The following is a 72,089-nucleotide window of genomic DNA, read 5'->3' on the forward strand; positions in this document are numbered from 1 at the left end:
AAACTTTCAACCGTTCCAGAGTGTTCATCCAAACCGTCCTCCTACTCACTATTCACAATTTCAACATGTCCCTCCTCCAGCACCCCAAAGAAACACAGCCTTTGAGGAGAAAGTGTTGACCTCCCTTCAAGGTTTGGAAACCATTACACAATTGGTGCACTCTCACACGCAATCTATCGCCAAGCTAGAATCCCAAATGGGGCAACTAGCTAATGCACTGAACAAGCGAGAGGAAGGAAAGCTTCCAAGCCAACCAGTGAGTAATCCTAGGGGACAATACATGGCTCAAGAAAATCAACCAAATACAATTCATCATGAACAAGCCAATGCTTTGACTACCCTAAGGAGTGGACGTGTAGTAGACAATACGATTGGGGAGGAAAACAATAAGCAAGGTAAAGAGGAGGAGAGAAATGTATCACATGAAAATCCAAAACCTTCTTCTTCCTCAGTTAGTCCACCTTCGGCCAAAACTCACATCCCAAAGGCTCCATTTCCTGAAGCTCTTAATGCACCCACTCCCTTTGGCAAGAAAGGAACTTCACTAGAGGAGATGATGGAGGTTTTCAAACAAGTCAAAATCTACCTCCTGCTTCTTGATGCTATTAGACAAGTTCCCTCCTATGCCAAATTTCTCAAAGACCTTTGTACCCAAAAGCGAAAATCTAGGACACATGTACCTAAAAAGGTCTTCCTAACTGAGCAAGTGAGTTCTATTCTCCAACACAACACCCCACCGAAATTCAAAGATCCTGGTGCTCCCACCATCTCCTGTGTCTTAGGAAATAATTTCATTGATCGAGCACTCTTAGATCTAGGGGCAAGTGTCAATCTTTTACCTTACTCAGTTTATGAGAAACTTGGGTTAGGTGAGTTAAAACCAACCTCGGTATCCCTTCAGTTGGCTGATCGATCTGTAAAAATACCACAAGGAATAATTGAAGATGTTCTTGTCAAGGTAGACAAATTCTATTTTTCAGTAGATTTTATCGTCCTTGATATGGAACATGAGCCTAATCCTAAGAAACAAATCCCCGTGATCCTTGGGCGCCCCTTTTTAGCTACAGCCAATGCAAGTATAAATTGTAGAACTGGGGTGATGAATATATCCTTTGGGAATATGAAGGTCAAGTTAAATATATTTCGTGCCTCTGATCAACCTACAAAGGAAGTTGAGTGCTTCCTAATAGACAAAATGGACTATCTTGTAGAAGAAACCCTTCCCTATATTTTGGCAGATAACCCTCTGAAAACATACTTGGCCCATTTTGACTTTGATATCGACAAGGCCATAGAAGCAGTCAACTTTCTGCCCGACAATCAGTTTCCCACGAATTTTCTTCCTTGGAGAACTCCGCATGAACCCGGTATGATTTGATAAAGATGTACTGCGTCTGGCTGAAGACGTTAAACTTAGCGCTTGTTGGGAGGCAACCCAATTTTCATAGGTTATTTTTGTATATTTTCTTGTCACATTTTTTTCAGGTGTCCTCATATTACTGATGCAACTAAGGTACTATGCTTCTATCCTCCATATGCATCATTCTTTCATCCAAAATAAAAATAATAATAATAATAATAAATAATAATAAAAATATATATATATTAATATAATATGTTTAAAGTAAAAAAAAACATTGAGGACAATGTCTGATCTAGGTTGGGGGGTACAGGATTCGAATTTTTGAAGAAATTTTTCCTATTTCGTATTTTTAAATAAGTATTTCATCTAAAAAAAATAAATAATAATAATAATAATTTTTATGCTTAGTGCTGACATGATAAACACACAAAGTATATAAAATCTAAAAAGCCCAATGAATAGTCAGCAGTAAGTCAATTTGAGTTCTTTTTAAAAGTTCTTTTAGCGAGCTGTAAGATAATTTTTACTTTGGAATTTCACAACACACATGGCCTGCACTTCTAAGGGTTAGGTTCAACATTATGTTGTTAAGTCTGGTAGCAACCTTGAGTCCTGATGAATCATACCTATCTAATTCACTATTAAAAAAAAAAGAAGTGAATTTAGTCAGATACATCGAAAAGGGCTATCTATTGTCAAAGGTCAGCGGGCTTGTATGAGGAACCCGAGCATAGGTCCGTAGGGGAGTCTTAATGCCCAACACCTTATGCCATCTGGTGTGGGAGTGTTGACTGAATGCTCACTACACGGCGGAATCATTACAAGAGTAAAAGTGCATAAATTATTTATAAATACAAAAATAAAAAAAAATAAAAAAAAAAGAGAAAAAAAATAAAATTGACCTCGAAAAATACGATAGTGTGAAAGCCGTCATTGTAAAAATTCGAGTAAACTGGAATATTACAGATAAAGCCCATGAGGTATTAAAGTAAACATCCACAACTCTCGAAATTCTGCAAGATAGGATGATTTTGAATCAGTGATTAGGTCTTATCTGACCAATTCTTGGAAACTACTAGCTTTAGCAGTATTTTGGAGATCTAAAGTCTTAGCTTGTGTATGGTCCAGATTTCACCAGGCACCCAAGTACAAATAAGTCTTACAACTCCCTAACGGAAACTTAATGACTTCAACTTAAGTTGCATACTGACTTAGGATTTGGACTTACTTAGTAATTAAAACTTTGTGTCCTTTTGAAATTCTTGGCGTTAATGCATTTGAAATTAGATTTTATCAAACAATAAAATAAATCCTTTAGACAGCAGTTTGTGGGTATCTGAGCCGGAAACCCTCACGAGACAAAACTCGTCCACTAGGGCCACCTAGGGGTTTAAAGCCTTATTGCATACGGTAAATGCAATCGCGATTCCTGCGAAAGTGAGTTAGCTTTTATTTTGCTTGAGGACTAGCAAAATGTAGGTTGGGGGGTGTGATAAGTGCTAAATAATGTACAAATTAATATCTTATTCATAGCACTTATCATTATTTTAATTCACATATTTTATAAATTTAACCAAAAAAATGTATTTTCTTCCTCATTTCATTTTAAATAAATTATTCAAGTTTGATTGATTTTCTTTTTATTGGTCGAGTCTAATGTATGCAGGTCGTGTTTGTAGTTGAACCCATGTCCACGTCATCCTCCCCTGTGTTAGCTTCAACCAATCTGAGTCCCTTTCTTTAGCCCGAAACCAAGATAGAGCCGGAGTCCTATAAATCCAGCCTTGCTTCCTTACCCGAATCCCAGCATCTCCCCCCTGCTCAAATGATCCCAACTCAACCCCACGTCATCCCCTCGTTCGCACGTTTTTGCTTCGGAACAGAATTCCAGCTTCCAGCAACCGTACGCGTCTTCCATCCAAACTTCTTCCGGATTGATCCAAACTCCATGCTCCCCATGACCAAGCTCCCATCCACGTCACTGTTCGACCCACCTCCTAGATTTCCCAGCCGCATCTCAACCGGATGAGCTTCATCCTTGCGAGCTTCATGGCAACCACACGTATTCTTCCGCTGTTCCGGAATAACCACCAGCAAATCTAAATCCCAACCTTCACGGAAGAAAAGAACATAGCTCACGGATTTCCTTTTCCGTGAGTTCATCCCAACTCCCCTTCTTCATCCCGTTAATCCATATTCCAAAGCCGGATCCCATGTGATCTCCACGTCCAAATACAACCCGGATAAACTCCAATCCCCTGCATCTGCCACGGAAGAACAGAGATCCCAACTATCCAACCATTCCCTTTCTTCACGGACAACTTCCATGCGCTCCCAGCTCCCCTGTTCCAATCTCATCCTTCCGAGTCCCTAGCAGTGAGCTTCTCCCACGAAATGCTCCACGTCCCAGCTTCATCCCATCCGCTATCATCTCCCAGCTCACGCGTTTCTTTTCCTCCACGTCCTTCCCAACTCCCGTGTTCCAAAGTCCACAGCCGGAACAGAGCCGAGACCCACGGACCAGCATTTCGCATCTCCCCTTGCATTCCGACTCGGCCACACCCTCAACGTCTTCCACTAGATCCCAGTCAAAATAAGCTTTCCAGATTTCCTATCATCTTTATCCAAAGCCGAGACCCATTCCCTGTTTCTGGATCATCTCCCAACCGGGTCCCCAGCTCCTTATCCCACGGATCAACCAAACTCCCGGATTAATCCCAGCGTCCAAGCCAATCTATTCAACATCCTCATCTCCCACGAATCAAACCAACTTTCCTCCCAGCATCCAGATATTCCGTTGCCAGCCGCCTCCAATCCGCAACAAATCTTCTCCACGCCTCCCCTGTTTCCCAACATTCATCTAAAACCAAGCCTCACCCTCTTCTCCCGCGATACAGATCAAGCTTCCAGCACCTTCACTCTCAACGCCCGAGCTGCCGAATCCCATGAATCATTCCCTGTTTCACGCATCTTTATCTTCTTCAAATTCCCAGCATCCCGTTCGTGAACCATATCCTCCCCTGTTCCGAGTTCATCCCTTCTCCCACGGATCATTATGCATCTAACGAACAAAGCCATCTCTTCGGAGCTTCACGGGCAACCTCCCAAGCTAACCCCACATATTTTCTTCGCATCAGGATCAGCCCCATCCATCCGCTTCCATCCTTATCCGTGAAGAAACAGGAGAAGAGAGATAGAGGAGTTGCAGCCTATAAAAGGCCCAGGCGTGAACCGAGAAGGCCATTCCTCTTTCCCCACCGGGGGACTGCTCCCATTCCTTCTTCCCCACCGAAGGGAGCCGGGTTGATCGGATGAAGCTTGGGGTTGGTTCCACATCTCTCTCAGGCCAAATCCCACGGAAAGAAGAAGAAATAAAAGGAGGGAGAATAGTTTGGGCATTTCGGGAAACACTTCCCATATAAAAAAAATTGAAGTGCTGAGGCAGAGGAAGCTGATCGTGATGGAAGCCCGTTGCTATGCCGCTGCTGCCGTCTATCACTGCATGGAAGCCTGAGCTCTTCTCCAGGGCTGGATACAGCCCAAACAAAGGGACACGGGTTTTATATTTTATTTTATATTCTTGGGGTTATATGAACTTATTGTTTTTATGAATATCTTCTTTTGAATCATATTTAATTTCTGTGATTTTAAGTATGATCTTCGTACAACTGTTCTTCACGATCACTAAGTAAATATAAGATAGTCCATGCTTAGGGAAGATGCAATGTGCTGCCACCTTAGATTAGAGTAGACATTTCATGCCAACTGAAGATGGATTATGCCCAAATTACTTTTGTAAAATTTTATTCAAATGCTTATTAGGCTTGTAGCCAATTTGCATGTTTATCCAAGAATAAATTAAAATATAAATAACCCTTGTCTCGATGTTAGTGGTGAATTCCTTGCCCTAGGTTCCCTCAAACTGATAGCCTTTTAATTGTATTTTCTTTTATTAAATTGCTTAGTTTAATAGTCTTCACAAATTCGTCCTTTTAAATATTTTTATTTTTAAGAAAAACAACTATACCCCAATTCCTGTGGATTGATACCCGTAATCACTATCCTACTAGATACGTGCTATTGCGTGGTCTTTAAAATTGACTATCACAGCTGCTATCACAAAGCATTGTCCTTACACAACAAAGTTTCTATTTTTATATTTTTATAATCCCTATATGCAATAGTGTTCTTGGTGCAAAAATAATTGTATTCAATACCATTTTCTGTGCAAACCTTATTAACAGTTTGCAAACCTTTTCCATTTGAAACCTTTTATAAGTTTGTGCTAATGCAGAAAATATTTTACCAAGAATAAAACCAATATTAGCTTTGAGAAATTATCCACAATTACAAAATTAGAAAGCTTATCTCCTAGGTTCACAATCCTAGAGATCCAAATAAGTTCTTATGGAGAATTTTCAAAGGCTAAAGGTGAAAACAATATTTTCAGATTTAGAAATGATTCTAGTTTATTTTTCTAGATGACATACATAGCAAACTTTGACCTTGCAAAAATTAATCTAAGTGAACCAATGACAAGGTCTTTTGAGATTAAGTCCATACTAGTATGAGTTGATTTTATATGCCAAAACTAGTCTATTTAATCTTGGTATTCTTAATGCATATATTAAAAAAAAATATACCAGGTAGACATTTTTGTGTTTATGATCAATAGAAGATAATGCCAAGGATAAGAACTCTCAATCAAGTATATAGAGAATTCAAAGAGTTATTCTAAGAGTATTGATTAAGTAAATTATCCATCAATAACTGAAGCATAATATAGGAAGATTGAGTGATTTGGATATATTTTCTTTTCATATCAAAAGTATCACTTATATCACAGAAATGATTAATACTAGCTACAATTTCAATATGAGAGGATGCAAGGATTACTAATTTTATTATTTCTTCCATTTTGGTCACTCTTCTTAATTATATTTTAAGTTCCATTCTTTAACACGTGTCTAGAGAACCCATTGTCCAGATAACATCTTTCATTGGAATCTTGGGTAGCTAGACACATTTGCTAAAAATGATCAGGTTTTCAACTTAGAAACCCAAGCTCTTTTAGATCCTTGCAGGTTAGCTATAATTGTTACTTTTGGAACCCATATTCTCTTAATAGCTATTTTGTTTATTAGTTTGCAGGTTTTAGAATTATAAGAAATGTATTTCTGCATACTCTTATTAAATTTAACAAACATAGATTTAACATAAGTAGATGATGGATTTTTAATTTTCTGTTTTTGTTCATTAGGTTCATCAGATAAATTAGAATCCGTTTTAGGATAGATAGTGGAGGATTTAACACATATGTCATTAAGGGATTTTTGGGTGTACCAAGATTGATATCCTAATCCAGCCTTTTCAAATTTAGCTCTTTGATTATTTATCATTAAGTTCAGTTTTTCAGAGCTGATAGTAAATTTTTCAACTATATGCTTAAATTTGTTAACTTCTTTAGTTAACCTTTCATTGTCTTCTGAAAGTAATTTATTATTTTTCTGAATTATATCATAGCTTTCAGCAAGAGATGGATTTTTTTGATTTAGCTTTTTATTCTTTAAACTAAGCTTCTTATATTCTAAGTATAGATCAGAAAAAGCATAATGAAGTTCATCAAATGTAAAATCAGATTGAGTTTTAGCATGTACTTTATCTTGGAATGAGAAATCACTTTATGTTCCAATACATACCTTATCTTCATGTGCCATAAAGCAAGGATTTTTAATTTCAGTTTGCTGCTCTTCTTCTTCAGAGCTACTTTCAGATTCACTAAAAATATTAGTGCATTCATATTTACCTTCAAGCATATTCCAGATTTTCTTAGCAGTTATGCAAAAAGATATGCTATTAAGTTCACTATCATCTAATGCACAATATAGAATATTCATGGCTTTTGCATTTTGCTGAGCCATTTTCTTATCATGATTAGTGTTTGTGTACCAGCGCCCCTTTTTTTTGCGGGTACTAAGAGTTTCGTGAGACGCTTTCTAATTGTACCAATAGACCTTGTAGCCCGTTGACTATGATACTCCATAAATCATAGTCATGTGCTTGAATGAAAATACGCATGTGTGCTTTCCAATGTATGTAGTTTATGCCATTAAATAGTAGAGGTCGATCAATTAACTGTCCCTCTCCTAGAAAACTATCTATTTGAGTTGTCATGATCTTTGGCTCTTTGATGGTTAGGTCAAAATCAAAAAGGCAAGGAATTATAGAACACCTGCTCTGATACCACTTGTTGCCCAAGGTGACAAGCCAAGAGGGGGGGTGAATTGGTTTTTCTAACTTTTTGATTCCTTAATCGAGTTAATTGATGAGTAAGTAATTGTAGTAAAGTAAGACAATACACAATGCAAACACAAAAGAAATATAGTGGTTCGGTGCTCTCCTAAGCACCTACGTCCACTTTCCAAGCGACCCCTTGGGAATTTACTATAATCCCGCGGATTACAGTTGGATTGTTTTTCGGGCTCACAATCCAAAAACCTTTACACTTTGATTTTTTGGGATCACCAAAAATCTATGTTGGTTTTACGGGCTCACCAATGAACCTTCACAATTGGTTTTACGGGTTCACCAACAACCTACGTTGGTTTTACGGGCTTACCAACAACCTATGTTGGTTTTACGGGCTTACCAACAACCTACAATGTTGGTTTTACGGGCTTACCAACAAACCTTACAACAAGAGTAATAAGTAAAGAATGAAAGCTCCTAAAAGAGCAAATAAAACAATTATGAACTACAAAGAAGAGTTTAGAATATAGTTATCCCTTTAATAAGGCTCTTCTCTTCTTTGTCAAGATTGTTTCACTCTTTAAGGGTTGGTGGAGCTCTTAATGTCTCTTGGAATCTGCTCAACCATTTCCTTTTGGCTCTTTGAATGAAGCTTGCCTTGCCAGGATTTTCTCTTGAATGCACTTGATGTCTTTTCAAAAGCTTGCTTTCTCTGATGAATACTTCCTCTTAAATACTTCTCCAACCTCCAAATAGTCCTTCCTGACCGTTGGATTGAAGAAACTATCCATTTATAGCCGTTGGAAGTTCAAAAAGCACTTCTGCACAACTAGCCGTTATGCTTCTGCCCGTGCTTGGGTCGACCCAAACTTTTTTGGGGTCGACCCAAACCACTGTTCATCAGACTTGGGTCAGCTCAAGCTTTTCTTGGGTCGGCCCTCTCAGAAAATCCAGAGACTTGCTTTCTTGACATTTCAATTTGGGGTCGACTCAACTTTTACTGGAGTCGGCTCAAGAAAACTTGGGGTCGGCTCCACCTGGGGTCGGCTCAAGAAAACTTGGGGTCGGCCCTCTCAGTAAATTCCAAAAGGCTGTATTTTCAGATGGCTGAAGCTTGGGTCGGCCCGAGCTTTTCTTGGGTCGACCCAAGCTGGGGTCGGCCCGAGTTTTTCTTGGGTCGACCTAAGATCTGTGTCATTTGTGCCATTTGTGCCAGAATGTGCCAAAGTATGCCAAATTGTGCCAGGGTTGACTCCATCTCTTATGGGGTCGACTCTAACCCTGTTTTTCTGCATCTTTAGGTTAGATTTGCACATTAAACATATAAAAGAAGTAATAACATTGCAAATCATTTCTTTCTCCTTAGAATGCTTGGCACATTAAAGTTTAAGCTCATTAAGCATGTAAATGACAGAGTTAAGCTTCAATTAAAAGAATTTGACTCTAAGGTATATTAAACTCTAAATTAGTTCTTTCCTCAAGTTCTTCCAATATAATTTGTTTTAGATGTGTTCTTGAAGGTTCTTTTAAATGTATCAAGCAAAGCGTATCAAGGATGTATCAAATCTTTCTTCCTTATTCACTTATGTATTAGATCAATTGAATTGAAAGCATTAGTACTTCCATTTGACCTCAACGGCTTTATAAACATCAAAATCACACTAGGATCCTCAGTATCCCTAATTTTCTCTCTCTATTTTGCATTAGAAGCACACTCCATAGTAATCAGGTTATTTTAATGCCGGTAAAATAAGAGCTGTCGACACGAATTTGTATGATTGGAATTCCCACGTTGATGAATTCAGATTTTTCCTTGGGAAGATGGAGGATTTAGATTTGAGCCATTGATGATGCATCTACAAGTCTTTGAACTTGGATATCGTTTGCACCCAATGGACCTACCCATTTATTTATTTTTTCATTATTTATCATATAAATTATAACTTGGATTCAATGAGTAATTTGACTTAAATATAATATTATGATGATAGAATAGTGCAAAAGTTAAACAACATTGGGATCGACAATGCATATAATAGCCAGTTGTTATGGTATTTAGCTATTAAATAATAATGTGCATGGAAAGTAAGGTATAATCTTTAATTATCTTTGTAATATATCGATAGTATTAATTAGACCTTGGTCCCAGTAACTACATCCCTCTTCCTAGAAATCAAATACTCTAATCTTGGATATTACATCCTCAAGCAGCAACTGATCATCTTCTGAAACCTTGATATTGGATATGTAAACTTTAGCATCATACTGCAAATATCCCTTCCATCTAGGGGTCATTCAATCCAAACACCTGTGCTTTCATCTTAGAAATGAAAACTAAAGCACCTTTTTGTTTTAGCTTCTCAAGAGCCCAATCAACCATAGTTTCATCATAAGATGGGATTTATCAATCATTCATCTACATTATATAATAATTGTTGTAAAAATGAAAAAGGTTTTGTTAGATAAAGCAGATCAACACCTAGATAGTATGTCTAATTTCATTATTTTCTAGATGTTTCTGTTTCAAAAAATAACTTGATTAGTTGCTGATCCAGTTTATTGACCATTTTTGAGAAGGATAATGGAAGATACAATCTTTGCAGGATCAGCTTGACCATATTTCATCTTTTTTACAGAAATTTACCTCTTCAGTAAATAACTAAATCTATTTGAATATTTTACATAATTATAATTTATTCTTGTATGCTCTTTCGTATTTTTTACTTTCTAAAGTGTCTTTCTTTTCCTTGTAGATTGCTGATACTTCATCTACTTGTAGAGATGATGCTGTCAACCCCTGATACATCGTAGATTATTTTTTTAGAAATTTGACATGTATGTTTTTAATATTTTCGAAGTACAATGTAATCAAGTATGATAATATAATTTTTTTTAATAAAAAGTTTCTATTTGTGATGTGACTTTTGTTATCAATGTGATTTAGGTTGTGTATTTGTTATGTTGGAAAGTAATGTATGCAAGTTTAAAAATTGCTTTTATAATTTTTTTATAAAAAAATCACTATTGTCGATGCTTTTAAGCATCGGCAATAACAACCGGCACACCTATATCGATACTTAAAAGCGTCGATAATAACGAAACCGGCACGCCTATATCGACGCTTTTTAAAAGCATCGGTAATTACTAAACATTAAGGTGGGCTATATCGATGCTTTAAAGCATCAGGAAAAGGACCTTTACTGATGCTTTCAAAAAGCGTCGGTACAGGGCCAGGTAATGCCGATGCTTTCGAAAAGTGTCGGAAAGAAACTCTCCCACCCCCACCTGCCCGATGCTTTTGCGACGCTTTTGAAAGTGTTGGCACGAAAAGTACTGACGCTTATAAACATTGGTAACAACTCTAAAAAGTGCCTGGAGAGTTTATTTCTTTTGTAGTGATGGTACACCTATGATGTCAAAATAGCATCTAGTAGTTAAGCTTGTTGGATGAAAGCACAGTGCCTGACTTGCACATTAATTATATACGTAATGAACAACCTTTGACTTGATGTGACGTAATAAGAAGAAATCCTCGACGTCACACCCTCGCTCAAAGCGAAGCGAGAAGCTCCATATTGATTAAAAGTTATTATTATGATGCATATTTATGATTGAAAGGTTGATGACTCCATTAGTGAATAATCAAGAAAATTTTTGAACATGTCCATACTTTAAATATGAGATATTCATGATATTAATTTTTATTGTTGAGACCATTATATGAAAATATGATGTATAATAAGGATCTTTATAACTAACAATGAGATGGGGGGGGGGGGGGAGTTTTTAATAGGGTTGTTATGCAGTGTATCCCAAAAATCTAGAAAGATATTTTACCTTCTAGTAATTTTTTGGTTATACCATAGGCACTTGCTTGGAAACACCCCTTGACTAAGTAGCATGGTTGTAGAGGTTCAATTTCAAATAGAATTCACTTTCACTTCTAAAGAACACTAATGTAGTTTAACATTATAATGCAGTGGAAGAATATAAACTATATCACTCTTTTTTGATAAAGCACCAACAAAATAGAGATTACAAGCATAACAAGACAAATTGATGCTCGGAGAGATGGCAAGAAAATACAAGAACATAGAATAAAATGGATGAAGACTTCTCTAGAAACTACACAGAATACTCGCACCGTGCAGACCTTCCAAGAATTGTTCCGTAGTCTCCTTCTCATCTCTTTCTTCCTCTTCTTCCTTCTCTCTCTCTCTCTTATTTGGGGGGCACTCTATGGTTTCTAGGCCTTTTGTTAGGAACCCCTAGGCATGGCTCTCTCTTTGTAACATGCCTCCCTCCTTTATTTCTCAAACCCTACATCCCCTTCTCTCCTATTTATAATAGGAGGGGTTGACTCTAGGATGGAAATCCTAGGCCTCTATGATGCCAACCCGGGAAACCCTAGGTGTTGGCAGCCCATTAGGCTTAAACCTTAGCAATTAGGGAATAATGGTGTATGGTCGACCATCCTAGGGTTTCTAGATTTGGTCGACCACCTAGGTTAGCCCTAGGAGCCAGCTACATAGGAAATCATATCTAGGGTTTAGTATAGGCCTAGTCCACAACACCATGCTCATAATTCTTATGCTAGCCCACATGAATCAATCCCTATACCATGGGTCTCATTCATCTCATTAGTAAGACTAGGCTTGAGTTTGGTAAGAATTCAAAAGAGATCTAAGAAAAGATCAAGGAGGATGTGCAAGTGTCAAACTCTAAGGTCAATTTTGATTTCTAATTACTATGTCCCGAGGTACATTTCAGCGTCACAAACCATTCTTTTCCATACCAAAATTCTCTTTCTGATATTTATGTTATGAAAGAAAAAGTACAAAAATGAAAAAAAAGATCATTTTTTTCCTTATTTGATCGTATCAGAAAGGAACTATGGGATTGCTAAATCACAGACAAAATAAATATATAAAGCAACAAAACCATCATCATACTTTATGGGTGTGCCACAATCACAATGTAGGAAGATGGACTAGCTATATAAAGATGTATAATTGTGCTAATCCTTGGTAGATAAAATAGAAAATCTTCCTTCACGCATAGCAACTATTCCTACAATTCAGTCTTTCTACCTTTCTTTATCCTCGATTAACCACTAGAAGGAGTATTAACACTATCAAACACATAGCCCATTGATTTCAAAGTCCATCAGAGACCTCTATCACATGAGAGACAAAATAAAAGACCGATATGTGCACAAAACCAATTTCATCAATATTTTGTTACATTCAAAATAAAATGATATTATAATATAAAAATTTATTTAGTTAAACCACTACTTGGTACCAAGACTATGTTTAATGTATCTTTGTTCTGATATGGATAACATATAATAGATGGATTTCTTGTTGGAATAATCCTTCCCCTTACTTGCAATAAAGCAATCCTTGTCAAGAGCAAAATTCAAGGTTTGGCCCCGCCAAAATTATTATTGATAGTCATAGCTTCGGGTTAGGGATTAATTGCATGTTGTCCATATGAGATCAATATCTCAAAGTCCGATAGTGGTTTTTAAGAGATAGTCTGACGTCATGATTGTTCAGTATGAAATACATCTACTATGCCGGTGCAAAGTCAATGCTCTGATCACATGGGAAAATAGCCGTTCCAATCCATTATTGAACATTTATATAATAGAAGCTATATGAGTGTAATGCCTAACCTCGTCATTATCTATTAACAACCTTCAAGTGTCCAAAATGATCTAATTCTCCCCAAACATCAGAAGATCTTTAACATGGTCAAAATTACTTTTGGATTGTAGTCAAACACTCAAAATTTGCTTTTAGATCCATAATCACTTTTGATTAGTGCAAACACACCCAAATTTGCACTTAGTCATTTTGTTTGTAGTGTCACTTGTAGACTCATTTTTGGTTTAAAAGCTCATGTGCGATGCAATCTTCTAACTATTTATGACCATGTTTAGAAGAGTTATTCATGATGTATCTCAAAATAATATGCTCAATATGGCAAATGGATTTTGGGGCATACCTAACTTCCAACAACTTCAACCTTTGTGGATCAGGTGGGTATAGTATAGAAGGTCCTAGAGCGTCATGGTCTCAAAAAAAGTTATGTTGATTCTAAAATCGAATCATATTCGATCAAAGAAGGGAGAGAGAGGGGGGGGAGAGAGAGAGAGCGAGGGAGGGAGGGAGAGAGATAAGGGTGGTTAACTAAGTGTGGAGAGTAAGAGAGTAGGATCCCCATCCTATGGGAGATAGGGAGAGGGAGAGAAAGAGTTTGCACTAGGCACATGTAATAATTCATGCAAGGATAGTTATTGAGACAATAAGCATATTTTTTTAAGATAGATTAGAGGATACTCTCAATATAAAAATGGATAAGCAAAATAAAAAAAAAAAATTGATTTCAAAATAATCATGTATAATATTAGTATATATAATGCTTAATAAAGGGTTAAAAAATGCATATCTTACAATAACTTAAAATTCATGGTATCGTATTTGTCACGCCGCGAACCCAGCACCCGGGTCCGGAATGCGACCGGCCGCATGAGCCCTAGAGCAGTGCCCTAGAGATCATGCAAGGCCTATGATTATCAAAAATTCCAATAAATCCACAATTAATTTAGTAATTCAAATAGACAAGTCCAACATGTCCAAATAAACAAATTAGTTCAATTACAAGATCTTCAAATGTTCATCAACATCAAAGAAAGATAAACAAACCAACTAACTAATGACTCGGGTACTCGCACTCTGCGCCCATCCTGTCCAAATCAATGCATCATGTAACTCTGGTAAAGAAAAAGAAGAAGAGGGGGTGAGCTTTACAGCCCAGTAAGAATCCCTATACATCCACACCAACACAATAATAATATAGATTTGAAAACCACGACAAATCGATGCACATTTCATGAAATCATAAACCGGTTATCAAAAGGCCTTAAATAATCAACATAAGTATGTACGTCAAATATCAATGAAAGTCCAACCATGCAAGAATGATATAGCATATGATAGCTCATAAATCTTCATTAATATTTTCAATGCTTTTTCTTTTCATTCTATATTAACTTGATCCGGACTAATTAACTTTCCGACTTTGGGCCAAATCTCGGTCACATTTCTCAGCCTGTAGTGGGGCTACCAAATTATCACATTTTCAGCCTGTGGCGGGGCCTGCACATTATAGTTCCACATTTCTAGCCTGTGATGGGGCCTACCAAAGTATCACATTTTCAGCCTGTGGCGGGGCCTGCACATTATAGTTCCACATTTCTAGCCTGTGAGGGGGCCTACCAAAGTACCACATTTTCAGCCTGTGACGGGGCCTGCCATAATAACAAGATAAACCCAAAGTTCCTTTTCATACAATCCAGTTTACATCCACACATCAAATTCTTTTTATTTATTTCCGGCTTTAAACTAACACATCAAATTCGTTTCCAGCCCGTGACGGGGCAACCAAAATCACATGGTTAGTTTAGAGCACCACATCCATCAGTCCAATTATGTAGGTGTAGGTTATGCGCATGCATGCATCCATCATGATACCAACCACAAGCAAATACGATCATAGTATCAACCACAAGCCAACACGATCAAAATATAATTTAATATAAAACTATTCTTGATTTATCTGGATTATAGCATATCATACATATCTAAGTATAAAAATATTATATCATGCAGGATTGGCGTACAAGGATCCTTACAGAAATTGTAGACAGACTCAAATACAGATCTGGATCACAACCTACGAGCTGGGGTGCTGAGTCCCCTGATCAAAACCTCCTGGCACCGCTGACTCTTCCCCTACAACATCAATTATAAATCACAAACTAAATTATTTAATATTTAAATATTCTAAACCATAATTCATATCTACTATGGGGTCCATCACCAGGTCCCCAAACATCTCAATCCCTCCAGATCTAGGGCAGTCGGGGTGGCCCGACTCCCACCTTGCACCATCGGCCTATGTCGTCGCCAGCCGTGGCCGCAGCCATGCCGGCGACGATGGCCGGTCCCGATGAAGAGACCAACATAAAGGGATGATTCCTCTCTCTTCATGGTTGGGAATACATCTCCCTTCCTCAAATCTTTTTTTTTTGATCCAAGGACAACAGCCATGGTGGTTGTGTCCCCAACCCAACAACACCGCTGGCCGAACCATCGCCGGCTGCCACTGTCGCAGTCGCTGGCAATGGTGACCGACCAAGAGAGGGAGAGAAGGAGAAGTTCCTTCTCATTCTTCTTCTTCTTCTTCCCCCCCCCAAAACATACACAGGGTCCCCTTTTTCCTCCCTTCCCTCTCCTCCGTCATCAACAGAAGAACCACCAGGATGGTGGCTCGGCCTTCACCCGACGGCGGCCACCTCACCGTCGTCGCCGGCCGGCGGCCAGCCGACGAGAGGAAGGAGAAAAAGAGATGGGATCGCGAGGAAGATAACCTCGGATCCACTACTCCTGATCACCAACTAAGCCCGAAAAACCCTCTTCGACCCCCACACAACCCGGTCCACCCTACTGCCATGAATCCCGGCCAACCCGGCGGCCGGCGGTGGCAAAATCCGGAGGAGAGGAGCCGAAACAGGGGTACCCTGTTTCGGATCCTTCTTCGGTGATTCCGTCGGCCATAACCCAGGAAACCCAACCCAAAACCAGGCAAATAAAATGCAAAGGACGAAGCCATGCTTACCTCGGCCCGATGAGGGTGTTCCGGCGACTTTCCGGCGAGGAATCGGAGGAGGGGTCTTGGGTTTTCACGCACGGATCCGAGACTTCTTCTCCCGATTTGTGGGGGATCTTCACCGAGGGAGGGAAAAGCTTCTGGCTTCCTCCGCGGCCGGCTGGTTCCTCCCTCCGGCGCTCGTCTCTCCGGCGATCTCCTCTAACATCGCCGCCCTCTCTCCCGTTCTCCTCTCTACCACGATCGTGCCCTAGGCACGATCGTATATGGTGGATGGGCCCGGTCTTTTCGGGCCGGCCCGTCCACCCCTTTTTTTTTCTTTTTTTTTTTTAGGGGTATTACAGTATTAACTAATGTTATTAAGAATATGGCTCATTATTAGTTGATATTAAAAAGATTATTAATTTAACAAAAATAGAAAATGAGAATGAAGAACAACCAATGAAGGTTTCTTATATTTACTTTCTTCTTTTTTCATTGAGGAACTAACTTAAAGTTTAATGATAAGTTAGATAAAAATCATGAAAATTTTGTTATTCACCAAATCAAACACTTTTCAGGTTTACTCATACCTTTAATTACTGTAAAATGAAAAATGATGATATTTCTCTTCAACACATCTCATCTCCAAACTACGACATTTTTACTACATGCGTGAGTTTACTAGCTAATCTTGTAGGAGAATGAGGAAATGATGAAGGAGTAAGCTATGGAGACCATAGGTTATTGTTACAATCTAATTATAGTCGAACTAGAAAGTATCCCAAATTGATTTTAAAATAATATTAGCTGGAGACTATGCTAGCCAACTAATTTAATTGGACCGATATTATTTCCACCAGCCTAAACTTGAATTTCCAACTAATGTAATTGGGCTGATATAATTTACACCAACTTAATATATTCTCAAATATTATGTTGGTGATTTTGTTAATAAATTAGGATGCATTTCAATTAGTGAGTTAGACAATATAGCTTCCTTGTCATCATGCTCCTAAATTCTTGTCAACTCCAACCACATCTCCTCCTCCCACTTCACTACCAAAGACGTTCAAGATGAGTTTCTAAAAATCTCTTTTTGGAGCTTATCTCGTTTCCTCTTTCTCATTAACTCTAACCACCTCTTCTTACCCTCCTTTCTAAATTTCCACAAATCTATCTTTAGATATCCTATTTCTTGTCGTGAGAGCTCTAGTCAATGATAGAGGAAGTTGCGTATAAAGGAGGAAGGTGAGGCATTGAATTTTCTCTCACATATACAACTGGATTACCCAATCCTTACCATTCTTGTATGGGCAATGATAGAGTACTTGGTGTATAATGAGAAGAAGGAGAGGAACTATTGGAACTTATGCTCGAACTAGAAAAAGTGGTATTCCAAGGATGAGATCAGTTGGAGGTCAAAAGCATGTTTTTCCCGTTGTATGATGACTATAAATACAAATAAATAGATAGTGGTCGATTGTGTGGACATGCCATTTTGAATATCTTTTGAATCCAAAAGAATCATAAAACTTGGTGTGGACCATATTGGCCACTATGGCTAAGACTAGACAAGGTCTAGAACTGATATCTACCATATCAAGAACCAAATCATGTGCCAAATTTTTGAAGGCTATGACTTGATCATACAACGCTTGATTGAGATTATCTTTTCAATTTTTTAAGTCGGATAACTTTTCGAACTCTATGATATGGCGCCACTCCCTAAAAGGTGTGATACAACTAATAGGCATGTACAAATTCTTTTCTTTTGACCTCAAAATGAGTTGGCCAAATTATTTTTTTTTAAACAAAAAATTTTACCAAACGTATCTTCCAATCTAGGAAGAATTAGGTAAAGCAACTGAAGGCAAATTGATGTTCGAGTTGAGAACTATCTCGTACAGAATTTTAAATTTTTATGTTTATTTCTCTAGTCATGTCACTTTAGAAAAGCTAGTTCTATTCGAACTAAGGGAGAAATCTGATCCGAATTGTGCGAGTGTAGACCTCACTATTATAAATAGAGGTTATGTATCTCAATTTATTATCAATGAAAAAAAAGTGAACTTAGACTTTACTTTCACCTTCTTTCTACCTTTTTCAAGTTTTTTTTTAGAGATTTGAGTTGAGCAGGTTAAAAAGAAATTTCCTTTCCTTCGATCAAATCAAGTTATGCAGATCATTTTTTACTTTTTAAAAATTAATGGGTTATGAATTATTTGTCTTAATATCTTTGTATTTCAAATATTAGTAATGCTGTTATTTAACTACAAAATGCTATTATTTTAGATACAATACTTTTGTAAATTATTATTTATTGATATACAGTGCAATATGTTATTAAAAATTTAGAGTGACTAATAATGATATGTAATCTTTGTTGTAATTCAGGGATAGGTTTCTTATAATATTTTGACTACCACATTATTGTCTTTAGTCATAATTATTGTACCACTAATGGTATCATTAAGGGTTTGCTAAGATTTTAGATAAAAATAATTGCTTTCAAATGAAAATTTTAAAAAATAAATAAAAATAGAAACAAGTAGAATAGTCCTGTTGTGTGAGTAAAGATATGAAGGGAATTGTAAGATATTATTAATAAAAAATTGATAAATTAATAACATTTGAAGACATGTTGTTGGCTCTAAAATTTACATAACAAAAGAGTAAATACACACATCATCTTAAGTATAATTAATAGGTGATTGCAGTCTTTGTGGATTTTTGAGATATTTCATGATACTTAGACATTATATAGGAAGGTTCCACTTTTTCTCTTTATTTTTGATATTATTTGAAAATAAAAATAAAAGTTAATAATCAAAAGCATTTAATATGAATGTCTCAGGGAGTTATGGAGGTTTCAAAATTTTTTAGATTAAATATGACAAAGGAGCTCTTACAAATGCTCTTGAAAAATAAAATAAATACTCATGTTTAGATCAAGAAAATAATTGCTTCATAATATTTTGTTTCAAATAGCTTTAACATGGACATCTTAGAGACAAATTAGAATTTCAAATTTTTAGATTTATAAGTGATTTAGATGTTCTTGTTAGCGCTTTCAAATTATTTAACAAATCCTAATCTTTAGAGACAGAAAAATATCTACATCATTTTGTTACATTTAGAAAGTTTTTATTACCAATAATCAAAGTATAATTTGATAATCAAAAATGTTTAAATATAGGAAGGTGAGAAAACTACTGATATTCTCTTAATAGTAGTATAGATATAGATAGATAAATTGACAAAAAAAGCTGTCCAAGTATACGAGGCTCCTCCTGCTATAGGATTCAGGGAGAGTTAGATGTATGTATTCTTACCCTTGCATATTGAGAGGATGTTTCCGTACTTCAAACTCGTGACACCCATATTATAATATAGCAACCTTAGTATTGTTAAGGCCTGCCCTCTAGATTGATAAATTGATACTCTATCAAGTTTTATCTTGGTCAAGTATTTTTTGGCCTTGGTTAGAAACTATGTTCAAGCCTATGAACCAAGCTTAAGCTTGGCAAGTTCATTCCATACCGAGCTTGGGAGCTTAAACTACTCTAATCAATTGACATCCCTACAACAAGATCTCAATACTTCCATCTACATCTTCATACCATAAAAGAAATTCCAAGCTTTGGTGATATGGTCACCTCACAGGATTTTTTAACAAATTTAATAAATTGGAAGGTGGTGGATGAGAAAACTCCTACTGTAGCAAACTTAACGATGAAATGAAGAGCTTTATCATTCACAATTAGTTCCAACTTTAAGAGATTCAAAGATATGATCAACTAGAGGGTGGAGTTGAGGTATCAATTAGAGTCGAAGTGGAGCATGTTATTGAGGAGATATTCCTTCAAAGTAATGGTCAGGATTAGCAATGCAAAAAGGGCTTAAAAAAGATTAGTGTAAGTGAGAGAGCAAGAGAAGATTCGAGGAAACAAAGAGCTGCAATGCCCAAGTGTTATTTTGGAGGAGAGATATGACAAGTTAGAGGAAGAAGATAGAAGTAGTTGGAGAATTGAAGGGAAGAACTCCAGCTTGGTCAATTGATGGAGGTCGCCATAATAGCAATTAAAACTCGTGGTATTGTCAGGATCAAGCGCTACCATTACACCAAAATCCGCACGTGTTAGTAAAGGCGCAACTTTATTTCCTTAAACTAGCGCAGGGGCCCATAGCGCCACGAGTCGACTCCGACCAAGCCTCGCCCAACTCCGGACTCCGACAGGGCCTCGCCAGTAGGTTCAGGGACCCCCTAGTGGTATAACCCACCCTACTCCTCCAGCGCATCCACATTGGCAGGTGGCAGGACTGACTCGGCCCTTCAGGCCTCCGCCAACATTGACTCGGCCCCTCAGGCCTCCGCCAACAGGTATCATAGGAGCAGAAAACTCGACGATATAGGAGAAGAGAAAAAGGAGTAGTCATTCAAAAGTAATGGATTAAACCCAGCTATATTGTCTCTAATAATTTTTTCTTTTCACAAACAGAGTTCTTCAATTGCATGTTAGGATCGGCATCCTAGTTCATGCGGCATATCATTTACATCATATATTATTTATGTTTTACTATACACGTAAAATGTCTATAATGTAGTTTAAAATCATTACCATTAAAAGTTGTTATTTGATATAATAAGCCATGATAAGTACTAAAATAGTTTTTAGCATAGCAATGGTATAATCCAAGAAAATAGGTTTTAAATCATACTTCAACATTGTGGAACAACTTAACTAAGAGGTGAATATTCATATAAATCAAAAAAAAATAGATAAATATTAAAATATATGCACTAAAGGTTTGAGAAAATTTGAATAACTAAAATTACAAAAATTAAAATATATAAAAATATAAGACTACTAAAATAAAAATCAAGCATCTAAGAGACGATGACCATAACAACGAAGATAACAACAACATCAACTGCATACTTCACATAAATCATGAATAATTCACAATGCTAGTTTAAAATTTAAAAATAGTTAAGGAATAATTGAATATTTTTATCAACTTATTCTAGATGATATGAAACCATCAACAACGGAAAAAAGCAGAATTGAGAAATTACTAATACATTGGAAAATATTGTTAGACATGTTCTTATTTATTTTAGGTAATTAATAAATGATTATAATGCTATAACGGCTCATAACAATTCAAACCTTTAGCCTTTATCTAGTCTTACCAAAATTACATTACTATAGTATTTTGGAGTAACTGTCTTATCTTAATTAAAAAGGAATTACAACGTAAAGCCATATTACACAAAATCGAAAAAGAAGATTTTTAAAAAAAAGAAAAAACCAAACCCTATAAATTTGATAATTAACCATAGTATTGAATTATTATTTTTTTAGCAAATAAGAGCCACAAAAGGGTTTTATTGTTTAAATTCTTTTACATCAAAAGTAGGCAAGGAGCAGGTCGGTGGTAGGCAAAAGGCGGGCCTCCAACGTTCGCTCGGCAGCTTTAAATCCCCGAATTTAATGCCCAGAATCAAAAAAAAAATTAAAAATAAGAAAAGTCGCTTCCTTTTTTCCTTCCTTCCCCATTTCTTTATACCAAAACACCCCGTGATGGACGGCCCAATAAATATTTCCAGATCCACACCCCCCATATCGATTTTTTTGGCCCGTCCGATTAAAATATTCCCCAATTTCGTAATTGTCTTCCATTTGTTCATATATTCTATTATTTATCTCTATTATTCATTTTCTCTCCCCTGTCTCTTACCCGTTCCTTTCCCTTCGCTTCTCTCCGGGTTCCGGCAAGCGGCTTTCGAGGATCGCCGAAACCGCCGGGGCGCGACGAAGTCGGAAGCGGTTTACCGACACGCTGGCGTTGAAAAACCGGTTTTCCGACCGCTCGAAGAGAAGTTGGGAGCCGGTCCGACAAAGCCGCAAAATATAAAATTTAAGAGAAAAAAAAGGAAACGGTCTCGGCGACGAGTTTGGAGCTTGGTCACTCAAGTTCTCTTCTGCTCTCCAACGGCGGAAGCTTGATAGAGCGGGGAAGACGCAATCTGGAAGCGCGATCAGGCGCTCTTTCTTGACCCGTTTAGCAGTGAAAGGGGTTTGCTAGGGATTTTGGGGGCTTATCTATGCATGGAAGGGAGGGAAGGCATGACATCTGGGGCGCCGGCGCCGGCGGTGACGCTGCCGGCGGAGGCGGCGGGGAGCTACCAACCACCGCAGCCACCGCCTCCGGCGCAGGCAGCGGTGGCAACGAGGGCGGCGAGCGAGGGCCCTAGCCAGGCGGGAGGAGTGACGACTGCGCCACCGCCTGGGGCGGTGGTGATGGAGCCGGTGCCGGGGAGCGCGGCCACGGGGATGGTGAAGAAGAAGAGAGGGAGGCCGAGGAAGTACAGGCCAGACGGGAGCTTGATCATGCCTCTGAGCCCGATGCCCATCTCGGCGTCGGTTCCTCCTGGTGAGTACCATTCGAATCCGGGGATGAAGCGGGGTAGAGGGCGGCCGGGGGATTTCGTGAAGAAAGCGCAGCGCGGAGTCGAGCTGGAATCTTTAGGTATTGTGTGCCAAAGCTCCATCTTTCTCCAGTTCTACTTTGAAATTTTGAGTAATTTCTCTCTCTCTTTTACCTTCCTGTGTTTTTTCGGATGTTTTGGCTTATTATTTGAAAACTTATTTGAAGGTTGCGGTTTTGTTGTTAGAGGCTGATTTTAGTTGTAATTAAGCTCAAGATTCGATTTTTACGGCAGCTTAAGTTTCTTCAACTGCAGTTGGTTTCAGGTCCGTAGTTTCCTGGAAATTAGTGGCCTGCAGATATGTAAATGTTTGTCTGCCTGTCTCTTTCTCTCTCTCTCTCTCATGGCAGTTGAATTTGGTTGGGACTGCTCTCTCTTTCTCTCTTTCTCATGACAGTTGAATTTGGTTGGGACCTTTCAGATTGGAGTGCTGATACAGGGTTTTGGGAATTAGTGTGTGGGACCTACAAATGAGATCTCTTTCCCGAAATGGGGTTTGTTCTTGCGGAAAAGGCCAAATTTTGCGGGGTTCGAGGATTCTGAATCTTCCAGAGTCCTCGTTGGTCAGGCCTTAGAAGAGAACTTAGGAAATAGGAAATCAGGAGTGATCATTATATTGGGTTAAGATAGGAGCTACCCACCTTTTGGGCTGTTAGAATCAGAATCAGGCATGAAATAGTTAGTTTAAGTTACAATTTATCAAATGGTTGTCAAGATAGGCTTGGTGCTCTAGTGTCAGTGATGGGACCCCACAAATTAGAGGAAGATATTTGATATAGTTTCTGTTGATGAAATAATCCACATGTTGGTCTTGTTGTTCTATATGCTGAACCAGTACTCATGTTCCTTCTCCACAATTCTGAAGCCAAGTGTTTTGAATCCAATTAATCATTTATAATTTGTGAGGTTGTATTTTTATTAGGCTCTCTGGTTTTATTTCACTCTAAAGAAAAATACAACTCCCTGAATCAAATCTTCGATTTCTCTTATTAGGCTTTCCATGCTCTTTAGAGATAATTCCCTGGATTCAACTGTTGGTTTTCCCTGTTCCTCTGGACTCTTTCTAAGCATTAGGAAAATTACAATGATATTCCCTGGTTGGATGTGATTAAACCACATAAGTGATAAGTTACATTTTCCGCCCCTATAGTTGCCCTCACCAAAGCAGGCAGCTATATCACTACACAGAATTACAGATGCATTTTTTTTCATATATTTGATAGTGATTTTATCCATTTAGTAGCAGACTTTTCTTTTTTCCTTAATTTTTTTTATCTATCACATGAGTCCATACCCTAGGGTTTCATTACAAATTTGCTATTTTTACTGAACATTCTTTGCAGGTGAAATGGTTGCATGCTCTGCTGGTGCAAATTTCACACCTCATGTCATCACTGCTGCAGCTGGTGAGGTATTATAATTTTAAATATTGTATTTATAGATGTTCCTTAAATCTTGTGTTCCGTATATTCAAGTGGAAAGGGCACTAGGGTGTATGGAGTATTTGTGAAATTCATATTGATGCTATTAGTAATATTAAATCTCCATTCTAACTAGTTTGTCATCTATTAATTTGATTCTTTTTTGTCACCTCGTTCTTTCAAGTAACTTCTTTGCCATTTTTGCATTATCGCATTTCTTGTGTGACATGACATATCAAATGGCTCATAATGTCATTGCCATGATTTCCTGTCATAATTAAATTACTAGTGCACTTATTAACCTTATTGTTGCCCAAAAAGACAACCCAAGAGGGGGGGGGGGGGGTGAATTGGGTTTTAAGTAATTATTGCAATTAAAAACCTTGTGAGTAACTAATTAAAACTTATTGCAAGTGGATTAATTAGTTATATGCAGTGAATGAAGGGAATGGAAGAGACAATGAAACAATCACAAACACAAGAGATTTTATAGTGGTTCGGAGCTAACCCTTGCTCCTACGTCCACTCCCCAAGCTTCACTTGGGAGTTCACTATAATCCCTCGGATTACAGCCGGTTGTTTTACAAGCTCACAACCCAACTTGTTGTTTTACGAGATCACAACGAACTCGGTCGGTTTTCACAGGCTCACCGACTAGAACCACCCGATTGTTTTTCCGGGATCACAATCGAACCCTTACACGTTGGTTTTACCCTAGGCTAACCAACCAACCTTAACACCCTTGATTCAATCCCCTGATTGAATCAAGTAAGAAAAAACAGTTTGAAACAAGTAAAAAGATAGCTTCTTGAAAAGCGTATTTAAACAATATAAACAAAGAAGAGTTAGAAGCCCTCAAACAGATTTTTGGAGGTGGAGAAAGGGACTTCTCAAACTCTTCAACTCCTCTTGAATGTGCTGAAGATTTGCTGTCAGAAGGGGAGCTTTGAATGCGAAGGAGAACGTTGGTTGGATGGAGTTGAATGCGCTTTTTCCTTCTTTCTCTTGTATTTACTCTTGAGAGCCTTTGGTAGGTGGAAATCCCTTTTTGTTTGAATGGAATAGCTCTCTTGATGTCTACTACTGTTTACTCTGGCTATTTAAGCAGTCCACCTTGAAAACTAGCCGTTTGACACCTTTTTGTGGCCGTTCTGCACACTCTGCAACTCCTGACAGTGTATCCGTTGGGATCGGAGTCGACTCGCTCGATCTGGAGTCGACTCGGCTGTTGCTGGAGTCGACTCACACTTTACTGGAGACGACTCGCCCACTGTTCAGGATTTGAATTAAAGTGCTGTCCCGTTCTGGAGTCGACTCGGCCAATCTTGGAGTCGACTCGCCAAAGTCTGGAGATGACTCGGCCCTTCGGAGACGACTCGTTCTCAGGGTTCCAGAGATTTGTTTTTCTGTATTTCTTTCTCGAGTCGACTCGGATCACCTTGGAGTCGACTCGGCTCTCAGAGCCCGTAAACTGACTCTCTGTGTTTGAGTTGAACTGTCTCGGAGTCGACTCGTACTTTGTTGGGGTCGACTCGGCTGACTTGGGAGTCGACTCGGGAGTACTTGGAGTCGGCTCGGCTCTCAGAACCCGAAAACTGTTTCTCTGTGCTTTGAGTTGAACTGCCTCGGAGTCGACTCGCACTTTGTTGGAGTCGACTCGGCTCTCAGAATCCGAAAACTGTTTCTCTGTGTTCTGCCGCGGAGTCTTGCTTTCCTCTGAGAGTCGACTCGTACTTAACTAGGAGTCGACTCGCCAAACTTCGGAGTCGACTCGTAATTTTCTGGAGCCGACTCGGTTGCAGGGTCTGAAATACATTGTTCTGTCTTTCTTCTGTTACCCTTTGGAGTCGACTCGGAAACGTCGGGAGTCGACTCGGCAACTGTCGGAATTGACTCGAACCCTTCTGGAGTCGACTCGCTGACAGTGTCTGAAAATCAGCTTTCTGTCTTTCTGTCAGTTCTCAGTCGGAGTCGACTCGTAGTGTACCGGAGTCGACTCGAGCATGTGCCAGTGCTTCTGAAACACTTGGAGTCGACTCGTAATCTTCCGAAGTCGACTCGAGCTTCAGACTTTGGTTCAAACTGATTTTCATACTTAGCCAAAATGTATTGAACCAAAGCTAGAGACACTTAACCATAAATTCACAAATATTTGGCTGAAACACTAGATTGAATTCATTAGTATAAGATATACTCAAATGCTTTGAGCTCATCAAAATCAAATAGGGTTATAATCAATCACTCCACAATCTCCCCCTTTTTGATGATGACAAACATTGAGTATTTATAAAGTGAATTGCTCAACCAAAAGGAGATTTATAATAAAGTTTTGAAATGAATTCAAGTGTCTAGTCATTTAATTTATCCATAATTGAAAGGTGTGAAACAGTAAATCCTGAAGTTAAAGCTCCCCCTTTCATTTGGAATTATATAAGCCTTCATGTCATGCAATCAATTATTTGGCTTATATGTATTTAATGAATTTGCTTTCTTAAGATTTTAGATTCTCCCCCTCAACATATGCATTCAATTTTGTTTAGATTCTCTGAATTTTCTTTTAATGTCTTGAAGCTTTTGAGCTTAAATTTTAGGTTTTAGAGGGAAAATCTGCCAATTTGTTCTTGAGTATGATTCAACTAATCTCCGAATATCCCTTGAATGGATTCTGGAGATTACTCCTTTAGGAGCCCCAACAAAGAGATAATGAGCCTCGAGGTATCGAATCCACTTAGAACAAATTACTTTGTGCTTTAAGAATTTTCTTTTTATTGATTCCCTTTACATTTCAATTCAATATATTTTCTCCCCCTTTTTGTCATCATAGCAAAAAGGCAGAAAGCACAGAAAAGTACAAGAACTCAAGAATGCACAATTTTGAAAAGAATTTCTACTCATTGTATTTAATTCAAATTTGAGTACAAGTGTGATTACATATCAAGTGAGTCCTCAAGGGACTGTACATTATAAAGTAAAAAGAACAAACAACACTAGGGTTTCTTTGTGGTGGAGGATGTGGCTCCCTTGCTCAGTCTAGTGTGTTTGATGACCATGCTTAATCCCTCATTGATGTTTCCCAGTTGTTCGAGTATCTCCGAGGTGGTTCTAGACTGAATCGTAGAAATGTTGTTCACACTCTCCTGGAGGGTGTCCAACCTGGAGAGCAGTGCATGGGCTAGTCTCTCGGCACCCTGGCTCTGGCTCCCTAGCTCATGTCTGATGTCGTCTCGCATCTTCTTCGTGTCGTCCTTGACGTCACTCATGTTCCAGTATTGAGCTTGGACCAGGCTGCGCACATTTGATATCTCCTCCCTCAAGTGCGCAGTCATCTCGGCTACTGCTGCTAGGGTGGGAACAATCTCGGTGGAGGGAGCATTAGAAGGACCTCGGAGCTCCCTCAGCAAATCATCTCTCAAATCCCTCACTATCTCCTGCCGCAACTCTCGGAGCTGCTCAGAAGATATGCGGACCTCCAGTGGCTGCTGCTGAGTAGATGGGGCAGTGGAGGTGGAGGGCTCTGTATGTGCAGGACCAGAGGTAGAAGGATGGGTGGGTAGATCTGTATGGTGGTCCTGGTCATGGTCAGAGGCAGGAGAGTGATGAGTGGTTGGGTCAGATGAAGTGGATGGTCTCCGTACCCAGACTCCCTCTACTCTATGAAATCCCATCCGATGAAGAGTCCCCTCACCCATGCAATCTGTGTGACGCAGTGAGCGAGAGGGTTCCCCCTCAGGAATAGGTACATCTAACTCCCTAAAGATGAGAGTGAAAAGCATACCGTAGGGGAGACTCAACCTCGGCTTATCTAGGGGTTCACAGATATATTCGTAGATAAGTTTAGGGAAGTTGATAGGAGTGTCCTGGAGTATATGGTACATCAGGGCTAGGTCCCTCTCGGAGATAAAGTCAAACCTCCCAGTCTTTGGGAAGAGAGTCCTAGAGATAACACTAAGGAGAAGCCGCATTTCAGCCGACAGCTGATTTGCGAACACCTCCTCTATGGGGGACTGTGGAGGACTCCCTAAGACTGCTGTAAGGGCCTCAGTCCTATCAAGAGGGTGACTGGGAGAGATCCCTTCTTGGGAAAGATGGAGGACTTGAGCAATGGAGTCCTCCGAGATGAATATAGGGACACCCGCTACGGTTCCCTGGATACCACCACTACCCCGGGCTACAGTCCCATAAAATTTCCTAACTAACCCCGGATAAGTTGGGAGGTCTAAGGAACAGAAAAACTCTAGCCCTTGTACCCTAAGACGATGCCCTAGGGTGAAGCCTTTCCGGGAGAGGAAGTCAAAGTTGACTTTCCTCCCGGTGGAGACTGCCCTCCCGGCGCACGGACGCGAGGGAACCGGCCTAGGCAGGGAAGAAACCGGAGGTGGTGGCCTCGCGGGTTCGTTCCGAGCCTTTGACCGTCGCTCGGCCCCGCTCGCAGAGATAGGTCTCTTCCGGCTTGGGACAACTGCTTTCCTAGGCATTTTTGACCTAAACACGGGAGAAGAACTAGGAAAATGGAGGAAAACTCGATGGAGAAGATCTAGAATGGGTCGGAGACGAGGTCGGAGACGGCTCTAGGGTTTTGGAACAGTGTCGGCTGTGAATAGAAGTGGGGATTGAACGTTTCGATTAGGGTTAAAACATCGGATTTCCGACCTCGAGTCGACTCCAGTAAGTCGCGAGTCGACTCGACCTCGAGTCGACTCCAAAATATGCGCGAGTCGACTCCCACATGAGCCGACTCTAAAATGTGTCCGAGTCGACTCGAACTCTGGCACACACCCAAAAATCATGTTATTTTCGTGCCACAAAAGAGAGTTATGGACTTATCCAGGATTTAGGAACTGATTTGATGATCATAGATAAGAAGTCCTATGTCCACCATAGACTAATCCTCAAAATCTATGAACTAGAGGAGAGTATCACGAGAATGGATCAATCACTCCTAACCCTCTTCGAAGTATGCAAAATCGATCCTCACTTAGAGGTTTTGTAAAGATATCAGCAAGTTGATCATCAGTACACACAAATTGAAGTGTCACATCACCATTCAGTACATGATCTCTTATGAAATGATGTCTTATCTCAATGTGTTTAGTTCTTGAGTGCTGAATTGGATTTTTAGTTAGATTAATGGCACTTGTATTATCACAATTAATGGGAATTTTATCTTGTTTAATGCCATAATCTTCAAGTTGTTGTTTAATCCACAAGATTTGAGCACAACAACTCCCGGCAGCAACATATTCGGCTTCCGCCGTAGATAGTGCAACCGAGTTTTGTTTCTTGCTAAACCAAGAGATTAAATTTTCTTCTAAGAATTGACATGACCCGCTGGTGCTTTTTCTATCAAGTTTACAACCAGCAAAGTTTGAATCTGTATACCCTATTAAGTTTATGCTAGATTCTTTAAAGTACAATAAACCTATATTTTTTGTTCCTATTAGGTATTTAAAAATTCTCTTAACTGCGATTAAATGTGATTCCTTAGGATTAGATTGATATCTAGCACACATGCATACACTAAACATGATATCAGGTCTACTTGCAGTGAGATATAATAAAGATCCTATCATATCTCTATACATCTTTTGATCTACTGATTTACCTTATTCATCTTGGTCTAGTTTGCATGATGAACTCATGGGTATGCTGATTGACTTGTTTCCTTCCATATCAAACTTCTTAAGCATCTCCTTGATGTATTTAGCTTGATTGATGAAGATCCCTTCTTCAGATTGTTTGATTTGGAGCCCGAGGAAATAGTTCAGCTTTTCCATCATGCTCATTTCAAATTCACTCTGCATTAGGTCAGCAAATTCTTCGCAGAGGCGATTGTTAGTAGCACCGAAAATAATATCATCTACATAAATCTGAACTACTAACATATCTTTGTTTTTCCTTTTTAAAAACAATGTTGTATCAACGTTCCCTCTAGAGAATTCATGGTCTAACAGAAATTTGCTAAGTCTTTCATACCATGCTCTAGGTGCTTGTTTCAAACCATAAAGTGCTTTGTTTAATTTATACACATGATTGGGATATTGATGATTTTCAAAACCAGGAGGTTGTTCTACATACACCTCCTCATTAATATACCCATTCAAAAAGGCACTTTTTACATCCATTTGAAATAATTTGAAGTCTTTAGAGCATGCAAATGCTAGTAACAATCTAATTGCTTCAAGTCTAGCTACAGGAGCGAAAGTTTCATCAAAGTCTATACCTTCTTCTTGATTATAGCCTTTTGCTACTAGTCTAGCCTTGTTCCTAATCACGATTCCATGTTCATCAAGTTTATTTTTATATATCCATTTGGTTCCTATTATTGAGTATTCAGAGGGTCGTTCAACTAGGTTCCATACTTTGTTTCTAGTGAATTGGTTTAGTTCTTCTTGCATTGCATTTATCCAATTTACATCATTTTCAGCTTCTTCTATGTTTTTAGGTTCAAAGTGTGAGACAAATGCTAGATGATTATTTAAGTTCCTAAGAGATGCTCTAGTTCTAACAGGTTGAGATGGATCATCTAAAATTAATTCCTTAGGATGCCCATGAGCATACCTCCAAGCCTTAGTCAGCCCATGATCCACAATTGCCTCTTGGCTTGTTGATGCATTTCCAATTAGCTTTTGTTCATCTTCTTGTAATGTCATCTCATCAATCTTTTCTTCAATAATTTCTGCATCATCATCAGGAGCAACTCTCTTGCTAGAATAGATATCATTAGTATCATCAAAAACAACATGTATAGACTCTTCAATAACAAGGTTTCTTTTGTTAAATACTCTATATGCTTTACTTGATGTAGAATATCCCAAAAAGATACCTTTATCAGATTTAGAATCAAATTTACCTAAGTTATCCTTGCCATATTATGAATGAAACACCTACATCCAAAGACATGAAAATAGTTTACTTTGGGCTTTCTATTTTTTCAAAGTTCATAAGGTGTTTTTATTATAATGGGTCTAAATAAAACTCTATTTAGTATATGACATGATGTATTAATGACTTTTCCCCAAAAATACTTAGGGAGGTTACTTTCACATAACATGGTTCTAGCCATTTTCTCTAGGGTTCTATTCTTTCTTTCTACAACTCCATTTTGTTGTGGTGTCCTAGGTGCAGAGAAATTATGAGTTATCCCCTTTTGACTACAAAATTCGTCAAATAGATGATTTTCAAATTCCGTTCCATGATCACTCCTAATAGCTATAACTGAAGCACTTCTTGAATTAGTAACTTCCTTATGAAATTTCTTAAACACAGAAAATGCTTCATCTTTATGAGCTAAGAACATGACCCATGTGTATCTAGAAAAATCATCTACAATGACAAGGCCATACTTGTTTCCACCAAGACTTGTAGTTCTAGTTGGTCCAAATAGATCCATGTGTAGTAGTTCAAGGGGTCTAGTAGTAGTGACACAATTTATGGATTTAAAAGAGCTCCTAGATTGTTTGCCATATTGACACGCTTCACAAATTTTATTTTTCTCAAATTTTAGTTTTGGCAAACCTATTACAGAATCTTTTTTAACTAGTTTTAATATTGTATCCATACTTGCATGACCTAACTTACGATGCCATAGCCAACTTATATTATTAGCCTTAGTATTACTAGCTACTAAGCAAGGGTTATTTTTGGCAAGATCTTCAAGATCTACTACGTACACATTTCCACGTCTTATTCCTTTGAATACTAAGCTATTGTCAATTGTGTTGGCTATGATGCATAGGGTTGGCTTAAACAGAACATCAAAACCCCTATCACATAATTGACTTATGCTAAGTAAGTTATGCTTAAGACCATCTACAAATCGTACATTATCAACAAAGGTTGAGGAGGTGATTTGTACTTTACCTATACCAACGATGTGACCTTGGTTATTGTCTCCAAATGTCACTGCACCTCCCTTTTTAGGCTCAAGGGTGAAGAATTGGTCTTTGTCACCCGTCATGTGTCTTGAGCAGCCACTATCCAAGTACCAACAGTTTTTGTCGACCTTGGCTGCAAGACACTCCTACACAAGGAAATCATACAATTTTAGGTACCCAAGTTTTCTTGGGTCCTTCATGGTTAGTAATGTTGGTTCCTTTTGGAATCCAAACCTTTTTAATTTTTCTTTTAGCTTTTCCTTTTCTATGGTCACACACATTAGCTTTATGTCCTGTTTTTCCACAGCAAAAACAGGTTATATTCTTAATTTTGCTTTTCCCTGCTTTCACAAAAAAAATTACTAAGGAGCTTTTGCTTATTCTTAGGTTTATACCCTAAACCAGCTCGTTGATTATTAAGTATCATTTCCAATTTTTCAGAACTATATGTAAACTTTTCTACAAAAGGTTTGTATTTTTCAAGTTCTTGTGCCAACTTTTGTTTTTCTGTTTTTAGTATGTTTAAGTCTTTTGTGAGATTATCTCTTATAGTTTGTTTATCGTTTTTAAGTTCTGAAATTTCCTTGGTTAGTTTTTCGTTATCTTTAATTAAGGTATTAGTTTTTTGAATTAACATTTGCTTGCTTGTTTTAAGTTCTAAATTTTCTTTAATGATAAAATCTTTATCCTTAACTAATTTATCGTATTTATGGAAGTGAGATTGATTGGTTAGTTTTAGCTCTTTATTCTTAAGATTTATTGTCTTATATTCATCACTTAATTCATTAAACGCATCATACAATTCATCAAAGGTAAAATTTAAATGCGTTTCAGATGTTACCTCATTTTCGTTCGCCATAAAACAGAAGTTGGCATTTTTCTCTTGTTCCTCATCCGATGATGATGATGATGAATCGGAATCCGATAAGGTGGAGACGAGGAATTTTTTTTTCTTATATTTGCTGGCCTTCTTGAGCAAAGGACAGTCAGCTCTGAAATGTCCCGGCTTCTTGCATTCATAGCATCCGATTCCTTCATTTTCCCTTTCCTTACCTTTATCCTTGTAGTAGGAACTTGAGGGACCTCTCCTCTGATGAAAGGACTTCTTTCGGTTGATGAATTTTCTGAACTTTCGCACGAGAAGAGCCTCATCATCATCTCCCTCATGATCTTCTTCTTCACTGCTGCTACTGCAAGATAAATCCTTGTTAGAAGAAGTAGATTTGAGAGCTATTATCTTTTTCTTATGAGAGGATTCTTCTTCGCTGTGTTGTTTCATTGTGAGCTCGTGCGTCATTAGGGATCCAAGAAGCTCCTCAAGTGGAAGCTTGTTCAAGTCCTTGGCTTCTTGAATTGCCGTTACCTTGGCCTCCCATGATCTTGGCAAACATCGAAGAATCTTCCTGACAAGGTCACTGTTAGTATAATTTTTGCCAAGGCTTTTAGGCCATTGACAATATCAGTAAATCTAGTAAACATGCAAGTGATAGTTTCATTAGATTCCATCTTAAATAGTTCATATTTATGAACTAGTATGTTTATTTTAGATTCTTTTACTTGATTCGTGCCTTCGTGGATCACTTCAAGCCTATCCTATGAACTAGTATGTTTATTTTAGATTCTTTTACTTGATTCCTGCCTTCGTGGGTCACTTCAAGCCTATCCCATATTTCTTTTGCAGAATTACAAGTTGAGACTCTATTGAATTCATTACGGTCTAAGGCACAATAAAGCACATTCATTGCTTTGGCGTTTAGTTGTGCCTTCCTAATATCATTGTCATCCCAATCTTTTTCAAGTTTGAGTATAGTAACACCCTTTACAAAAATAGATAGGGTGTATGATCCATTAACTATAGTGCTCCAAATCTCATAGTCTTGAGCTTGGATAAATATTCTCATCCTAGCCTTCCAATAGGAGTAGTCGGTTCCATTAAAGAATGGAGGTCTATGGGTGGATTGCCCCTCAATATGAGAAGATCCAAATGGGGTTGTCATTTTGATCTTTTACTCTTTTGATAGAAGAGTTCCGGCTCTGATACCACTTGTTGCCCAAAAAGACAACCCAAGAGGGGGGGTGAATTGGGTTTTAAGTATTTATTGCAATTAAAAACTTTGTGAGTAACTAATTAAAACTTATTGCAAGTGGATTAATTAGTTACTATATGCAGTGAATGAAGGGAATGGAAGAGACAATGAAACAATCACAAACACAAGAGATTTTATAGTGGTTCGGAGCTAACCCTTGCTCCTACGTCCACTCCCCAAGCTTCACTTTGGAGTTCACTATAATCCCTCGGATTACAGCCAGTTGTTTTACAAGCTCACAACCCAACTTGTTGTTTTACGAGATCACAACGAACTCGGTCGGTTTTCACAGGCTCACCGACTAGAACCACCCGATTGTTTTTTCGGGATCACAATCGAACCCTTACACGTTGGTTTTACCCTAGGCTAACCAACCAACCTTAACACCCTTGATTCAATCCCCTGATTGAATCAAGTAAGAAAAAACAGTTTGAAACAAGTAAAAAGATAGCTTCTTGAAAAGCGTATTTAAACAATATAAACAAAGAAGAGTTAGAAGCCCTCAAACAGATTTTTGGAGGTGGAGAAAGGGGCTTCTCAAACTCTTCAACTCCTCTTGAATGTGCTGAAGATTTGCTGTCAGAAGGGGAGCTTTGAATGCGAAGGAGAACGTTGGTTGGATGGAGTTGAATGCGCTTTTTCCTTCTTTCTCTTGTATTTACTCTTGAGAGCCTTTGGTAGGTAAAAATCCCTTTTTGTTTGAATGGAATAGCTCTCTTGATGTCTACTACTGTTTACTCTGGCTATTTAAGCAGTCCACCTTGAAAACTAGCCGTTAGACACCTTTTTGTGGCCGTTCTGCAACTCCTGACAGTGTATCCGTTGGGATCAGAGTCGACTCGCTCGATCTGGAGTCGACTCGGCTGTTGCTGGAGTCGACTCACACTTTACTGGAGACGACTCGTCCACTGTTTAGGATTTGAATTAAAGTGCTGTCCCGTTCTGGAGTCGACTCGGCCAATCCTGGAGTTGACTCGCCAAAGTCTGGAGATGACTCGGCCCTTCGGAGACGACTCGTTCTCAGGGTTTCAGAGATCTGTTTTTCTGTATTTCTTTCTCGAGTCGACTCGGATCACCTTGGAGTCGACTCGGCTCTCAGAGCCCGTAAACTGACTCTCTGTGTTTGAGTTGAACTGCCTCGGAGTCGACTCGCACTTTGTTGGGGTCGACTCGGCTGACTTGGGAGTCGACTCGGGAGTACTTGGAGTCGGCTCGGCTCTCAGAACCCGAAAACTGTTTCTCTGTGCTTTGAGTTGAACTGCCTCGGAGTCGACTTGCACTTTGTTGGAGTCGACTCGGCTCTCAGAATCCGAAAACGGTTTCTCTGTGTTCTGCCGCGGAGTCTTGCTTTCCTCTGAGAGTCGACTCGTACTTAACTAGGAGTCGACTCGCCAAACTTCGGAGTCGACTCGTAATTTTCTGGAGTCGACTCGGTTGCAGGGTCTGAAATACATTGTTCTGTCTTTCTTCTGTTACCCTTTGGAGTCGACTCGGAAACGTCTGGAGTCGACTCGGCAACTGTCGGAGTCGACTCGAACCCTTCTGGAGTCGACTCGCTGACAGTGTCTAAAAATCAGCTTTCTGTCTTTCTGTCAGTTCTCAGTCGGAGTCGACTCGTAGTGTACCGGAGTCGACTCGAGCATGTGTCAGTGCTTCTGAAACACTTGGAGTCGACTCATAATCTTCCGGAGTCGACTCGAGCTTCAGACTTTGGTTCAAACTGATTTCCATACTTAGCCAAAATGTATTGAACCAAAGCTAGAGACACTTAACCATAAATTCACAAATATTTGGCTGAAACACTAGATTGAATTCATTAGTATAAGATATACTCAAATGCTTTGAGCTCATCAAAATTAAATAGGATTATAATCAATCACTCCACACTTATCTTAGAGGATTTTATTGCTAGGTTGCTTGCTTTCATGTACCAATCAGGATCCTTGAGTTAGGTTATCTGAAATACATCATTAAATACATGATATAAGTTGATCTGTTTTAATGTGCATGCTTTCAGCAAAGTGATGTTGCCGACTGTTGTTACTGTCTCATACTTCTCTTGCAGTTAAGGAATTCAGAATTAAAGTTTGTTAATAATCATGATAACTTTCTTTGACATTTTTTCCGCAAGCTGTTATGCTTTGTGGCTCTATTGCATTCTTTAAACAAATAATACATGATTTCACTTAAGTTCATTTATAGAAAACTTGTATGGAAAAGTTAATTATTTATATGGTGGTGTCACAAATCAAGTTCATTTAGTTATTTCTCATGAGTAGGGTAAACCATATGAGATCTTTAAATTAGAAGGTCAAGAAGTTCTTTGTTTTCTGTTGGGTAGATTAACCTAAAATATATGAACTCATGATGATGTTGGAAGTTAGTTTTTTAGATGAATTATTCATTTGCATTGGGCTGTGGATTGGCATTTTTGGTTTTGCTTACCTTATGTCTTTGGTGGAGCATCTCATGGAATTTCTTCTTGTCTTCCTAGTTTCCTTTCTCACTAATCATCTATTGCTTCTTGCCCGTCATACCTTGGAGAGACCTATTCCCACGCCGGGTGGCCCGCCTAGTCCGACTTCTGACTCCTCGCTCTTCGCCCCTGCCCGCTTGAGCCTAAAGCCTTTTGAACAAGCTTGAGCTAAGGTTTTAGGCTTGGCAGAATAGGCTGGGCTAGGAAAATAGGTCTGTTTAGTAAACAAGCCGGACATGGGCTTGGGAATTAAAGCCCGACTCGAGCCTGGCCATATTTTTTTATTTTTTCTTGTGTTATTTGTTTATATTTGAAGTATTTATGGATTTAATTGACAATTATTATTGATATGTGAACTTAATGGGATAATAGACATGTGCAAGTTGTTGAAAATATTTAATTATTCATCTTTAACTTTTTTAAATAATTTAAATATTTTAATATTAAAAAAAATTTAAAATTGGTCATGAATTCCGACGCTCGGCCAAAAGTCCGAAGCTTGAGTAATGGCATGACTTTGGACTGGAAGATAGGTCGAAGGCCAGGCTGGGACAAGCATGGGCCTAACTAAATTGTGTTGATCTTCAAGCAAAGCCCAACTCGAGCATGACCTATCTTAGCCCATGAACAGTTCTACCTTGGAGAAAGCCAGTAGTCTTATGTTATTAGAGTAAATAGCAGTATTGATGCCGTTCATCGAGTGGCTGCTTTTATTTTATCTTGTCCTTGTTAGATGCATAGAATTTAGCAATGAAGAATTTTGTAGATGAATTTTGGAAGTAATAAATAGTTTTTTGGTGGCATGTATTATCCCTTACCCTACTTCAAGGATTCGAGGAATTATGTTGACGTAATATCATAGATATTTTAGTCATATATTTCTTTTTCTTTATGGGTAAAACGCATCTTTGACATAATTTTATAACTTTTTAACAATGATAATTAAAGAATTCTTAAATCCAAAATTTTGCTTAAGGTTTCAACATTTATACCTAGTCCATCCCTGTTCATATTTGGTCCAAAAACAATCTTGCTAGTTCCTAATAATTCCCCAAGCCACATTCTTTGCAACTTAGCACATAGCAATGTTTTACTTGGGAATTAAGAATAATGTCAATAATTGAAATTCTGGCCAACTTTGGTTTGTGATAGATTCTTAGACTATAATTGCACTGATGGGCTTGGGAGAATTGAAAAGAGAAACATGTGCAAACACACATAGGTCTTATAAATTTTTGTGTGCAACTTAACTTTTGTTGGCCATATCTTCATCTCAACCCACAATATCTTCATCTTAACCCCATATCGAGCAACATATCATGGATCCATGATTTTAGAAATTTTGAATTTTGAATTTTGAATTTTGAATAGCATTAATTTTGGATTGATCCTAGAGATCCGTTTGTTATTTCTTTCTATCTTTGTCTCATCCTAGTTGTAATCTCTTGTGCATTTTCAATTATAAATTTACATGATGATCACCTCACAAGATTGAGGTAGAAAAAGTTTTCTACAATATTTTTGTTTTCCACGTATTCTTCTTTCCTACATGGTATCGAAGCCTTCAACCTTAGCTATCTCCATTGCATCCTCCTCCAACTTCATGCCTATATCTATTACTCTGCCTTCAATTGCTGTTCAAGTTAATTGGAATAATTTTATTACCTGAAAGGGACGTATTCAACCTCTCTTAATAGGCAACTGACTATGGGATCTTATAGATGGCACGACCTTGCCTCCACCTCCAACGATTGTCACAACTTCTGATGATGGAAGAATAGAGAAGTCAACATCTAATCCAGCTTATGAGTCATGGCTTCTCTGTGATCAAAGCGCTATGGCGTGGCTTCTCAACAACATATCTGATGCTATGATGGTTTATGTTGTCGGGTTGCCACATGCACGAGATGTTTGGCTTGCTCTCAAATGGCTTTATGCCATCTAGAGTGAAGCACATTACAATACTCTTATGATGGATCTCTATGCTCTTAATAAGGGCTCCCTCTCTATGAAGGATTATCTACAATAGGGAAAGAAGATATCGGACAACTTGGCTGCCATTAATAGACTGGTATCGCTTGTCAATTTATGCTATCAAATCTTGCTCGGCCATGGTCAAGAGTACAAACACCTCATCTCTACACTCCTTACCACGAGCATTGCTGCTAGTTTTGAAGAACTATATAGCATTCTGCTCCAATATGACACCCGACTAAGACTTCAAACTTCCAAAACTCATTCGACTATGGATGGGATTGCACCCACTGCAAATTATGTGCAAAAAGGCAGCTAACGAGGTCCGCCGCAGCAGCCCCAACAGTCAGCGCATAATTTCTCTAATGATGGAGCATCTACCTTTTCTTCATAGGGACCTTATCACTAGAAGGGCTGTGACTTAAGACTCCAAATACTATTAATGGCCAAACTCAAAATAAGTTACATTGTCAAGTCTGCCGCAAATATGGGCACACGGCCTTGAAGTATTACCATCATTTCGATCAATTCTATCAAGCAGAAGTTGCTTCTCCACAAGCAATGTTGGTGCCATAAATGATCCAATATGGTACACAGATACATGTGCCCATCACATGACTCCACATTTGTCCAATCTTCATCTTAGCTCTGACTATAGTGGTTCCGACTAGGTTACCATAGGAGACGGCTTACGTTTGGCTATAAAAACCATTTGTCACTCTCTTTTGTACACTTATACTCGTCCTTTCCAATTTAATAATATTTTATATGCCTCTCAAATCATCAAAAAAAATTTATCTATATCTCAATTCACACATGATGATTTCTGTTATTTTGAGTTTCATCCTGACAATTTTTGTATGAAGGATCTCACCTCCGTTCAAGCCCTCCTTAAGGGCATGTTTAGGGATGGAGTTTACTGTTTCTCATCTCGGAGTGTCACCAGAAGGCTTTTATTGCATATGCTATGTCAATTAGTATTTCTTAATTTGTTTGGCATCAACATCTTGGTCATGCTTCTATGCTCATTGTTTCTAGAATTCTTAATAAACTCATGTCTGAATTTTCATAACAATAACAAAGTTTCAATTTTCTCTACATGTCAATTAAGTAAGAGTCACTCTCTATCCTTTTTTACACTCTTATTCTAGATCTTCTCTTCTTGAACTTGTGTATACTGATATTTGGGCCTTCTCTTATTACATCGCATTTTGGGTATTAGTATTATATACATTTTTTAGATGATTAAGTCGTTTCTCCTAGAATTATCCATCAAAAAATCATTCTGACATTTATTATGTCTTCCATATTTTTTAGTTGCTTGTTCAAAATATTTTACAATGTAAAATTAAATTTCTCCAAACTAATTGTGCTTGTGATTTTCAATCGCAATCGTTTCAACAAGAATTAAATGATCATGGAATTAGTCATCGCTTCCCATGCCTTCATACCACTAAACTAAATGAGGTTGCAGAGCGCAAACACCGCCATATTATAGAAGTAGATCTTGCTCTCCTTGCCCAATCTAATCTAAATTTTGGGATACGGCCTTTGAAACAACTAATTTTCTTATTAATCGTTTACCCACACGTACGCTCCATTTTACTTCATCTTAGAAAAAATTGTTTAATAAAAAGCTAGATTATAATTTTCTTTGTATTTTTTGCTCCTTATGTTTTTCCTATCTTCATTCCTATAATAAAAATAAATTAGAATTTTATTTTCTTCCATGTGTCTTTCTTGGTTATCCTATAGGTTTTCATGGGTACTGGTGCTATCATTCTCTTCTGGGCACATTTTCATATCTTGTGATGTTATCTTTGATGAGACAATATTTCCTTATGTATAGAACTCTTGTAGTGACACTTTTGAGTCAACTAGTAGTTCTCCTAATGCCTCTTCTTTATCATGGATTGCACCCGAGCCTAATGACCAGTTGACATCAACTAACATCAATCCATCGTATCTCCAACTCGTTCTCAAACTCAGCCCAATTCTTTACAAACACACGATAATGACCTAACCACAATATTTGACCTATGTTCTAAAGCCACTGCTGAACTTGTTGCTTCTGAAACTGTGACTTTTTCTTCTCACATTAGTGGTCATCATATGCCCACACGCTTCACAGATGGCATGCTCAAGTGATGTCACTTTAACACAAAATATCCTTTGACATTTGTGGCTTCCACTATCTTTGTCGAGCCCACTTGCTTCACTTAAGCTCAACATGATCCTCAATGGCTTGAAGCAATGGCAGATGATCTTTTTTGATTCTTTCACAATATTAGTTTCTTCATAGATTATTTTCAATTTATCCTAAATTTTCTTTGCAGAACAATATGTACAAATTCTATTAAATTTATTTTCACTAAATGCACAATAAAGTATATTCACCTCCTTTGCATTCAATTGAGCTAATTTTTTTTCATTATTGTCATATTCACTTTCATATTTGGGAATATGAACTCCATTTATAATTTTAGCGGGTGTGTGTGGGCCATGTACTATCATTTTCCATAAATCATAATTTTCTTGCTTCAATAAAAATTTTCATTTGGGCCTTCCAATAGGTGTAATCAAATCCACTGAAAAAAGAGGCCTTACAAAGGAGTGTCCTTCAGCAAAAGACATTTCAAGAGTTGCCATATGGATCTTGAGCTCCAGATGGTTAGGTCTACAAAAGATAAAGAAACACCCGCTCTGATACCAATTGTTGTGTAAGATGACAATCCAAGAGGAAGGGCGACTTGGGTTTTTAACACTTTTTACAAATTTAAACAATGTTTGAATAAAACTAATCGAAACTTAAGTATGTACAGCTAAATGAGTGATAAATCAAATAACTGAAACACAGATTTTATAATGGTTCGGAGCCAAACTCAAATCCTAGTCCACTCCCCAAGGCTTTCTTTTTAGAAATTTTACTGTAATCTATGAACAAGATTACAACACAGTTGTTTTCCGAGCTCATAACTAAACCTAGTTGCTTTTTTGGCAATAAACCAAAACCAGCAAATTATTTTGTTGGTACAACTAAACCAACCTTGAGTTCCAACACTTGGGAACTCCTTGTTGATTTTCAAGCTCGGCAAAACTTAGTCGATTTTTCATGTCAACTGACCGCAGTCTAGCTATTTCATGGGTACAGCAAAACCTTAAAAGGTTATTGATTTTTCATAGTGTCAGCTACACCCAAAACCCCACACGAGATTTCCTAATCTTGTGCACAAAAGATAGAAAAGTAACCTCTACGAAAGTTGGATTTTTTCCATTGCCGCTCGAGTTTGATTGCTCTGAAAGTTAAGATCTTGATGAATACAATTCAGCTCTTTCCCTTTCCCTTTCTTGCTCGCTTTTGATCTTGTGGGGTTTACTCAATGATAAGAAGTTGAAGCTCTCTTCTCTATCGATATTTGAAAGCTCTCTCTTAAGCGGGTGGAGGCTTTGAATGATCATTTTTCAGATTGATCCTCAAGTTCCAGTGCTAGAAGTGGTGGTTAACTTGTATTACTTTTTCTTTACCTCATCCACTCACTCTCCTTAATCCTCTTTCTTCTTCTTGTCTTCCTTGGGTGTTCCCATGCATTTATATTTTCGAAAACCGGTTGGAAGACGTTTCTAGCTGTTAGAGAGGCTAAAATAGCCGTTGGGAGTAAAAACAATCATTCTGGTTTTGCAGAAAAACTAGTTGCTACTGTTGTCAGGCGCAGGCGGGTCGACTCAACTTCTTCAAGACTCGACTCTTCTTTAGGGGTCGACTCGAGAAAGTATTTGTTTTTGCTGCGCTCTATCTTTCGCCTATGGTCAATGTGGGGTCAACTTGTTTAACTTTGTGATCGACTCGAGTTTGCTTGGGGTGGACTCGTGATCCGCTAGGGTTGACTTACGAAAGGGTTAATTTTTACTGCCTTCTGTTTTCTGTTTGCGGTCATTCTAGGGTTGACTCCACTTGTGCTGGGGTCGACTCGTACTCCACAAGAGTCGACTCATGATTCTCCAGGGTCGACTTATCCACTATAAAAACTTCCTAAACTCTTCAAAGAACTTCTCTATGCTTCTCTAGCCTTTCAACCTCAATGAGCTTCCTATAAAACAAATTAACTACTCCATGAATACAATCATTATACTCAAACATTTTGTACTCATCAAAATCAATCCATTGGGTCAACATTCAATCTGTATTATCTAATTGTATTTGGTCTGTCCACTAACAGTCTGCCTAGTCTATAACAATTTTAAATACCAATCTGCCACCAATAGGATCTCTTCTGTTTGCCAGATCTGATAAAAATGCATTACTTCACAATGTAACATGAGAAATAAATTTTAAAAAAAAAGAAATAATTGGGGAAAATGGAAAGGAATAGAAGAAGATTGAGAACATTAGGAAGTAGAATAAGAAGAAAAAGGAAAGAGTAGCCTGCAGGCTTTCTTGCTTTCACTAAAGTTCTCTGCCTGCAACTTCTGCCAAAATAATGATACAGCACACCTGGGTATCCTAGAACTTTCAGTCCGCCCACCTTACTCCTTTACGAATAATGATCCATCATTCCATGTGTTTCACTATCATAATTGACTATTACATTATTTTTTCTTTTTTGCAGATGTTTGATGAGGATTCAATGCAGAGTAAGATGGCTGGACCAAAAGTTCTAGTCCACCTCGGTGTACCATATCACTGTCCTTTCCAGAAATCCCACTCTATAGCCATGTATGTGTACTCTTTTAATAGGTTCACTGGTCACAAATCCCGCCCAACAAGGAATCTGCGAAAGGAAATTAACAAAACCCAAAACCAACCAGCCAGATTCAATTATATCTATTTCCTACTCTAACTAGGCTCTAGAAATAGTGAACCGGTAGCCAGTTATTTATTGTCTCATAACAACTAAGGGGCCACCTATGTTCTCCTAAATAGGACTACATTAAAAGTAAATTAGCATTGTTGTGCATCTATACTCCAATAGCCAACATCCATTACATTTCCTAAAGGGCCTAGCCAAAAGGAAAAGAAATCCTAATAATCTTTTCCTTTTTTGGGTGTTATCAAATCCCTTCTCCCTCCCCAAGGACAATAATTGTTATCGCCCTTTAGTAAAGGTCCTTGAATCAGTGCCTAGAGCTGGTTAATCGCTATTGATTGAATTCGACATCACAAGAGGCATGTTTTGTATCCTTGAAATGATATTCGACCATGCCATATTACCACTACATGCCTTTCTTAGTTTCTATACATACTTGTACCGATGCACTTAGTACTAAGAGAATCTACAATGTGATTCATGGAATTTGCTTGACATTAGGTTGTGAAGTAAACATGTTTCAGACTACATCGTGAGTGTAGATTAACACCAACTTGTCTTTCTTCTCTGTAGATGTTTTATATATGATATGTGGATGATGTCTGTTTAAGTTTGAAAAGAATGATACAGTATCAGTTAGTTCTCTTTTAGAGTTTTATGCGTATACCCTTTTAAATATTCAAAATTGTATTAATATCCTCGTAAAGTTGCTATTTACATATATGCCCTTATAAAACACTTGTTTTGCATGTATACCCTTTTCTTTTTCTTTTTTTTGCATATGTACTCATACCATCTAATGTCGTTAAAAAATAGAAGGTTTAAAATTAAAAATAACTAAAATACCTTTATGAATAGACATGCAAAAAAGAAATTTATAAGTGTAAATATGCAAATAGCAACTTTGTGAGGGTATTCATATAATTTTACATATTTAGGAGGGTATATACTCAAGAAAATCTATTAAAAATGATCAAAACTCGTTTGAGACTTGCCAAGTCTTTCATCATTCCGTTGGATCGGCGAGTCAAAATAAAGACCAAGTCACATTGTCTTTAAGATCTTAACTTTGTCAACTTGACCAAATTAAGATCTTAAACAAAGAAAAACTGACAGTACTACTTGGCCTTTTTTTAACTTGTCAATTCAATGGAGTCATGAAAGACTTGGCAAGTCCTAGCCGAGTTTTTATTATTTTTTAATGGATTTTGTTTTGAGTATATTTTAAACTGTTTATATTTTAATGGCATTAGATGATATGGGTACATATGCAAAAAAAAGAAAACATGGGTATATATGCAAAACAAGTGTTTGATGAGGGTATACATGCAAATAGGAACTTTATGAGAGTATTTATGCAATTTCGGATATTTAGGAGGGTAGACATGCAAAAAAACTCTTTCATTATATAGGCACCTATTATTGGAGCTTATTGAGCACATGCTTCTACAAGGTTTTTCAAAGTTGCTCCTAAATATTATTAAGATTTGACCTTATAATTAATGAATATTTAGTTCTTGTATGAGAACGCATAGAAGTTAATGCTAGGGCTGAGGTTCCTGGTTGTTAGAAGCAGTTGTTGAAGTAAAAACAGTTCTTGCATATATGCAATAAGATTTTCCTTTTTTTTCATTTAAGTTGTTCTTATCTGAAATAATTGACCCCCTTTTTTTAACTTTAAAGGATGTCACTATGAAGATCATATCCTTTTCTCAACAAGGGCCTCGAGCAATTTGTATCCTGTCTGCTAATGGTATCATTTCAAATGTCACACTTCGTCAGCCTAATTCAGCTTGGGGTACATTAACTTATGAGGTATTTAAATATATCCTTCCTTTTTGGAAAAAATACTCCTTCTTCTTATTGGTTGCAAGCAACAGAGAACTGTGTAGCTTTTCTTCATAGTTTTGTGTTCTTGATTTAATTTCATTGACATGCTAGATAGCCTCATATAGATAAAGCAGTCTTGTTGATTACAGATTGATAATTTGTGTTATGGTCTGGTCTTTCTTAGGTTTTTTTTACTTGAACCCAGATTGTGAGATCTCCGTTATTGTAAAAAATGTACCTTAATACAGACATGGAGAGTAGTAAGGTCTATCCAGTTCTATATGGTCAGATAATGTCAGATAATGTTCAAGATGATTGATATTTCATCTGCACAGTTATATGATTCCTACATAGAACATTGCTGTGACCAGAATTTTAGGTCTTTGCAACTTATTCACTGTCAACATTGCACGAGGATCGTGATTGAGGAAACATGAAGTTAGAAATACTTGAATGGTTGAACCACATAATTGATGCTTAGTATTCCTCGGAAGTTCACTTTTCCCTTCCTGCTACAAATGTGTTGTTAACTCCATCCTGTATCAGACATATGCAGTCTTTGTGGAAAGTTTCGGGTGCTTTCTGGTATTTGTTTATGAATTGTAATACACGCTTTATTTAAAAATTCATGATGCAGTTAACAACTTGAACATTATATGTGCTTAATATTGCTTTTCTTATTGAATTTTGGATTGCTGCTTGTCATGCTCAAACACCTCGCAAACACGAATCTTGGTTTATTTCAATGGCCATAAAATTGTTTAGCTCCACTATCATGCATAAAATGGGAAGCATTTAGAAAGCTCTTTATTTACTATAACTTGGTATCCATGTTGCTGCTAAATAAAATGTGAGAAAAAATTACTAAATGCCTGGTATGGAGAACTTTTTGCACCAAGGTGCTTAACTCTAACAGAGAACTACAGACCAATAAGTGCAAAGAAGTCTACATCTAAAAATCTGTATAATTTTTTGAAAAGCCTTCTGATTCTCTTTAACCTATTTTTGAACTACAAAATATTGATAAAAATTCTGTTTAGAATTCTTTTAATGATAAGGTAACCTGATAGTGATGTGGCATTCAAATATAACAGAAGCATAGGGATCTGATTCTAGCAAGGTCCACAATCTCGGTACCGAGTACCGTATCGGTACTTTACCGGTTCGGTATGGTATGGTCGGTACGGCACGATATGTATCATGTATCGAAATAGTTTTCTAGCCAAATTTTTATCCCAGTACACTTCAATACAAGTCGGTACGCTTCAGTACGGATTGGTATGCACCTTGGTACGGCTCGGAACAGGTCGGTACACCTCGGAACAGGTCAATACGCCTCGGTACGGGGCGGAAGGGGGCTTGTACTAATTCAAAGTTGAGTTTTGTGCCGGTTTCCTTCCGGTATGGTACGGTACGTCCTGTACCAGATGGTATGGGGTGGTACAGCGGACCTTGGATTCTAAGGGTCTTTTTAATATGTGCAATAATTACGAATGTCACATATAACATAAGCATAGGGGTCTTACGATATGTACATCTGATGCTAGGGGTCTAATTTGGTATATGTTTTCCCTTGTGCTGTTGAATGACGGGAATTGCAATCATCTGTAGCAGATAATATAAACAGTAGTGAGTTCTTTCCTTTCATATAGACAGGCTTCCTCTATGACCAAATGCATAATTTTTGTTTAACAGGATTCTTCTTATCCTTGAATTGAAGGTTGTCATATTGGACCGCAGTTTGCGACACTTAAAATCGATCAAAGTGATACTTTAATCTTTACTTCTGTCAAGCTATAATATTATGTTTTTTTCAACAATTTTATCTAATTTTTTTAACTGGCCATTATAGTGTTGTTTGTTGGACCACTGTTCCTAGTCCACTAGTGATTTTAAGTGCCACAAAAGTCTTGGTCAAGGCCTAGCCACTAGCTAATCTAAGCCCGCTATTCCCAGAACCAAATGGAGTCACATCAACCCAAAGCTAGGCATGTTGAACTACCGTTTCTTTCCGACCTTTTGCTTTCGTTGGGATGGTTGTAGTTGCTAAGCTAATTAGGTGATTAAATTTCCTAATTAATGTAGTTCCTGAAGGAAGGCCAGCTCTGAAGTGGTAGTATTCTGTGAAGCATAGGCAAACTTTCAATAGTGGTACCTGCTTTTAAAGGCAACAAGATTGAACATTTTAGTTCATCTGCCATGTATTATACACGGTGCTCATACAAGGTGGCATATATGCAGTATTTAACAAGTACTTAACAAACTATTAGAATGGATAAGCATTAGCTAATTTACTTAGCTAATTTGCTCAGTAGATAGAAACATTGTCAATGTCATGACCTGGTAACTTTTGTCTTTTTCTGTTTAATGTTTGTTCTTCTTTGGTGTACCTTTTTTTGGTGTACTTTTTTTTAGTGTGCTCATTACATTTGTGTTAAATGACATAATGCGAATGCCTATATTTAAGAAACTGCATACATCTTCCATATTCGAGGAATTTTACTTTTGGTAAGCACATATTAGTAAAATCTTTGCTTCAGAAGGCTGGAAGATGAAAGAATGCAGGAGTTGCTTAAGCAGAGTACGCAATGGATTGTATATAATCAGTAAACACCATCATCAGCGGCTAATTAGTTGGGTTTACACAACCATGCCTGATTTTTTAGTTGGTGTATTTCCCAAGAAATTTCTATCAATGAAATTGATCCTTAATAAACTACATACAACTTGCTGTACATTTGATTTTATGATTATTGGTTTCAACCTAACTGTTAGATAGTATGTGTAGTTGTGTACTATGTGGTCTCCATTAATATCTCCTTCTGCATTTAAAGTAAGGCGAGTCATGTATGCATTTGGCTGTATATATGTTTTTATGTATGTGTCTGTATCTTATATATCATTTATACACACACATACATACATACATACATACATATATATAGATATATATATATATATATATATATATATATATATATATATATACATACATATATATATACATACATATAGATATACATACATATATATATATACATACATACATGCATACATATATATACATACATACATGCATACATATATATACATGCATACATGCATACATATATATACATGCATACATGCATACATATATATACATGCATACATGCATACATATATATACATGCATACATGCATACATATATATACATGCATACATGCATACATATATATACATACATACATGCATACATGCATACATATATACATACATACATACATGCATACATTGTTGGGGTATGTGGAGACCATTGGTGATGAAGAGAATTGAAGGAGAATTAATTCTGCATAGTTCTGTCTGGCGGACTGGCGGAGTCGACTCGAGCTACAGTCGAGTCGACTCGGGAACAGTCGAGTCGACTCGAGGCTCGTCGAGTCGATCCGAGAGGAGAAAAGCCGCAAAAACCATGTTTCTGTCTGGACTGTCAGAGTCGACTCGAGCTACAGTCGAGTCGACTCGAAGCATCGTCGAGTCGACTCGAGCCACAGTCGAGTCGACCCGAGATCGTGCCAGTCATACTGAAAGTTGTCCAGACGTGCCCGAGTCGACTCGAACTAAAGTCGAGTCGACTCGAGCTCGCGGGAAATCATACGGATGAGTTTTCTTTTGGTGTTTTGTTCGCGTTTCGACGGCTATGATCATCTGAAGGTCTTGAGACTATATATAGGACTCATGAGAGCCCTAGGGTATAGAGATTGCCGTATATTTGAGAGAGACTCTTGTTTTGTGAGGCTAGGGTTCTAGAGAAGAAGAGGATTGGGATCCTACTTCTTGTGCAAAGGGAATTCTGTGTGAATCTCTTGAAGAGCGATCGCTTGTGATCGTTCGGGTGTGTGCTATCTCTGTAATCAGATCATCCTAATTGAGATTTGGAGCGGTGGAGGACGTAGGCTACTTGTAGCCGAACCTCGTTACATCTTTATGTTTGCTTTGCTATTTTCTTCTTTCTTCTTCCTTTGGTCTGATAATCCGTTGCGGTGCTCAAGTGTTTTACCCTATTGATACCAGGGGTAATCTTTTGCCCTTCGCAGCGGAAGCGAAGTGGTGATCCTTGAGTCCGGTGTCGAGGGAGCGAGAGAGTGCTTATCCGTTTGTTTCTCTCTTTGCTTGTCCGACGTCGGTGGCGGCGCCGGTGTGAGTGGGTTCCGGCGTGGGCGCTGACAACAAGTGGTATCAGAGCTATTGGTTTTCTGTGATGGCGGATGAAGGAAAGGTGCGAATTGAGAAGTTCAATGGCACGAACTTCGGGTTTTGGAAGATGCAAATAGAGGATTACCTTTACCAGAAGGATCTCTATTTACCTCTTGGAGGTAGAGCAAAGAAAAGACTGGGAGGTCCTCGATCGGAAGACGCTCGGCACCATTAGATTGTCACTTGCATCCCAAGTGGCATTCAACATCAAAAACGAGAAGACGACGATGGAGTTGATGGCAACATTGTCGCGGATGTACGAGAAACCCTCAGCATCAAACAAGGTATTTCTCATGAAGAGGTTGTTTAATCTTCGTATGAAAAATGGCGGCAGCATAGCAGAATACCTCAACAAATTCAATGGACTCACGGCCCAGTTGGAGTCAGTGGAGATTAGTTTTGACGATGAGATTCGGGCATTGCTAATCCTCTCCGGATTGCCTGATAGCTCGGAGGGCCTGGTGATGGCGGTGAGCAACTCTTCGGCGACGGGGAAGTTGATCTTTGATGACGTTGTGGGAGTGCTTCTAAGTGAAGAAGCAAGAAGGAAATCTTCTGGAGCTACGGAGTCGTCTGGAAGTGTACTAAACACCTCTGACCGGGGAAGACAAAAGAAGGACGGTCGATTTCGAAGCGACTCGAAGTCGAGATCCAGCAGGTCTCGAGCACCTCAGAACAAGGGAGTGAAGTGCTGGAACTGCGGAAAGACGGGGCACTTTAAGAGGGACTGCAAATCTCCTAAAGGGAAGCAAGGCGACCACACCGAAGGAGTCAGCAAGGATCTGGCAAATCTTGCTGAAGACGGTGATATGGATGCCCTCGTTCTATCTTTATCTACCTGTGACGAGTCTTGGGTGATAGACTCGGGCGCGTCTTTCCATGCTACATCCCAACGAAAGCTTCTTGGAGGATATGAGAAGGGAGACTTCGGCAAAGTCTACCTAGGGGATGGAGAGCCTTGCACCATACAAGAAAGGGGAAGCGCGGAAGTGAAGTTGATTTCTGGATCTTCACTTGAGCTTGAGGACGTACGGCACGTGTCTCAACTGCAGAGGAATCTGATTTCTGTTGGACAGTTGGCGAGCCAGGGGTACAAGACTATTTTCACAGCTGATCAGTGGAAGATATCCAGGGGTTCGTTGACGGTGGCTAGTGGCAAGAAGGTTGGGACACTTTATGTCGCCAACGGCACGGAGAACTCTATTGGAGTTGCTGCAGCAGATGTGGACGCCAAGTTATGGCATTGCAGACTTGGGCACATGAGTTATCAGGGACTGGAGGTGATGCACCAGTTGGGAAAGCTGCAGGGTCTCAGGAGTGTTGAGATGGACTTCTGTGAGGATTGTGTTCTCGGAAAGCAGAAGCGTGTTTCATTCAACAAAGAAGGTAAACCTCGGAAGCAAGAAAAGCTACATCTCGTGCACACGGACGTGTGGGGGCCTGCACCAGTTTCTTCCATTGGTGGATCTCAGTACTATGTTACTTTTATTGATGATGCTACCAGGAAGCTTTGGGTGTTCTTCTTGAAGCACAAGTCAGAGGTATTTGGGGTCTTCAGGAGATGGCAGGCGATGGTAGAACTCGAGACAGGAAGGAGGTTGAAATGCCTGAGATCGGACAACGGTGGTGAGTATTGTAGCAGGGAGTTTGAGGACTACTGTGCAGATGCTGGGATCGTCAGGCAGAGGACAGTTCCAGGGACACCACAACAAAATGGAGTTGCTGAAAGGATGAACAGAACAATTAATGATCGTGCCAGGAGCATGAGGATACATGCTGGATTGCCACAGCAGTTTTGGGCGGAAGCAGTTAACACTGCTGCCTACTTGATCAACAGAGGGCCATCAAAGAAACTTGAATTTGGGATTCCTGAGGAAGCATGGACAGCGAAGAAGATTGATTTGGCGCACTTACGAGTATTCGGTTGTACCAGTTATGTCCATGTTGATTCCAGTCAAAGAAGCAAACTAGACGCCAAATCAAAGAAGTGCATTTTCGTTGGATACGGAGGTCAACTGTTTGGGTACCGGCTGTGGGATCCCGAACACAGGAAGATCATTCATAGTAATGATGTGGTATTCAATGAGAAAATGCAGCAGAGCTATGAATCAGAAACAAAACCTGTTGAGCCGTGTTTTGTGAATCCTGAAGAGGAGTCTACAAATTCTGGTTAGAAGACTTAGTCAGAGCAAGAACCTGAAGCATTGGCACCCCCTCCACAACTAAGAAGGTCCACTCGTAGTACTCATGGGAAGCCTCCTCAAAGGTATGATGGGACTCTTAGTTATTTGCTGCTCACAGATAATGGCGAACCTGAATGCTTCACGGAGGCATTGGAGGTTGATACCAGGAAGGAGTGGGAGTTGGCCATGGATGATGAGATGAAGTCATTGGAGCAGAATCAAACGTGGGATTTGGTGGATCTGCCCAAGGGGAAGAAAGCACTGTCAAACAAATGGGTTTACAGGCTGAAGGAAGAGCAGGGTGGAAAGAAGCGGTACAAGGCCAGACTGGTTGTAAAAGGATTTCAGCAGAGAGTAGGTATCGACTTCACAGAGATTTTTTCTCCTGTAGTTAAGATGAGTTCTATTCGAGCGGTGCTGAGTATGGTGGCAGTAGAGGATCTTCACTTAGAGCAGCTTGATGTGAAGACGGCCTTTCTCCACGGAGATCTCGATGAGGAGATATATATGCAGCAGCCGGAGGGATACATTGCAGCTGGCACGGGTGACTTGGTTTGCAAATTGAAGAAAAGCCTCTATGGTTTGAAACAGGCACCCAGACAATGGTATCTCAAGTTCGATAGTTACATGCTTGAGATAGGATACAGGAGATGTCAGGAGGATCACTGTTGCTACTTCCGGGACTTCGGTACATCTTACATTATCTTGCTATTGTATTAGTTGCAGGAGCTAGCATGCATGAGATTGCAAAATTGAAGCTGAAGCTGTCAAGAAAATTTGTAATGAAGGATCTAGGAGCAGCGAAACAGATCCTTGGGATGCGGATCAGCAGAGATAGGTCTAAACATATCCTCAGACTATCTCAGGCGAAGTACATCAGCCGAGTACTCAGGAGATTCTGCATGGAGAGTGCCAAACCTGTTGGCACACCGCTGGGTGCCCACTTTAAGCTTTCAAAAGGGCAAAGTCCGAAGACACGGGTGGAGGAGCTCAATATGTCAAAAATCCCGTATGCATCGGCAGTGGGGAGCTTGATGTACGCTATGGTGTGTACGAGACCAGACATTGCTCAAGCAGTGGGAGTTGTGAGTCGCTTTATGAGCTGCCCAGGCTTGGAGCATTGGCGCGCGGTCAAATGGATACTGAGGTATCTGAGAGGCACTGAGCACATGTCATTGTGCTATGGAGGTTCTGAGATCCAGTTACAGGGCTCTGTGGACTCAGACATGGCAGGGGACTTGGACGGAAGAAGGAGCACGACAGGGTACTTGTTCACCTTGGGCAGTGGAGCCGTCAGTTGGATTTTCAGGTTGCAACCAGTTGTTGCATTGTCGACTACGGAGGCGGAGTATGTGGCAGCCACAGAGGCGTGCAAGGAACTAATATGGCTTCAAGGCTTGATGAAGGAGCTTGGGAAGGAGCAGAAGGATTGCATGTTATATTCAGATAGTCAAAGTGCAATTCATCTGGCGAAGAATTCAGCTTTCCATTCAAGGACGAAGCATATTGACATACGGTACCACTTCGTGAGGTCATTGCTCGAGCAGGGACTCGTCAAGTTGGAGAAAATTCATACAAGTCAGAATCCTGCAGATATGTTGACGAAGGTCGTCACGGTGGAGAAGCTGAGGAGTTGTTCAGCTTCTGCTGGTCTTCATGCTTGAAGACGTTGAGGAGGCATCGTACCGATTTCACTAGGATGATCCAGTTTCAGCGGGAGCACAGAGGAGAACCAAGTAACAAGAGGATATACCCAAGGTCTCCAAGTGGGAGATTGTTGGGGTATGTGGAGACCATTGGTGATGAAGAGAATTGAAGGAGAATTAATTCTGCATAGTTCTGTCTGGCGGACTGTCGGAGTCGACTCGAGCTACAGTCAAGTCGACTCGGGAACAGTCGAGTCGACCCGAGATCGTGCCAGTCATACTGAAAGTTGTCCAGACGTGCCCGAGTCGACTCGAACTAAAGTCGAGTCGACTCGAGCTCGCGGAAAATCATACGGATGAGTTTTCTTTTGGTGTTTTGTTGGCGTTTCGACGGCTATGATCATCTGAAGGTCTTGAGACTATATATAGGACTCATGAGAGCCCTAGGGTATAGAGATTGCCGTATATTTGAGAGAGACTCTTGTTTTGTGAGGCTAGGGTTCTAGAGAAGAAGAGGATTGGGATCCTACTTCTTGTGCAAAGGGAATTCTGTGTGAATCTCTTGAAGAGCGATCGCTTGTGATCATTCGGGTGTGTGCTATCTCTGTAATCAGATCATCCTAATTGAGATTTGGAGCGGTGGAGGACGTAGGCTACTTGTAGCCGAACCTCGTTACATCTTTGTGTTTGCTTTGCTATTTTCTTCTTTCTTCTTCCTTTGGTCTGATAATCCGTTGCGGTGCTCAAGTGTTTTACCCTATTGATACCAGGGGTAATCTTTTGCCCTTCGCAGCGGAAGCGAAGTGGTGATCCTTGAGTCCGGTGTCGAGGGAGCGAGAGAGTGCTTATCCGTTTGTTTCTCTCTTTGCTTGTCCGACGTCGGTGGCGGCGCCGGTGTGAGTGGGTTCCGGCGTGGGCGCTGACAACATACATATATATACATACATACATACATGCATACATATATATACATACATACATACATACATGCATACATATATATACATACATACATACATGCATACATATATATACATACATACATGCATATATATATATATCTATATGTATGTATATATATATATATATGTATATATATACATACATACATATATATATATATATATATATGTACATAGATATATATATATATATATACATACATACATATATATATATATATATATATATATATGTACATAGATATATATATACATAGATATATATATATCTACATAGATATATATATATATATATATACATAGATACACACACACACACACACATATATATACATATATACACACACACGCACATATATATATATATACATATATATATATATATATATACTTATATATAGACACACACACACACACATATATATATATGTAGGGTTTTCTGCATGGATATCCTTCTAAATATCGGATTTTGTATGAATATGCTTCCAAAATTTATATTTGCATGTATACCCTCGTAAAACTTTATTATTGTACAAATGCCCCTAATATAATGGTTGTTCTAACGGTGTTAAGAAAAATTATATTTATATTAATTAAAAATAAAATAAAATTTTAAAATTATGCTATTGTCCTTATCTTTTTCTCTTGCTATCGGGATCGCGATCTATTTGCATGTCTACCAATTAAAGGTATTTTAATCATTTTAATTTAAAACCGTTAATTTTTTAGCATTGTTAGATAGCATGGGTACATATGCAAAAACAAAAATAAAAAAAGGGTAGAATAGCAAAACAAGTGTTTTGAGAGGATATACATACAAATATTAATTTTGGAAGGGTATGCATGCAAAATCCGATATTCAGAAGGGTATTCATGCAAAAAACTCATATATATATTCAGAGACTAACGGCCAATTCCATAGAGATGTAAAGCTTGATGTTTATGGTTACATGAACTCTATTGAATCTCTTGGTTACATGAATTCTTCTGTTTCTGTTATTTTGTTTTTCTCTAAGGAATTATTAGTTTGTTAATTTCAATATCTGAATAAGTAGGGTTATGTAGAGGCCTCAGAAACACATATATGTATGTGTCTATATATATCCACACACACACACACATATGCACACATATATGTATGTATACCCATACGTATATGTATGTGTGTGTGTATATATACATATATATATATATGTATGTGCATGTATATATTTTTTTTTCTTTTTTTTTCTTCCCAGTATACAATATGTAATCAATATTAACCTGTCTACTATTTCAAATCTGAGATTTCCGGCATACTTTTATTATATATTCATGATAATATTATCTTTCAATATTCATCAGTCTTCTGCTGTTATGCTACGATTTAGTTCTGTAGATTTTATTGCCTATTAAGGGCGTGTTTGGAGAATCCCATGAAATCTGGTTGGATACATGATATTAGAAAAACCCCATCAGAGGGAAGGGGGAGGGGGCAAGAGTGAGACTGGGAGAGAGCACCAGAGGTTTGGGAGAGGCCCTAAAACTGTAGTAAAAAAACTAAAGACCTGAGAAGGTCTTTATGTTCACCCAGCGGGAATGGGCTGGGAAGGTCCAGTTGATATGAGCCAGTCAGGTGTTGATGTGCTTTATATCTAAAATTCTATTCCTAATCCCATAGAAATCCCATAGGCATTATCTAAACAGCCCCTAATGTGTTACACATTCACTGGATTGATTTTTAGGGCCTGTTTGAATTACTCTCCTTATCTGGATCATTTATGCCAAATGAGAATGGAGGGACAAGAAGTCGATCAGGCGGCATGAGTGTTTCTTTGGCAAGCCCAGATGGTCGAGTTGTTGGGGGAGGAGTTGCTGGTCTGATGGTAGCTGCCAGTCCTGTGCAGGTAATACTTTTTCTTCACACATTCCAGATCTCCATGCTATAAAATCTTACTGCTTTACCATTCAGGAGGCATCTCCTTATTTACTTTTTCTCTGCCCTTCTTTCAGTGCAATTTGATGCTTGGTTTATGTGTAAATCAAAACTGTTTGCTCTACCTTCCGTTGAGTCTAAGAGTGCTTTCTCAGTAACTTACAAATCAGCATTTAGAGAAATGAAAAATCATGTGTAGTTATGTGGAATTTTATACAGCCATGTAGGTAATATATATATTTTTTCATTTCTGTACATGTCTTCCTGTTCATCGGTCGTATATAAATTTGGAATCACAAAACGTTTGCAGGGTGCAACAGAATCTTATTGGCATATAACAGTATATTCAATTCCACTTAATTGCACAACATATCAATTAGCTAATATAATTTGGAAATTGAGATTCTGGTTTCAGTTATATTTTGGTCTTTCAAAAGCCTCTGTAACTTAAAGTTACATCTCGCGGTCTAGCAACAATTTAATTCAAATGAATGATTGGTTTTCCTTCTGCTATCCTACAATAGATTGTAGTGGGCAGTTTTTTGCCAGGCTACCTGATGGAGCAGAAGAGCAAGAAGCCAAAGTTAGAGACTACATCAGTCTCTTTTCCGTCAGCTACTGTCCAGATTCCCTGCTCGCGTGCAGAGGAGGCTTACAGTGGTGACCAAGGGACTAGCACTTCAGCAATGCCGAAGACAACTCATGCAACTACCTCCTTCAGAGGCAAAACTTGGTCTTCCTCTCCACCCTCAGTACCTGATGACACCAGGAACTTCCCTGCTGATATCAATGCATCCTAACCTGGAGAGTGAATTCACTTGAGGCATCATACATTGCTGACCTTGGGGGCTTCCAACTGATCAGAACTTGGCACACGTTAATGTTGGTTGCTTCAGGGCATAACAGATACTGCATTGGGGTTACTGGAGCTCTCGCACTTGTGCCTAATTTATCCTGTAAGCTCAGTAATCTACATTTTCCAACAGTAGAATCAAATAGCTGTTTGTTTCATAGGGCTCGTACTTGATTAGCAATTCATGTGATTGTATCATCCAGTACTGTCTAGCTTTGATGATTTCCTTTATTCTAATATGCAACACTTGGTTTTTAATCAGTTAAGCTGGAGCCAAATCTTTGCTTGTTTCAGTAAAATTTCACTCTGTGTAACTGAAATGATTGTTACTCTATTGAACTTTGATGTGTCACCTGTTCTCATTGATGTTTGAGCTAAGGCTGTCTTTTAGAAAAACCTGTTAACTGATATTACTTGCAAGAACAGAGTGGTTCGACAGTCGTGGAATCGAGCACAATATTCAACAACAATCTTTTTGATGACTTTGGCATCCAACCCTATGAGATTATGGCACCCCTTGTATATTGTGAGGTTCATCGAGAACCTAGTAGGGGTTTGGTGCATCAGTTCTCAGCAGCAAATTGAAAACTCCACCTTCTTGCTCGAGGGTTAACATACCCCTTTCTCAGTGCAACATAGCCCTTAATCTGCAACCAAATGAGTGCCAAGAAGCCTGAGATCTTTTTGCTAACTCGGCTTGCCTGTACATGCTTGACGTAACGACGTGGTGACTCACATGCGTATCAGAATTTTTAATAAAATTAGAATTCACAACACCAGTTGTTTACTATTAGTGGAGTCAAAAGATATTTGGTTTAAGTGAAGAATATCGTAGGAAAAAAAATGATAGATGCAATTAGTTGAAATATTTTAAAATTTAAAATTCCTTATTTCAATATAGAAATTAAGATGCTCACTCTCTCTTTTTCTCCCTCTCCATTAATATTTAACTCGGAAACAGGAGCTTAGCTATTATGGTTAATTACAAAAACTAATAATTCTGCTCCCACTTTTATCCAATGAAATGGGTCGGAGCATCTCCCTCTCTTCTCTCCATACTCTATTCATCCTTTCGATAAATTCCTCCACTCTTTTCTTCAATTCATCATCTTCCCCATTAACACCATTTGACACCTCATCATCTCCTCCCATTTCTTTGCCATGGTCTTCTTCTGTGATATCCATCGGCTCGTGCAAACTTCCATCTTCTATCGGCGATGGGCTGGACTTGGCGACGCCGCCGCTGCTACTCAGCAAGAGAACGGCTATGATCAGATGGCAGATGCAGAAGGCAAGGAGCGAGCTGAGAGCTGGCTGAGAGATCAACTCCACGGTGGAATACAGCATTGTTTCCAGAATTTGGTAATGATAGGACTAACGAGCTGAAGTTGTTTGTAACGAGATGAGTCTCTGAGTTGAGGTTTTGGGCCCTATAAATACCTTCCCAACTGAGGTGTACGAGGGAAGCCTTCTTCCTTTCCTCCCAGCTCCAATATAAAAGGCTTCTTGTTGTGAAAGCTAAGGTACAGTCACATTATTGTACCACAATCTACAGGGGAATTCACGTGGCAGTTTCCAACTTGCTGGAGGAATCAAACGCAAAGACTTTTCTACGGGAAGGAATCAAATCCACAGTCAAAGGAAGACGTCACTGAATCCAAGGTGAGATCTGAATTATGCCGGTTTATCTCATGTCCAGCAATATTGTCCCTCCAAGACCTTCTCTGAGGCTCCCATTGCGATGGTCACTGGCATAGAAGATGATCCATCAGCCGACTCGCGAGGAAGGGCTAGGTCTTCAATCTCTTCTTTTGAGAAGAGAGGCGCTGATTGCTCGGCATGTTGTGAGATTTGTTCTTGAGCCGCAGTGCTTTTGAAGTCAGGTGATAACTACTAGGTAGGACCAGGGATGATGGGTAAGGCAGCTCAAAGTGGCCGGAGATACTTCCTCTGATGAAAGATTTGCAGGTATGTGCCTACTGCCTTGGCTAACTCCAAATGGCCGATCGGCAATAGGTGCAGTGTAGATGTGGTGGAGGACCCTTGGGTGGATACTCTTTCGATGAGGCTCTGGCCAACCATGGTCAATGTTGAAGTCGCGGGCGGACTTCGAGTTTGCAATCTTCTCCGCTTTGAGGGGTTAGAGTGGGATACTAGTCGGATTGGCCATCTGTTTAGAGAGTATCTCATTGAGAGAGTCCGGTCACTGCTAGTTACATATGTGCTAGTCCAAATGTGAGGGTTTGGAATACATCCTGTAGCCTCGAGTCAAAGTGGGAGATATCTATTGCCTCTTTCAGAGTGAGCGGCACCCGAGATAGGACTGTGCCTAGATTTGGAGGTTCGGCCTTCAACCAAGGGTGGCCCTGTTCCTTTGGAAGGTGGTTTAGGGCTCGCTGCCAACAAGATCGGTGCTGAGTAGGCAGGGACTGGGCATCCAACCTCACTGCCCTAGGTGTCAGTTAGATAAGACTGTGGACCATGCTCTATTTCAGTGCGAGCGAGCTAGGAGGGTTTGGAGGCTCGCTGATATCCCATCGGAGGCTTGGTGTCCCTTGGGCTCCTTCTTGTGGGCGCTCAGGCGGTAGACCATTGCCCCTCCGACTCGGCAGGTGGCCATAGTGGTGACTTATACCATTTACCATATCTAGCTAGCCAGAAATGCTTGTGCATTTGGAGAGAGTAGCCCAAGACCGAGGTTCGTCGTAAAGCGGGCTCATGCATAGGCAGCGAAGATTACCCATTAATGTTCATTGGACGGGTCTTTGATAACTTGGGGCATCTGGAGCTTTACATTTGCTTTTGTAGCGCCACGAACGGTATTTTCACTTAGGAGCTCCCACCCCCATGCTTCCTTAAGGTCAACTTTGATGGATGCATGCTAGACGGTGGCAGGAGAGGTGGTGCAACTTTTGTAATCAGAGGCCTAAATTCCAAGGATGGTTGTTGCTGGCGGATGCTAGATCTTCGACATCTTTGTTTTGAAGGCGGAGCTGAGGGCGGCTTGGGCTGGTATATGTCAAGCCTGGCTTGTTCTGCAGGCCAACGCAGACGTGCCTGATTGTGACTCGATCATGGCGATTGGTTGGATCTGGGGAGCATCGGTGGCGTGGGTGCGTGCCACCCTTTGCTTTAGGATATTTGGGCTATAGGGAGTAGAGATGTTGTCTTCCATGCCAAGTATGTATATAAAGAGGCTAATGAAGCTATAGATTGGGTGGCTTCATTTGTGGTCGACCATTCTAAAGGGGCCCTATAGGTGGGGAAGAGGGAGTTGTCTAAAACATTCTGAGACTTATTGTCTTTTGACTTTTTTAGATGTCTTCACACTAGATGTATATGAGCCATCCGTTGTAGCAAAAAAAAAATCCATTTTTTAGGGTTTGTATGGTTGAGATATTGGAGATTACAAGGTAATCTAATGGTTTTTGAGAATCATTTATCTAGCAAAATAATTGTGGAGGAAAATAAATTTTACCACATTTGATTTTTGTTAAAATTACTCAAAAAAATAACATCAAAAAAACTACTATTTTTGGTTAGAGGAAATCTTGTGCAAAAATATTTCTAAATTTCTAATAATATCTTTAAATAATAACAAGTTTTCTCAGTCCATTTGTTGGCCATTTATGACCCACTTGCATAAACCCTATTATATTTGCTATTTCGAATATTAAAATATATCTACATGAGTTAATAAATATTCTTAAATTAATTATATATTAGAAAATATATTTCTTGTTATAAATAAATTTTGGTATGTTTTGGTATATAAATAGATATATTAATTATTAGTAAATACTATGTTAGATTTACTCATAATTAATAAATATAAGTTAATTATTTATTAGTAAATAATATTTATTAATAAATATATTAATATATTTATAATATATTAACATAACATTAATATATAAGGCTGCAAATGGGTTAGATTGACCCATGACCCAATCTGATCCGACTCCTTTAAACCCAATCCGACTTTATTTAAAGGATCGGTGGGGCCGGGTAGGGTTCTAAAATTGAACTCATTCCATTTTTCAGATTAAGTCTAAGTTTTCTAAATTCTGACCTGATCCGACTCGATCCAACCCATTTGATATTTGGTTTTGGGTTTTCTACCCTATGGCCCGACCCGAACCTAGTACATTATTAGGGCCCGTAGTGGTGCTTAAGGCTCTTTAACTCCACATTCCTCTAATCTCTTCTTGTATTTGAGGATGAGAGAAATAGAAGAGACTATTTTTGTGTGCTATCAAATGATATAAATTTTATATTAAGGCTTAGGTTGGTTGCATTAAATAGGAACATTGTTCCTCTAAGAAGGAAGTTCAGACTAATGAAGGCAAAATAGAATATAACTTTGCTATATGGAAGAAGATGGGTTCATGATGAGTCATTTGCAGCTGTTAAACTTTATCATATATCATTATCAAAACTATATTCCTCATATTAGCTCATATATGCTTTTCTAATAGTATGTTTAGAAAAAATAGTAGTAGATGTATTCTAGCAAATTTGGGAATATCACTGCTAAGTAAAAATGATTAGCACAGATGTAATTCTTTTCTACTAAAAAAAATGTATTGTATACATAAACATAAAATTTTTCTTGTAGCTAACAAAGTTGAGCTTATCATTTGTAGGTTGGTTTATAATGGCATCGATCATTATTGTTTAGGCACTTTCGGTCTTGTACAACTTGCTTTCTTTAGTTTTTATTCATTGCAAAACGAGTACATGGATCTGACCTGAATCCGATCCAAAGGGGATTTGTTGTTCTAGGAAATGTGTTTGTTCATTGAGACAACAAAGACAGTGGACTCTGAAACCAATGATTTCGTTATGTTAAACATTAGTCTGTCTTCAAATGCGGGAAGGTTAGACGTTCAGTTCGACGAGGGTGGGTGCCTAAAATAGCCCACAGTCTGACCAAGAAAACCTCCTTTCTCGATTCCGATCTCAGCCCTAAACATTGTATCGATCGTTCAGCGGCCTTCAAATGGTAAGGTATGCCCCTATAATTGCAGAACAAAAGTTCGCTTTTCCAGTAGTCGACTGGACTAAGCGAGCGAATGTGTCTTTGAAGCCAGTTTTCTCGTCGTGCTCTTGAATTCAATACTTCCAGTTAGTAGGGGAGGGCCTAGGTTTTCACCGGTATATACGCTCCTACCATAGACGAAGCTCGCGTCAACTGTAAGAGATCCCCTCAAGGACTATCGATTTGGCCGCCGCTATTGACCTCCAGTCAAAGGAGGCAGATGGTTTAATTGTAGCCGTAGGAACACTATTTTGGATAGGAGTTGCGTACTTCTTATTAGAGATGGGCACTGGGCCGGGCCGCCCACGGCCCGGCACGGCACGGCCCCTTTGAGAGGGCCGTGCTGGGCTAGAGGGTCCTGGCCAGCGGGCCGTGCCTGGCACGGCCCGCTTCGGGCCTGGGCCGGCACGGCCCGGTCTAGGCCCACGGGCCAAGCACGGCACGGCCCGCGGGCCAGCACGGCACGGCCCATAAGGGCCTGGGCCGGGCTGGCACGCGGGCCTGGCACGGTCCGGGCCTGGGCCCGGCTCGGCCCGATAAAAATTAATGCTTCATAAATTTTTTTAATAAATTAATAAATATTGAACACTAAGAATTTATGATTTATGAATATAAAGCCACCTTAATGGTGGGGGGTTTGGCATAGACCCCTACCAGTTTATTAATTTAAATCAAAATGGTACATGAAGGGAGGTTTGGACCTTGGTCTGACCTCTAGAATACAATAAGAAACTAAGAAAGGGCCGAGATTTGGACCTTGGTCTGACCTCCAGAATACAATAAAAATGTACAATTATAAAAAATTAAGAAATCTTACTAATCATCAGTGATTCAGTGAATCAGTATTCACTCTTCAGTCTTCAGTCTTCAGTAGTGTTTGTATCATCATCATCAGAGGATGTTGTATTATGTCCACCTTTATCTTGAAGTCTTGCCTCAGCATCCAGCCAATCCTTGAAGCAGAGAAGCATCTCCACCGTTTCGCCCGTCATCCTACTTCTCTTTTCGTCAAGAACACGCCGACCTGCACTAAAAGCGGATTCCGATGCTACTGTGGACATCGGCACAGCTAAAATATCGCGTGCAATTGCAGACATAACAGGATATTGATTTCTAACACTCTTCCACCAAGATAATACATCTAGATTCTCTATTTGATTTTCATCATATGCAGAATGAAGATCATTTCGTAAATAAAATTCTAGTTCACTACTTAAAGATGAAGAAGATGAAGAGGAACTTGAAGCATGTGTGTGTCTTCTCTGTGCAATGAATGAAAAAATAGATGACGAACGAGAACTACTAGAAGGAGAAATAGAGGTTTGTATTTGTGTTCTAGATCCACGAATTTTTTCATCATATATAGCATAAATATCATAAAGAAGTTTTTTTACCTCATCTTTAGCAGATTCAGCATCTTGATTCATATTTTCAGAGTATGCATTAAGTAAAATTAGCACGCCATTTAATTTAACTCTAGGATCAAATACAGCAGCTAAGTTATGCATAGGACATATCCTGTCCCAATACTCATTCCATTTAGATTCCATTAGGTCAATAATAGGCATTAAAACATCATCATATCTATGTTCTGCAAATTTTTGACTAATTATATATGCTTGTTGTAAAAATGAACATGAAGTAGGGTAATAAATACCAGAAAGAATATTGGTAGCATTATAAAAACTAAGCAAAAAATTTTCCAAAATTTTTTCTTTATTCCAATCAGTTTCAGTCAATGTAAATCCTAATCCACGATCATTAATATATGCACTTAATAAATTTTTATATGGGTATGCATCATGTATCATGCTATATGTGGAGTTCCAACGAGTAATTACATCAAGTTTAAATTTTTTAAAACGTTTACCATGATTTATGCATAATTCCTTAAATTCTTGAAGTCTTGATCTAGAAGTATGAATAAAAGAAACTGTATTTCTAATTTTTGAAATCACATCTTGAATCATGCCCATGCCAGCTTGAACAGAAAGATTTAAGATATGACATGCACATCTAATATGCAGTAAATTTTCATCTAATATGGGATGCAATGAGTCTTTTAATAATACAACAGCAGAATTATTATTAGATGCATTATCAAAAGTAATAGACATAATTTTATCATTAATATTATATGAACATGCAGTTTGATAAATTATATTTGAAATTTGTTGCCCAGAATGTGGAAAATCAAAAGCACGAAAAGCAAGAATACGTTTATTTAATTGCCAATCATTATCAATATAATGAGCAGTAATGGCAATAAAACAATTACTACCTACAGATGCTGACCAAATATCAGAAGTTAATGAAATTTTTACATTTAAAGTAGAAAGTGTTTCAATTAAATTTTGTTTCATTGCTAAAAAATTGGTCATAGCTACTCTTCTAAATGTACGCCTACTAGTTCTCTTGTAAGCAGGTTGTAGGTTTAATTGAACATATTCTTCAAAATTAAAAGATTCACATAAACTAAAAGGTAATTCATCCTTAACTATCCATTTTACAAGTGCTTTTCTTTGATTTTCATGATTATATGCAAAATTACCTACAAGTAATCCCCCTTGTATATTAAGGGTACTTTGAGTTTGAGCATGAGAATCATGCATCCTATGACTCTCTTGATGTCTTTTTAAATGCCCTGTTCCCCCACTACTACTACAACTATAAAGTTTGGCACATTTTTTACATTTAGCTTTCCAGACTCCCTCAACCATAACTCTATCAAATTCATTCCATATAGTACTAGTCCTCTTACGAGAAGAGGTTTGACCTTCACTCGGTTCACCAGTTCTAGAGGAACTAGGAACAGGGGGTTGGGGATTAGTTTCTTCTCCCTCAGAAACAGGAATGCCAAACTGACTTTCCTCAAAAGATGACATATCTACGATTAATTCAAAAAATAAAAACTAACCGCAAGGAGGAATTGAGTAGAGGGTCGGAGGGCAGAGGCAGAGCCGAGATTCCGAGCTTCCTCTTGTGCTCTCAACAGAAGCGACCTTCTCTTCTCAACAGGAACCTCCTCTTGTGTAGCACTTGAACAAACTAAAAATTAAATTGCTAGAAGAGCACTTTAGAAGAGAGAAATAATAGCAGTAGAGAAGGAGAGAATGAGAGGTTTGGTGTGGTGAGAATGAGGGAGGAATGGGCTATTTATAGAAGCCCCAAAATTTTTTTCCCAAAATACCCCTCAATTCAGCCGTTATTGGACTGTTGGGAGGGGTAAAAGGGTTATTTTCACGAAAATAGCCGTTGGAAACGGCTATTTTCCTCCCCCCTCTCCAGACGGGCCGTGCCTGGCACGGCCCGTCTGGAGCCGTTACGGGCCATGCCAGGCACGGCCCGTTTGGAGACGTTGCGGGCCGTGCCTGGCACGGCCCGTGGCGTGCCGTGCCCGGCCCGGCCCACCAATAGAGGGGCCTGGGGCCGGGCCGGGCTGGCCTTCCGTGCTGGACGGGCCGTGCCAGGCACGGCCCGTTTAGTCTTTGGGCCCGGGGGGCCTGGGCCGGGCCGGCCCGGCACGGCCCGTTGCCCACCTCTACTTCTTATAAAGGCCGACAAAGCTCTCTAAAAAACAGCCGCCGGAAGCCACACATGGAAAGTCCCAGACCCGATTTGGATCCAAATTTTTTGGGTTGGGACCAAGTTATACATGGAGCCAACTTGACTCAAATGACCTAATGAGTTAAAAATTTTAGCCATAAATCCGATCCGACCAGATCCAATATTCTATTTGATTGAGTTTGGGTCCAATATTAGAACCCGAAAAAGGGACCAAGTTGGGTCGGGGTCACTAATAACCCAGTTTGATCCGGCCCATTTACACCTCTGTTGACATAATCTATATTAATATAATTAATATTAAATATATAATATAATATAAGAGGGTATTTCTATTGAGTTGATATTTTTATATTACCTCTACTTTGTATTCCAGCATGAAAATCAAATACCACTAGAGTGGTATTTATTTATTTTTTCACTCTCAAAAATAGATAAATGATTCATTTTTTATTTGATTATTTTCTATCTATTTTTTATTCTAAATATAGCAATCTAATATAAAATTTATTTTTAATACTAGATCATCCTCAACCAAATGGGCTTACACATTGCTGACGACCCTCCGCCCCGGTATAAGACGTCGAGCCTCTCGTTTCCCAGTCTCTGAATTCAACCAAAACCGGTCTCATTAGTCGCCAGTATTGAATGGCCATCTCATGACGCCGCCCATGGGATCAGGTCTTTGGTTTGTGTCTTCCAAAGCTTCGCCATTCAAGCCCGTACCGCACGAATTATTAGATGGCCCCACACCGTATCCCTGGATCGACAACGTAGCAGGTTCTTACCGGTCCTGCATCATTACCTACGTTCTGTGCAAAACAGCAAATCCTGCAAGGCAGCAACCTCAGGGTCCGCCGATCAGACGGACACAATTAAATTGATTTCCTAGTCGTCGTGCATGCTTAAACCGACGGTCGAGGCTGAACCCCTGGTGTTCCATTCTCGAATATTCGCTCTCCGATGCGGCGCCCCGCGTCCCACGTGATGCGACCTCAAGTGCTCCGTGACTGTCCATTTCTTTGGTCCTTTATTAGTACAGGTACACAGCCCAGATATGCTACCCGGAATATTATAAACCGGGATGAGATTCCATCATTCTTTCCTTTCACTGGGTTACGAAGCCTTTGGGGAAATAGTCTTTTAAAGTTTCCTTGTTTTGTCTGAATCCGACGGCGGGTTTGGGGACTTCCGGTGGGCCGATAGCAAACCTTCGCTATAAAGTGGATCGACCTCCATTTCTCCGCTTCCCAGTGGAAATCCTGAGCGCCTACCCCCAGTTCCATAGCCTGTTTTGCGATTTGCTCGCTCGCCCTCTCTCTTCCCCCCCGATCGCTACCCGCATGGCGACGATCAAGTGCATCAAGGCCCGCCAGATCTTTGACAGCCGTGGGAATCCCACCGTGGAGGTGATCATTTTCTTCTCCGATCTTTCTGTTTCAATCTCCGACACGATCGTTAGGGTTTCTGGGGTTTTGGATTCGTTCTTGTGATCGAAGCTAGGTTTCTGGATTCAGATCGGACGATCTCTTCTTGTTTAAGTTTCGTGTTTGTTTGTTGGTTGGATCTGATGACTTTTGTTTCTTTTTTGTTTGTTTTTTTTAAGTTCTGTAAAAGATGTGTTTATCGATCATAGATTTTGTAAACTCTCTATTTTTGGATCTTACTAAATTTTTTTCCAGGTGGATTGTTGTCTCAGTGATGGAACTTTCTCCAGGGCCGCTGTTCCCAGTGGAGCATCGACAGGTATTTTGATCATTTAACGTGACTCTTTTAATAGTTTCATTTATTCTCTTATTAGGGGTGCTTTATTTGTTTGTTTATTTCTATTACCAATCGTTGTGCAACTACTTTTGATATTTATTCTTCCAAATATTCATCCTTTATTTGATCATAAGGTTATTATTATCACATATGTTATAAAAAGTGGTGTCTTTTTCAAAAATCCTAACGGAGAAATAAGCTGATGGTTATAGTATAAGGAAATTAGTATGACATAGTTTATTTTGATAGGAGTATGGCGTAGTTTATTAAAAATGATGTCCTTAAAAATGCTCGCGGAGAAATAAGCTAGTGATGATGGATTGGATAGCAAAATTTTGAGATCTTGTTTACCTCATCATTGGAAGCACCATTTCCTTTTTGAATCATATTCTTAATGTATGTGAAGAAGAAATTTAGTTACTTTGGTCTTAGCGCTTTATTACTGGTTTTAGTTGGATGTTGCTATCTTACATGTGTACTCATTGCACATTTTTGGTGACCAAGGTATATATGAAGCTTTGGAGTTGAGAGATGGAGGATCAGACTACCTTGGGAAAGGTGTCCTTAAGGTTCGTACAACTTCTAGTTGTTGAACCAAATTGCATCCTTAATCTTAGATGTATTACTGGATTAATTGTTTTCTTTTTCTAGAGCCCAGTAGATTGTACAATATGATTAGGTTCATTTATAACAAATGTGATTATGATGCGCATAAAATTTTATGGGTTTTTCTTTCTTTCCTATTTTATTTAGTGTTACTTTTTTGATATGTTTTATCATATGTGATATTAACGAGATGAGAATCTTGGTAAGAGCTTGAAGTGCTGCAGCAATTTAAGAGCTTTCTTCTTCTTTGGTGATACATCATAACTGCATTAGTGAATTGTTCCCTTTCTGCTAAATCCCAGTTAAAAATAAGCAAAATCATGATATGGGGTGTCCAATTTAAGAGTTTTCTTCTTCTTTTTTTTTTGTTGCTAAAAACAGGCATTTCATACTACAGAGTTTTCTTCTTCTTTGGTGATACATCATAACTGCATTAGTGGATTGTTCCCTTTCTGCTAAATCCCAGTTAAATGTAAGCAATGTCATGATATGAGTGTCCAATCATGATCCAATTACCTAAAGTGCTTTATCATCTAGACCTGCCACTTTCTTTAATCGCAAACCATGAAAATCAAGATGATACTGAATTTTGATAATTCTAGTTGGCCATGTAAACTAGACTTTAGAAAGTGCTCTAAATCTTTAGTGTTGTTTGCTCTAGATTTATGGAATAAAGCATAGGTAGGATCTGACCATGTGGCAGGCACAGTCATCATCGCATTTATTGCTTATGCTGTGCAGAATCCACTGGTTAACTTTATTGAAAAAAATAACTTAGAGAGCTTCCTGACTTTATTCATTAGTGATTTGGTTTATCGGTTGGCATTTAATCTCTGATTTCTGTGCATAAGTAGAATCACTTGGAGGATGCATCATGCATGTGATCAACTTTTGCCTTATTTTCATCCAACCTTTCTACCACAAAATTGAGTTTCAATTAAATGACAATTTAAAACTTACGTATTAGTAATATGTTTGGAAAAATATATAAAGACCTTTTCTACTATAAATTGACTGTCAAGTAAATGATAATTTTAAACTTATGTATTGTTGCTATGTTTGGAAAATATATAAAGATACAGTGTTGAATTTTTGTGTGCCGCCTTGAAGACTTCTTTGCTGTCATCTTATCCTATGATGACAATTTTATTTTGCTCTGCAATTCTATATTTTTAGTCTGTTATTTAGTTATAAAGCTAAATGCTAGAAGCTTCTCATAACATGTTGCAACTTGTGTATGTCATGTCAAAAGGTTACATATTTATCTAATGATAATGTTCCTCTAAGCAAGCATTTGATGGGGCTGGTCAAGAAATGGCAGCATTCATATGATTTCTATTTCGAACATAAATTTAGATGAAATCTTTATGACTTTATTTGCATTTAGGAAAACCTGCTTGCTGTACAGGGTTATTTTCTGGTTTTATCTGACACCTTTTTATGTTACAATTCAAATATTATAGTTGTATGCAGATTCTTAGCTGAATTTATATGCATTTTTCCTGGTTTAGGCTGTTGAGAATGTGAACGCTATTATTGGACCAGCATTGATTGGGAAGGTATGTGGTGTACTCTACATTTTCTTTTCCAGTTTGATGTTTGTTTTTCGTCATTTGTTTAAGCTGATTGAGCAATCTAGGCTATGAACTATCAGACCACTGACAAACTGCAAATATAATGCCTTGCAGGATCCCACCGCACAGGCTGAGATCGATACTTTCATGGTTCAGCAACTTGATGGGACCTCTAATGAGTGGGGTTGGTGCAAACAAAAGGTACCATGCTAGCTAGAACCTGGTTTCATTACTAGCACAGTCATAATTGTCTGTTACTTGTCTCTCAATGTCCTGGACTGTAAAGTTGTTTGATCATTTTTATTGGATTTTATTGCCTCAGCTTGGTGCAAATGCCATATTGGCAGTTTCACTTGCCTTATGCAAAGCAGGAGCTAGTGTGAAGAAGATTCCTCTTTACCAGGTTTGTGAGGTGAAATGATTATTTTCTCAGGAACATGAGGTCATGTATTATATAGCTGACTTCTATCCCCTTTGATGCAGCATATTGCCAATCTTGCTGGAAACAAGAACTTAGTGTTGCCTGTACCTGCATTCAATGTCATTAATGGGGGTTCTCATGCGGGAAACAAACTGGCCATGCAGGTGACCAGTTGTGTTCAGAAATTGTATTTTTATTGACCATTATTTTCATTCTGCCAATCTAAGTGTTGTTATGCTAACAGGAATTTATGATCCTTCCTGTTGGGGCATGCTCATTCAAGGAAGCCATGAAGATGGGTGTAGAAGTATACCATCATTTGAAGGTAAAAGATTAGTTGATTTGATATCTTCTTGACTTCAGTTCTAAGAATGTTGCCTGATTTTCACTGATCCCGCTTTCAGGCTGTCATTAAGAAAAAGTATGGACAGGATGCTACTAATGTTGGAGATGAAGGTGGTTTTGCTCCTAACATTCAGGTCTGTTCCAGATTCGTAGTACATTTCTTTGCAATTAAGTATTTATTTTAAATGTAAAATTTATTACCTATTATTAAGCATCATTTGTTAAGTAGATATTCTTCTAGCCTTCTACATTTAGCTCATTGATTGGCCTTAGAAGATGGTAGAAGAATGCTGGACAATTGTGTGCTACTTGGTGCTAAGTTATGTAATCTGTCAGTAACAGTTTGTACTGTTGCCAAGATTTTGAGTTCCTTAAGTGTCCTTTGACCTCTAAAGTTCAGCTGCAGGTGCACTTCCACATGGAAACAGCACTTGCTTGTTGAAAGGCATATGGAGCCCCTTGTTTTTTGATTGGTAAGACATGGAAACAACACTTACATTGTTATCATCACAATGCAACTCATAATCAAATATTTGGGAAACTAGAACCTTTAATTTAAGGACTTGCTCTTGTTGCGTCTCTAATTTTTTTGGGGACTTGAAATGTTTTGAGAAGTGAAATGCTTGAACACACTTATGAAGATGACAATCTAATTTGCCCCAATTTTCTCAATTTTCTAATGTATGTTGTAACAAGAAAATTATTAATTGTCTGGGTCATCTAGTTCTTAATTTTTGTTTCTTTTCTAGACTATGAGAGAAGAGTCTGATTGTTTGATTGGTTAGCATATATCCAGGGCATGTTTGGTTTGCAATCGGAATGGAAATCAAAATTGGAATGGATTGAATGGGAATCAAAATGGCCATATGCCCTTGATATGTTTGGTTCATGATTGGAGTCGGTGTCGGAGTCAGAATGGAATTTGAATGCTAAGGGAGAGTAGGGATTGGGTTTTGGTGGATTGGGGCATTTCCATTTCTTCTGGAATTGGAATGGAAATGGGACTCTTCTCAACCAAATGGGGCATTGCCCACCCCACTCCCCCCCCCCTCGGAAACAAAAAAAAAAAGCCAAACATCCTCCTAATTTATCTTTATCTTAAACTTAGGTGCACATCCTAATGTCAGTTCCAACATAAAGATTGTATGACTAGATTTCTCTATGCTCCATCTTTCTTAAGTGCAATATGCTGACATTTTCGATTGGTCAGTTTGGCTTTTGTGATTGTCTGTGCATCCTCTGCAGGACATTCTAAAGAATTCCTGGGGGATACATGTTCTTAATGCTTTAGGAGGAAATCTCTTTATTAGTCATTAACCATCTACCTTTCATGTAACTCTTGTAGGTATAAATTTATTGTTGGGATTGTTTCCCCTCTCCCGACACCCCCCCCCTCCCCCCCCCAAAAAAAAAAAAACAAAAAAGCCCCCCCCCCCCCCCCCCTCTCGAGGGGGATATTTCTATAATCTGAAATAACACATTTTGGAAATAAATCTGGTCTCAACCACGTTAAGTATAATAGAAGGCTTATTATGAATGTTTTGCTTGTTGTTTCTTGCTTTAATACAATTTTTCTATACTGTTCAGATTGGCCTTTAGAAGTGTGTGTTAATGATTTTCTTTCTGACATTTCTAATAGTGTTGACTGGTCTTTGAAGGTCTCATCATAATTTATTTCTTTTCATGAAACTGCAGGAAAACAAGGAAGGTCTTGAGCTGTTGAAGACAGCTATAGCAAAGGCTGG

General features: G+C 38.8%; 2 protein-coding genes and 1 long non-coding RNA gene across 4 annotated transcripts in view; 2 read left to right on the forward strand and 1 right to left on the reverse strand.

Moving 5' to 3' along the window:
- Window positions 1-14,208: 14,208 nt before the first annotated feature.
- LOC120105745 (uncharacterized) lies at window positions 14,209-16,453 on the reverse strand. Its single transcript, XR_005508060.3, has 3 exons — window positions 16,301-16,453; window positions 15,315-15,414; window positions 14,209-14,393 (listed from the first exon to the last, which is right to left on the reverse strand). It is a non-coding gene; the product is annotated as an uncharacterized LOC120105745 (long non-coding RNA).
- A 5,552-nt stretch (window positions 16,454-22,005) lies between these two features.
- On the forward strand, window positions 22,006-57,328 carry LOC103697946 (AT-hook motif nuclear-localized protein 1-like). Of its 2 annotated transcripts, XM_039118478.3 has the most exons (5): window positions 22,006-22,807; window positions 24,110-24,177; window positions 45,087-45,218; window positions 55,986-56,147; window positions 56,701-57,328. In XM_039118478.3, the coding sequence occupies exons 1-5, from the start codon at window positions 22,387-22,389 to the stop codon at window positions 56,974-56,976; spliced, it is 1,059 nt and encodes a 352-aa protein (XP_038974406.3). In that variant the 5' UTR covers window positions 22,006-22,386; the 3' UTR covers window positions 56,977-57,328. The 2 variants fall into 2 exon arrangements, with proteins under 2 accessions (XP_038974406.3, XP_088579371.2); XM_088723245.2 differs by lacking the exon at window positions 55,986-56,147.
- A 9,354-nt stretch (window positions 57,329-66,682) lies between these two features.
- The window catches only part of LOC103698430 (enolase), a 7,230-nt gene continuing 1,823 nt past the window's right edge, over window positions 66,683-72,089 (forward strand). The window contains exons 1-10 of the mRNA XM_008780442.6: window positions 66,683-67,043; window positions 67,317-67,380; window positions 67,903-67,967; window positions 69,516-69,563; window positions 69,693-69,779; window positions 69,901-69,981; window positions 70,062-70,163; window positions 70,244-70,324; window positions 70,404-70,478; window positions 72,040-72,089. The exon at window positions 72,040-72,089 is cut by the window's right edge and continues 13 nt beyond it. Coding sequence (XP_008778664.3) covers window positions 66,978-67,043; window positions 67,317-67,380; window positions 67,903-67,967; window positions 69,516-69,563; window positions 69,693-69,779; window positions 69,901-69,981; window positions 70,062-70,163; window positions 70,244-70,324; window positions 70,404-70,478; window positions 72,040-72,089 — 719 coding nt within the window. The 5' untranslated portion in view covers window positions 66,683-66,977. The remainder of the gene's footprint in view (window positions 67,044-67,316; window positions 67,381-67,902; window positions 67,968-69,515; window positions 69,564-69,692; window positions 69,780-69,900; window positions 69,982-70,061; window positions 70,164-70,243; window positions 70,325-70,403; window positions 70,479-72,039) is intronic.

Source organism: Phoenix dactylifera, chromosome 6 (assembly GCF_051530095.1).
Source record: "Phoenix dactylifera cultivar Ajwa chromosome 6, Ajwa_hap1_PhDact_Kaust_v1.1, whole genome shotgun sequence".
NCBI lineage: Eukaryota > Viridiplantae > Streptophyta > Magnoliopsida > Arecales > Arecaceae > Phoenix > Phoenix dactylifera.

Excerpts from the sequence above, each read along its gene's own strand:
- LOC103697946 (XM_039118478.3), top strand. The coding sequence starts at position 22,387 with ATGGAAGGGAGGGAAGGCATGACATCTGGGGCGCCGGCGCCGGCGGTG. Across the intron at positions 45,219-55,985 it reads GGGGTACATTAACTTATGAG|GGCCTGTTTGAATTACTCTC; the intron begins GTATTTAAATAT and ends ATTGATTTTTAG. Across the intron at positions 56,148-56,700 it reads TAGCTGCCAGTCCTGTGCAG|ATTGTAGTGGGCAGTTTTTT; the intron begins GTAATACTTTTT and ends ATCCTACAATAG.